Here is a 72089-nt window from a genome sequence, read left to right as displayed (position 1 = left end):
TCTGAGACTCGAGTCGACTCCGGGATAGTACGAGTCGACTCCAAGCGTATCAGAAGCATTGGCACAGGCTCGAGTCGACTCCGGAATATTACGAGTCGACTCCGACTAAGAACAGACAGACAAACAGAAAGACCCAACTCAGAACCTGTCAGCGAGTCGACTCCTGAAGTGCGCGAGTCGACTCCGATGCTAGCCGAGTCGACTCCAGGGTAGTATGAGTCGACTCCAGGGAGTTACAGACAAAAAGTCAGAGAGGAGTTTTCAGACCCTGAGAGCCGAGTCGACTCCTGAGGAACGCGAGTCGACTCCGATGGTTGGCAGGTCGACTCCAAAGAAAGCGAGAGTCGACTCTCAGTGTAATACAAGGCAAAAGTCAGAGAGCAATTTTCGGACACTGAGAGCTGAGTCGACTCCCGCAAAGCCCGAGTCGACTCCGAGTCAGCGCTACACCAAAAGACAGAAGACAGTGTTTTTGTCTCTGAGACTCGAGTCGACTCCAAGACAGTTCGAGTCGACTCCAAGGCAGCGCGACTCCAAAAAGACAGAAGACTGTTTTTCGGATACTGAGAGCCGAGTCGACTCCGGAACAGTTCGAGTCGACTCCAAGACTGGACAAGCCAAAAGACAGAAGATCGGGAGTTCGGGCTCTGAGTACCGAGTCGACTCCCAGAATTCACGAGTCGACTCGAGTGAGCCAAGTTGAAGAATGCATCCTTGGATTCCGTAGAATGAGCCAACTCCAAAAATGCCAAGTCAACTCCAGACTTTGGGGAGTCGACTCCGGGTTAAGTCGAGTCGACTCCCAGTCGAGAAAACCACTTTAATTCAAATCTGGAACAGTTGCCGAGCCGACCCCAGAAAAGCATGAGTCGACTCCTGCTACAGTCGAGTCGGCTCCAGATCGCGCGAGTCGACTCCGATCCCAACGGACACATTGTCAGGATGTGCAGAATGTGCAGAACGGCTAGAAAAGTGTGTCTAACGGCTAGTTTCCGTAGGGAATGGCTTAAATAGCCATAGAGGACTGTAGCAAGGTAGAAAACAGAGACTCCATTCAAAGCAAAAGAGATCCCCACCAATCAAGAGCTCTCTAGAGTGATTACACGAAAAAGAAGGAAGAAGTGCATTGAAGTCAACTTTCCAACTCTCTTCCTCATATTCAAGGCTCTCCTCCTGACAGCAAGTCTACATCAAATTCAAGAGGAGTCAAAGAGTTTGAAAAGCCCCTACCTTCATCTCCAAAAATAGTTTGAGGGCTTCTTACTCTTCCTTGCTTAAATTGTTAAATACGCTTTTAAGAAGCTTTCTTTTTCTGTTTGTTTTAGACTACCTGTTCTTTACTTGATTCAATCAGGGGATTGAATCAAGGGTATATAGGTTTGTTGGTGAGCCTAGGCTGAAACCAACGTGTAAGGGTTCGATTGTGATCCCGGAAAAATAATCGGGTGGTTCTAGTCGGTGAGCTTGGAAAAACCGACCGAGTTCGTTGTGACCTCGTAAAACAACAAGTTGGGTTGTGAGCTTGTAAAACAACCGGCTGTAATCCGAGGGGCTATAGTGAATTCCCAAGTGAGGCTTGGGGAGTGGACGTAGGAGCAAGGGATAGCTCCGAACCACTATAAAATCATTGTGTTTGTGATTGCTTGTGTCTCTCTCTTACTTTCATTTCATTCACAGCACATAGCATCTAATTAATCATCTTGCAAAGGTATTAATTAGTCATCCACAAACGTCTTAATTGCAAAATTATTTTAAAACCCAATTCACCCCCCCTCTTGGGTTGTCTATCTGGGCAACAGAGAGAGAGAGAGAACAAAGAAAGTAAAGAAGAGAAAATGAAAGGTCAAGCAGAGTTCAATTGGCACAAGTGGAGAGACAATGTACGAAGGGAGGAGAGAAAAAAGAAAAGGAAGAGAAGGATTGCATGGTGACATTAACCCGTTATTGCGTTAAAGAAGAAAAGAAGAAGATAAAGAAGATAAAGAAGAAAAGGAATAGGGGAGGACAAAAAAAAGGAAAGAGAAGGAGAAGCAGCTTTGCTTGCCTAATTGATGGAGAGAAGGAGGAACAAAATGAGAAGAAAAGAAAAAAGGAGGAAGCTCGCTCAGTTGCAGGGAAGAAAAGAAGGAAGGAGAGAAAAGGAAGAAAAAAGGAAAAGAAAAGGAAGGGAAGGAAAGGAAAGGAACAAACTTCATGCTCAATTGGGAGGAAGAAAAAGGAAATGAAGAAGATAAGAAAAGAAAAAGAAAGGAATGAGGTTTGGGTGAGGGAGAAAATGGGGGTTAGGGATAACGGATGTGTTTCAACCATTGACATACTGCATCTTTTTGACAAAGTAAAATAAATTTAGAGCTAGATTTGGCTGCACTCACGTGGACCTCCACTCAGACTTATTTGGTTTCTTAAAAATTTTAAATCATATTCAATCAATGACCAACTCACCCTAGTCGCGAAATGCTCAAAATTTTTGTAGCATATCAACAATAGAAAAATCTATCAAAAAGATAACATAGTCATATCATGATTAACCTAAAAATCAATAGTATTCACCTTTTCTTATTAACAAAAGCCTTTTTTATTGAAAAATCTAGTCTTCTATCATAACATATTACAAAACATAGTTAATATTTTTGATAAGTTTAAAATGACTCAATCCACCATACTTTCGTTGCACAACTCTGATCAATATTCACTGAAGTTTCTTAATAACCCTAGATCATCATCATTTTTTTAATAAAATCTAAGCAAAATTTTATCCTTACTTCCCAAATATACTCGATCATGATTAACCCTCGAGATAATTGCCATATTTGTGCCGTTGTATGATCAAGTAATCATATTCTAGATTCAATTTGAACTAAGCCAACTCTAGATTCTTTTGACAATTTCTTTATACAATTTGATATTGATCTCTCTTTTAAGAATATTAATGGTATGCTCTATTGATAAATTCTAGATTAAGGCCCTGTTTGAGGGAGCTATTGGCAGTAGAGCTATTGGAAGTAGAGCTATTGGAAGTAGAGCTGTCTGAAGTAGAGCTGTTATAAAAAGCTGTTTGTTGTTTGGTAACTATATTTTTAAAGTGCTGTGGCACTTTAACATATGTTTGGTAAACAAACTGAGAAAGTACTTTTATATAACAAAATTACCATAAAGGATATTGCATAGTATTATACAATAGAGCATGATAAAACATAACATATATTAATACATAATATACGATATAGTATAATATTACTGTAATATAAAATATTATTATTATAATATAGTAATATAATATTGCATAGCATAGCATAATGGTAATATAATTATTAGAGTAAATTAATTTTCTATTATATAACATAATATTAAATTATTTAACATAGCATATTAATGTATTATGATATAATGTAATATATATTATATTTATAGTATAATACAATAATAAAGATATAAAATATTATAATTATTAGTATTAATTAATTTATCATAATATAACATAATATTAAATTATTTAAAATAACATATTAATGTATTATGATATAAGGTAATATAATATAATATGTATAGTATAATACAATAATAAAGGTATAAAATAATATATTATTAGTATAAATTAATTTCTCATAATATAACATAATATTAAATTATTTAACATTACATATTAATGTATTATGATATAATGTAATATAATAATATATTTATAGTATAATACAACAATAAATAACCATTTATCTGTTTAATAGATTATCTTTTTATTTAACTATTTGCAATGGCGACAAATTCACTATACTTATCAATATCATAAGGATCAGATTATTCGCCACTCACTCATTATTTTTCTTTTTATTTATTTATTTATACGTTCATTCGTATATATATTTTTATTTATGCATTTATTTATTTATTATTTTATCCATTGAAATGTATTTATTTATTATCTTATTTATTTATTCATTCATTCATTTATATAAATATTTATTTATTTATTTATTTATTTATTTATTTATTTATTCTTTTCTTTTCTTTTCTTTTCTTTTCTTTTATTTTATTTTCTTTTCTTCTTTTTTTTCCTTTTCTTTTTTTCTTCTCTTCTTCTCCTTCCTTCCTCTGCCCCCTTCTCCGTTCTTCTCCTCCCACGCGGCCGACAGCACCGGAAGGGGGCCAGGCCGCGGCGGCCGCGGGAGGGGGCCGGGCCGTGGCCAGCGGCAGTCTCGGTGGCCGACGGCGCCGGAGGGGGTGCGGCACTACGGCGGCGGGGGAGAGGGAGGGGGTGCGGTGGCGAGGGAGAGGGAGGGGGTGCGGCACTGCAACGGCGGGGGAGAAGGAGGGGATGCGGCGGCGGGGGAGAGGGAGGCACTGCAGCGGCGGCGTGGGAGAGGGAGGGGGTGCGGCGGCGGCGGGGGAAAGGGAGGCACAACAGCGGCGGCGGCGGCGGTGCGGGGGGGAGGGGGGTGCGAGTGGGTTGGGAGGTGGGTTGGGAGAGGAACAGGCGGGCGGCGGGGGGGGGTGCGGGTGGGTTGGGAGGTGGGTTGGGAGAGGAACAGGAGGGGAGAGGAACAGGCGGTGAGACGGTTTTGGGGGAGGAAATTTTTTTTTTAAATGAGGGTATTTTGGTCAAAAATATAGCTTTCCAAAAAAGCTGAAACAGCTTTTTAAATTGGAGCTTCCTCCTAAAAGCTGTTTTCAGCTTCCCGCAAAAGCTGAAACAGCTTTTTAAAAAATTTACCAAACACAGTTTTTCATCTAAAAGTACTTTTGGAGGACCAAAAAGTGCTTTCTGGCCCTTCAAAAGCTCCTCCAAACAGAGCCTTACTCATTAGCATATTCAACCACCTCAAATCTTTTCTTCTAGATTAAACTCATTGATGCCTCTCATGAAATTCCACTAGCATTTCTCCTATGGTGATACAAAATCCATGATCAACACATAGCCTTAATTTATAATTTTTTTTCCACAAAAATCTAACAATCTAGTTCAAAGATTTATAGAAATTTCCACCAAGATATAACCTCTATGATTCTACATTAAGATCAATTCCACCAATAAGAAAAATATTTTTATTTACAATAATGCAAACATTCATGATGTTGTAAATCCACTAGACTATCTGAAATAAAAAGACTAATCTACCTTAACTTAAAGGATCTACTCAAGACAACATAGATTTACTAATTATTTCAAAAGAGAAGTTTACCACACACTGATGTAGTTCTCAGTCATGAACAAGCATACACCGATCATTTTAAAGACCCACGTCTTTGGCATTAAAGATCCACAACAGCTCAAACATTTATAAGTGTTTCATCTATCGGCGCGTAGTGACTTGATCAACCGTATCGATGCTGTTCCGGAGACAATCATAGATCTGAGCTCTCGAAGCTTACCTTTAGCCTGAAACTTTATTTAAGAATCAGGTGCTTGAGAGGTTAAGTAAACAGAAAACATCTGAACCTGATAGCCTTCTTAACGTCCTCTTTCAAATGCAATGCAAGTCCTTCCAGATCCTCCTCCCTCGTGGTCATCTCTCATTGAAGACCCTGCGCTTGCTTTCATAGTTCCTCCACCACCAATCTTTTCCATTGCCTTTTTATATACCCTTCTTCACCTCTGTCAAGAACTGATCCAACCCGAAGGGATCATTCTCTTCTGGCTTTTCAAACTCTACTGGTCTCTCTCTCTTGCTACCAGATGGCTTCTCAGAAGCACCAGTGAAAGCCTTGTCAGGCTTGAACCTCTCAGTCTTCATAATCTTCTCCAGCTGCTCATCAGCCCCTCCATACGTATCTGCATCAGCATCCTTCTTAGGCTTGAACAGCGTTGAAAGTGTAGGCTGAGCTGTAAACAGGCCCTTATCATAAATATTGTACTGGTCATCAGCAGCAAATCCAGACTCCATTCCCTTGTCCTGGTTAAACAGCCTCTGGTCATACATAACCTCCCCAGTGCGTCCAGCTCCAACGTTAGCCATACCAAGAGCAACCTTCTCGCTAATATCACGGTCCCTGTCCCTTGTAATCTTTACTCTTCTTTCCCACTGCAGCTTCATGAGCTTCCAACCTTCTCTCCCTCTCCCTCTCACGCCTCCGTTCCTCACGAACCTTATCGCGCTGCAGCCTCTCTTCCCTTTCCTCCCTCGTCTCCTTCCGCTGCTCATGGGGCTCCGCTCTCATATCATCATCAAGCATATTCTTGTCCGCAGGCACATGGGCAGCAGGGGCAGGAGCGATGCCAGTCCTCTCCGACCGGGCCTTCTGAGCCAGTGCACGGAGCTCCTGCTCCTTCCTTTCCTTTTCCTTCAGCATTAACTCCTTCTGAATCTTTGATCTCATCGCAACAGCCTCTCTAGCCTTCTGCTCTGCCACGTACAAAGCCTCAGAGAGCTTTGCAAAGTTGTCGTTTATCTGCACTTCCTGAAGACCCCTTCCATCAGCAGCCAGACGCTTGTCCAAGGGGATCGTGTAACCTTTTGGATTCTTCCAATTCGAGATGCAAGGTGGAATCTTCCAGTCTTGCTGGTGACAGGACGAGGTGGGGAGTGCATGACCGGCACCGGAGGAGAACCCGATGCCTTCGGGACCCTCTTGTGCTTGAACTTGGGGGGCTCGAGAGGCTCGACAGGCATCTCAACCATCCGAATGATCCTTTCTTTTGCCCCAGAATTGAATGCTGCACACTGTTGGGAGGGTTTGTACTTGATAAACTTCGATTCTAATGACTGGGAGGGGACATTCTTCGGCTGCGCTGCACTCAACCTAACATTAACAAACTTTTACAAAGCAGCCTTTGCCCTCTCAGTAGTCTCCTCGATCTCCTTCTCCACCTCTTCCTCATGCTTCCCTTCTCCTGACACCACCTTCGGGACAAGGTCCTTATGCTGGGAGTACACAATCTTCAGGGGCATTCTCGTTCTGCTTTACGATCGCCTCAAATGCGACATTCCCCTGGGAGTCAACAGTAAGGGGAAGGATCTTAGAGCCGGGCTTATCGTCCTTCCTGCCCATGCCGAGTGGGTACTGGGCAACATCGATCTCAGGGAAAGCACCCCCATCGCCGAAGCCCTCCGGCTTCCGAGGGATGAAACGCGAGCGCTTCCCATATGACGGGACCGGGTTAGGCTTGACGGCGGAGGACCGGGAGGGGTCCGAGGAGGAGCTGTACCGCTCCTTAAACCATGGGTCCTTCGAGTGATCATAGTAGGAAGCACCGGTGGATTTCGCCGCAGGGAGGAGTTCCTTGAGCGCCGCCATGAGGGCGATAAAAGATCCCAATCCCCCGACACCACCTGAGGAGAGGAAATACCCACAGTAATAGTTCAATTTCTCACCCAAACAATCAATTTCAACTGAAAAAAAAAAAACCAAAAAAAAAAAAGAGCCTTATTTTCAAATAAAAAACAAAATCTTCTCTTGTGCACAAAAAACCCTAATTCGAACTAGATTTGCCATCAGAAGAACGATGGAGAAGAGAAAATCGAACAAATTGAAACAGATTTAAGCAAATTTAACTTAAAATCAAAAATATAAACACTATATAGCCATCAAAAACATAGAAGAGAAGCGAAAGAATGGAAAATTTTTCAATTTATTTTTTTAAAGAGATAAGGGAATCGCATAAAACAACCAAATTGATCAGAAGACACGAAAAAGTTCCCAAAAGAAATACTAGGAGGAATTCGCGGACCTCAAATCAGAAAAAACCTCCGAAATCCAACTAAGATCGCAGAAATGATGAACTCGAATTGGAAGAGGAGGAAGACCAGACCAAAGGTTAGTGTTGGGAGTTTACCCCTAGAGACCAATCGAGAGAATAGAGAGGGAGCAATCAAGTCGGCGACTGCTATCTCGAACATACGATTCCTTTATAAAACCACTCTTCGTTTTAAAATATTTACACTCCTACAGGCAAAAGCGGGGAATCACCCGGCCGTTCTATTCGTTAAAGGGAGTGATTTTATAACATCTCAGGACGCGGTTTTGTCGACGGTTGGGTTTTAAAAGATATGATGGGCTTCATTTGCTTTTTTTTAAAAAAAAAAAGTGATGAAGCCCGCCCTAGCGTTGCAGCGGGCTGGATCTTGGAATCCATCCAGATTGGGTTTAGTCCAATAAACTCCAGGATGTGATCAACAAAGTATATCGTCTGGGGATTTTTTTATTTTTCCAGCATGCCATATATCCCATCTCATGGATCTTAAAAAGATAAATTGTACTGTACACCTCCAGCCTCCCTTTTTTGGGATTTTCTTTTTGTTTGTCTTTTGTGTTTTTTGGCTAAGGGTGGTTTACAGGGGTCTTGTAGCGGCATGTGGATCGAAACCATTCTTTTCCACACCAGAATTCTCTTTTTGATATTTATGTTATGAAAAAAAAAGTACAAAAATAAAAAAAAAAAGAGAATTTTTTAATGTAGGAAAAAATATAGATTTAAATAGATTTAAATGCTTAGCTTAATGAGGATGTTAGAGCTTAAATGAGAAGAATATGTGACGATCCGTGCGGGCGTGCATTTAGTTTCATATCAGTTATTCGTTGGAAAGATCTTTAGTACTTATATTGGATCAAGAAACTCAAAAAATATGTTCCAACTAGCCATTTTATATGGAGAGATCTTAGGTACTTATATTGAATCAAGAAACTCAAAAAATACCTTCCAACTAGTCATTTTATTTGAGATCCTGGGTCGTTATATATATCTTATGTTCTATTGATACGTACCTCAAAATATGATAATGCATTGTTTAACTCATCGTATATCTAATACCTAATACATGTCCCACTAATACTAGTTTGACTTTGTATACCTCATCAAGATCTCTAGCAATGAGCTCAACCTATTCCTCATAGTTTCATCCCCAACAGGAAAAGAATGGTGATGTTGAGAGCCAAAGACCATCAGCATTGAGACAAAGACCTGAGAGTTCGAGTAGATTTGATATCCTGAGATTCAAAGAATAGATGAGAGTACCCTTAAGGATGTAAGCTGCATAAAGAACATAGAGAGTCATGGAAGATACCACGGTCGGTGAAGATATTTCTTGGTACGGAGGTGTCCTCGAAGTAGCTTCCACATAGAAACTCGAGGAGCCGCGGAACCTTCCAAAGAATCTTCCACCCAAGCCATTTATCATGCAGGTAAGTTAAAGGCTGCAGAGGATAAGAGTAGACGTTATTGCACCACCACGGCTCTAAAATATCGAAGGCATATCCTCCAAAACGAGACGTTGGAAGATTAAATATTTCATCAACAAGGGAAGGACCAAAGAAAGCAACCAGCTTATTACATCCCCTCTGCCATTAGAGATGAAGTCAAATGTGATTATCCATCAAATGCATATTTATAAAAATAGGCAGATATATTAAATAGACCTGCTCGCTTGCCGGATGAGCCATTCAAGTAATCAAGTCTGAAGCATTTCAAACAGTCTTGGATCTATATTTTAAGCTCGACAGGCTGGGTCGGGCCTAAAATACGAGGCTATTTGTTAGATGGGCCAAGCTCGAATTTTGGTTAGCTCGGCCTGAGCCGGGTCCTCTCTCCTCCTCCTTTCTTCTCTTTTTTGTTCCACATTCTATATTTCTTAAAATAAACAAATAAACTCAAGACCTAGCTTGAAGCCTGAAGCTCAAGTGAATACCGAGCTCCTTCAGACTTGGACCTAACTAATTTTAGTTATACCTTGGGTTGAGTCCGACCCAACCAGCCAGATGAATATATCTAATATCATATACCTGTAGGTGATAAAAGGATACCGGTATCCCCCCTAGGCACAAGATGATGCGAAGGGCATACCGATGGTTAGGTTAACCATACTTAACCATAGTGAAATGAACCAAATGAGCAGCATTGTTAGACCTACTGGATCTTGGCGCATGTTATGCAGGTGGCCTATGAATCAATATTTCAACTGTGTTCAATATTTGTTGATTTATGTTTTTTAACTTAAATTGTTTGTAAGGAGAATTCGATTCTTTTGAATGAGGCATTAAGCCCATTTCACCCAATCTAAAATTTGTTTAACCTTTTTTTTAACTTTGCGATTAAATGGGCCAGGCTCAACCAAGTGAAATCTAACTCTAATTCGTCTCATTTCTTTATTGAACTAGTGGAGCTTGAGTTGCTTCCAAACAAACGTTTGATAGCTCTAGTCCCTAGTCCACAAATCTTGATTAATTTTTAGTCCTATTGATTTGAACTAGGATAAGTTAGTTTTAGCCGCTTGAGTGGAGACAGCTACAGCAACAAATGGGCTTAAGAAAGCTCAATTTCCCAGCACACGCCCTTAAGAAACTCTATTGGCTATTAACCTCCTTGACGTCATTTATCAATCTTCATCTTCTGTTGCACAAATATGAAACACAGGCGGAAGGTCTAAACCCAAATGTATATCATTATCTGTGTTGCCCAGATAGACAACCCAAGAGGGGGGGTGAATTGGGTTTTTAAAATATTTGTTGCAATTAAAAGGTTTGTGAGTAACTAATTAAAACTTTTTGCAAGTGGTTTAATTAGTTGCTATATGCAGTGGATGAAGGGAAAGTAAGAGACAATAAAGCAATCACAAACACAAGCAAATTTATAGTGGTTTGGAGCTAACTCTTGCTCCTACGTCCACTCCCCAAGCCTCACTTGGGAATTCACTATAACCCCTCGGATTACAGCCGGTTGTTTTACAAGTTCACAATCCAACTTGTTGTTTTATGAGATCACAACGAACTCGGTCGGTTTTCCCAGGCTCACCGACTAGAACCACCCAATTGTTTTTTCGGGATCACAATCAAACCCTTACACCGTTGGTTTTAACCTAGGCTCACCAACAAACCTTACAACCCTTGATTCAATCTCCTGATTGAATCAAGTAAGAAACAAATGGTTTGAAAACAAACAGAAAAAGGAAGCTTCTTAACAAGCAGATATTCAGCGATATTAATAAGAGAGAAGTTAGGAGCCCTCAAACAGATTTATGAAGATGTAGAGGAGGGCTTCTCGAACTCGGAGTCTCCACGTGAATGTCTAGAAGATTTGATGACTGACGGAGACTTCTTGAATGCTGGGAAGAGTTGGTTGGATGGAGTTTAATGCCTCTCTTCCTTCTTTCACGTGTATTCCCTTTGAAATCCTTTGGTAGGTGGAGATTACTTGTTTTCTTTGAATGGAATGTCACTTCCCTACCTTGCTACAGTTCTCTGTAGCTATTTAAGCCATTCCCCAAGGAAAATAGCCGTTAGACCCAGATTACTAGCCGTTCTGCACATTCTGCAACTCCTGACAATGTTTCCGTTGGGATCGGAGTCGACTCGCGCGATCTGGAGTCGACTCGCCTGTTGCAGGAGTCGACTCATGCTTTTCTGGAGATGGCTCGGCAACTGTTCTGGATTTGAATTAAAATGCTGTCTTGACTTGGAGTCGACTCGACTGAACCTGGAGTCGACTCCCAATGTCTGGAGCTGACCTGGCACCTTTGGAGACGACTCGTTCTAAGGAATCCAGAGATGTTGCTTTCAAATTTGCTCACTCGAGTCGACTCGGATATTCTGGGAGTCGACTCGGCACTCAGAGCCCGAACTCCCGATCTTCTGTCTGTTGACTTGTGCCGTCTCGGAGTCGACTCGAACTGTCTCGAAGTCGACTCGGCTCTCAGAGATGAAAATAGAGTCTTCTGTATTTTGGGCTTGCGCTGCCTTGGAGTCGACTCGAACTGTCTTGGAGTCGACTCGCCTCTCAGAGACGAAAATACCGTCTTCTGTCTTTGGGGTTGCGCTGCCTTGGAGTCGACTCGGACTTTGCGGGAGTCGACTCGACTCTCAGTGTCTGAAATTGGCTCTCTGACTTTTGCCTTGCTTTTCTCTGGGAGTCGACTCTCGCTTCCTTAGGAGTCAACCTGCCAGCTATCGGAGTCGACTCGAGTTCTTCGGGAGTTGACTCGGCTCTCAGAGTCCAAAATAGCTTCTCTGTATTTCTGTCTGTTACTCCCTGAAGTCGACTCGTACTACGCTGGAGTCGACTCGGCAAGTATTGGAGTCGACTCGAATTCTTCAGGAGTCGACTCGTTGACAGGTTCTGAGATGAATCTTTCTGTCCGGCTGTCTGTTCTCAGTCGGAGTCGACTCGAGCTTGTGCCAGTGCTTCTGATACGCTTGGAGTCGACTCGTAATCTTCCGGAGTCGATTCGAGTCTCAGACTTTGGTTCAAATTGAATTCTTTACTTATCCAAAATGTATTGAACCAAATCTAGAGACACTTAACTATAAATTTACAAGTATTTGACTGAAACACTAGATTGAATTCATCAGTATAACATAAGATATACTCAAATGCTTTGAGTTCATCAAAATCAAATAGGGTTATAATCAATCACTCCACAATCTCCCCCTTTTTGATGATGACAAAACATTGAGTATTTGATAAGTGAATTGCTCAACCAAAAAGAAAATTTATAGTAAAATTTTAAAATGAATTCAAGTGTCTAGTTATTTAATTTATCCAAAACTGAAAGGTGTGAAACAATAAATTTTGAAGTTAAAGCTCCCCCTTTCATTTGGAATTATATAAGCCTTCATGTCATGCAATCAATTGTTTGGCTTATATATATTTAATGAGTTTGCTTTCTTAAGATTTCAGATTCTCCCTCTCAACACGTGCATTCAACTTTGTTTAGATTCTCTGAAATTTTCTTTTAGTGTATTGAAGCTTTTGAACTTAAATTTTTGGTTTTTAGAGAAAAAATCTGCCAATTTGTTCTTGAGTATGATTCAACTAATCTCTGAATATCCCTTGAATAGATTCTGCAGATTACTCCTTTAGGAGCCCCAACAGAGAGATAATGAGCCTCGAGGTATCGAATCCACTTAGAATAAATTATTTTGTGTTTAAAAATTTTCTTTTTATTGATTTCCTTTACATGTCTATTTAATATATTTTCTCTTCCTTTTTGTCATCATAGCAAAAAGGCAGAAAGCACATCATACAAGCAGTTAGAGTTCAAATTTGCACAATTTGGAAGAGAAATGTCTACTCATTGTATTGATGTAAGTTTAAGTACAATGGTAGATACATCCAAAAGTAGAGAAGTAAGTACATATCAAAAAGAAAAAACAAGCTACATTAGGATTTCTTTGTGGTGGAGGATGTGGCTCCCTTGCTCAGTCTAGATTGTTGCATAATTAAATTGATCTCTTCTGTAATGTTTCCTAGCTGCTTTCTGATCTCCAAGGTGGCTCTACTCTGGATCGAGGTAAGCTCAGTCAGATTCTCCTGTAGGGTATCCAACTTGAAGATCAATACATTGGATAGCCGTTCAGCACCCTGATTCTGGCTGCCCAGCTCCTGTCGGATGTCTTCTCGCAGCTTTCTTGTGTTGCTCATGACATCGCTCATATTCGGAAATTGGGCTTGAATTAGGCTTCTTACATTGTAAATTTCTTCCCTCAGATGAGTCGTCATCTCAGTCACGGCTGCCAAAGATGGAACCAGCGCAGTGGAGGGAGCAGTCGCTGGACCTCGGAGCTCCCTCAGTAGGTCGTCCCGAAGATCCCTCACGATCTCCTGCCGCAACTCCCGGAGCTGCTCAGGAGATATCCGGACCTCTAGTGGCTGAGTAGGTGGTGCAGTGGAGGGTCCGGCTAAAGTAGATGGTGCTGAAGTGGAGGGATAGGTGGGAAAATCGGAGTCATGATCAGGGCTGGGGGAGTGTCGAGTAGTAGGGTCAGAAGGTGTGGAAGAGGATGGTTTCCGGACCCAGACTCCCTCAACCTTATGGAATCCCATCCTGTGAAGAGACCCCTCCCCCATGCGATCAGTGTGGCGCAGTGAGCGAGAGGGTTCCCCCTCAGGAATGGGGACCTCTAATTTCCTAAAAATCAAGGTATAGAGCATGCCATAGGGAAGACTGAGCCTAGGTTTGTCTAGAGGCTCACATAGGTATTTATAGATGAGTTTTGGGAAGTTGATTGGAGTATCCTGAAGAATGTAGAACATTAAGGCTAGGTCCCTCTCAGATACAAAATCAAAACACCCTGTCTTGGGGAAGAGGGTCCTAGATATGATGCTCAAGAGGAGCCGCATTTCAGCTGATAGCTGATTTGCAGACACCTCTTCTAGGGGGGACTGAGGTGGACTCCCTAGTATGGCCGTAAGGGCCTCAGTTCTATCTGCTGGGTGAGAGGGAAACACTCCTACTTGTGGAAGATGGAGGACTTGAGCAATGAAGTCCTCCGAAATAAATATTGGGACACCCGCTACGGTTCCCTGTATCCCACCATGATCCCTAGCTACTGTACCGTAAAATTCCCTAACTAACCCCGGGTAAGTAGGGAGATCTAGGGAACAAAACATTTCTAACCCTTGAGCCCTTAACCTATGCCCTAGGGTAAAGCCTTCCCGGGAGAGGAAGTCAAAGTTGACGTATCTCCCAGTGGAAACCGCCTTTCCGGTGCACGGACGCGAGGGAACCGGCCTCGGCGGGGAAGGAACCGGAGGTTGTGGCCTCACGGGATCATTCCGAGCCTTTGACCGTCGCTCGGTACCGCTCGCGGGTTGGGGCTTTTTCCGGCTCGGGACAACAACTTTCCGAGGCATCCTAGACCTAAGGAGGGGGAAAGGACACGAGGAACGGAGGGAAACTTGACGGAAATGCCCTAACAAAGGTCGGAGACGAGGTCGGAGACGACTCTAGATTTTTGAACAGTGGCGGCGGTGAATAGAAGTGTCGATTGAACGCTTCGATTAGGGTTAAAATATCGGATTTCCGACCTCGAGTCGACTCCAGTAAGTCGCGAGTCGACTCGACCTCGAGTCGACTCCAAAATATGCGCGAGTCGACTCCCCCTATGATGCCATCGACCTCAAGTCGACTCCTAACTATGTGCGAGTCGACTCCCCCATGAGCCGACTCTAAAATGTATCCGAGTCGACTCGAACTCTGGCACGCACCCAAAAATCATGTTATTTTCGTGCCAATCAAGGGATAGTCACTAAGTTTATGAGCTGATTTGACGATCATAGATGAGAAACTCTATATTTAACACAAGCTAATTATCAAAATCAATGAATTAGAAGAGAATATCACTAGGATGGATCAATCACTCCTAATCCTCTCCTAAGTACACAGAATCGCTCTTCACTCAAGGGTTTTGTGAAGATATCAGCTAATTGATCATCAGTGCAAACAAATTGAAGTGTCACATCACCATTCAGTACATGATCTCTTATGAAGTGATGTCTTATCTCAATATGTTTAGTTCTTGAGTGCTGAATTGGATTTTTAGTTAGATTAATGGCACTTGTATTATCACAATTAATGGAAATTTTATCTTGTTTAATGCCATAGTCTTCAAGTTGTTGTTTGATCCACATGATTTGAGCACAACAACTCCCGGCAGCAACATATTCGGCTTCAGCTGTAGATAATGCAACCGAGTTTTGTTTCTTGCTAAACCATAAGATTAAATTTTCTCCTAAGAATTGACATGACCCGCTGGTGATTTTTCTATCAAGTTTACAATCAGCAAAATCTGAATCTGTATACCCTATTAAGTTTAGGCTAGATTCTTTAGAATACCATAAACCTATATTTTTGTTCCTATTAGGTATTTAAAGATTCTCTTAACTGCAATTAAATGTGATTCCTTAGGATTAGATTGATATCTAGCACACATGCATATACTAAACATGATATCAGGTCTACTTGCAGTGAGATATAATAAAGATCCTATCATACCTCTATACATCTTTTGATCTACTGATTTACCTGATTCATCTTGGTCTAGTTTGCATGATGAGCTCATGGGTGTGCTGATTGACTTGTTTCCTTCCATATCAAACTTCTTAAGCATCTCCTTGATGTATTTAGCTTGATTGATGAAGATCCCTTCTTCAGATTGTTTGATTTGGAGCCCGAGGAAATAGTTCAGCTTTTCCATCATGCTCATTTCAAATTCACTCTGCATCAAGTCAGCAAATTCTTCGCAGAGGCGATTGTTAGTAGCATCGAAAATAATATCATCAACATAAATCTGCACTACTAACATTTCTTTGTTTTTCTTCTTTAAAAACAATGTTGTATCTATATTTCCTCTAGAGAACTCATGATCTAGTAAAAATTTGCTAAGTCTTTCATACCATGCTCTAGGTGCTTGTTTCAAACTATAAAGTGCTTTGTTTAGTTTATACACATGATTGGGGTATTGATGATTTTCAAAATCAGGAGGTTGTTCTACATACACCTCCTCATTAATATACCCATTCAAAAAGGCACTTTTTACATCCATTTGAAATAATTTGAAATCTTTAGAGCATGCAAATGCTAGTAACAATCTAATTGCCTCAAGTCTAGCTACAGGAGCAAAGGTTTAATCAAAGTCTATACCTTCTTCTTGATTATAGCCCTTTGCTACTAGTCTAGCCTTGTTCCTAACTACAATTCCATTTTCGTCAAGTTTATTTTTATATATCCATTTGGTACGTATTATTGAATATTCAGAGGGTCGTTCAACTAGGTTCCATACCTTGTTTCTAGTAAATTAGTTTAGCCTTGGTGTCTCCCAGCTCCTTCCAACGCAGCCACCTTCCGTTTCAGCTCCATCCCACGAATCACGCCAGCCTCCTCTTCATCAGCCCGTGTCTCCTTTCATCCCGACGATCCCGCGGTGACTTCCGCATGCGTCCCCACCTTCCATCCGCGTCGTGCCAGCCATCGTGCCAGCGAGCAGCCGCGTCCCTCCCACGTCCGCTCCTCCCAGCATCGCCCACGTGCGTCTCCTCCCAATGATTCTGCGAGTGAGCCCAAGCATCGATCCAGCCGGCCGTGATTCTCCAGCAAATTGCAGCATCACGTCCGCAATCGCCCGTTGATCCCGTGATCGGCTCCTCCCAGCAGCCCCTCATGCCATTTCTTCCACCCGTCTGCGTTCATCACGGAAGACCGCATCCTCCCAGCGCCCGGATCCACGAAAATCCCAGCAAGGAAGATCCCAGCGCCTCCCTTCCTCATCAGCGACACCCAAAGAAGGGAAGAGCACCCCAGCATCCCTCCTCCTCCGCGATTCCTCCCAGCGCCTGGATCTCGTCCATGATCGACTCCTACCCGCGTCCTCACCGCGTCTGCCATCTTCCTTCCGCATCAGGCATCCGTCCGCGGCTATAAAAGGAGAAGGAGGAAGAGAAGAGAGGTGTGCTCGGTTTGGGGTGGGAGGCTAAGAAACAGAGGAGCTTAGAGAGGTGAGCTCGGTGGGAGAGAAGAAAGAAAAAAAAGAAACAGAGCATTGCTCTGTTCTTTTGGGGAAGAAGAAAGAGATTAAAAGTATTAGTTTATGTGTTGTTTAACCATGGGAGAGAAAAAGAAACTTTATTTTATTTTATTTTATTTTATTATTTGCAGAAGAAAGAAGCATTAGGCTTCATCTTCAATTTTTTTTTACTTTTTGTAATCATTCCTTTTTATGAAATCAATCAATTTCTTTCATGCAATCCTTGTTCTAGGTTTAGTTAAATTTCTGTTTTCTTTATGCAATCGTTTAATTTTTCTTTTTATGCAATACATCTTATTTTCCTTTATGCAATTTATGTTCTAGGCTTTTGATCTTCTTAGCACTGTTTTTCATCTATTTTAATTCATGCCAAAACTCTTCTCTGATTAGTTAAATATATAAATGTTCTTTAAATCTAAGTATATGTCTTCTAGTTAATTTCAATTAAAAAGATAATTCTCCAGTAGACTAGAGAATCTATCATCATTCTACATCCTCAAAATAATGTTTTTCTTCCATCATTCAAAAGTCAATTTCGAATCCGAGTGAACGTTCTAATTTTTATGCAACTCCAATCGCCTCCCTGTGGATCGACCTCTTACAACCACTATTCTTCGAGTAGAACAGGTAAGAGTAAATTTAAATTTAAACTTCTGTTCGTCGGTTCTAACAACGATCTGTCTAGCATATTTTTAGGTAGACAGAAAAGGACGAACAGAATTTTGGCACCGTTCCTGGGGAGGCAAATCGAGAAGCAAGAACGATCACGAAGATCAAATCAAATTTTGGATGCCCGGAGTGAACGTACTCCGGTAGTAAGTTTTTATTTTTATTTTTATTAATTTTTCTTATTTTGATAATTTCGTAGTTATTAAATTCTGAAATTTGAAATTCAAAATTTAAAATTCAAAAAAAAATAAAAAAAATTAAAATTAAAAAAAAATTCAAAAATTCAAAAAATTTTTAAATTCAAAATTTGAATTCTGAGATTCGAAATTTGAAGTTTAAAAAGAGAAAAAAAATTTAATTAAATCAAAAAAATATATATATAAAAAAATTATTATTTTTGCTAGTAATTGATAGGGTGCAATCCCCCGAGGTTATCATACCTCTATTGGGACTCCTCATAGAGTAATCTCCAGAGCCTATTCAACGGGCATTCGGAGATTGACTGACGCATAAAAATTGTGTTTAGTTTACATTCAAGTTATTGCTATATAAAAAAAATAAAAAAAATTATAAAAAAAATATTAAAAAATAATAATAAAAAATATAATTTATTGATTGCTCATTTAATCAATACAACCTAATGACATTGCATAAACTTTAAAAAATATTGATTATTTGCTGCATTTAGTATTAGTCATTTGCATAAAGTAATTAAGGGCAAAACCCATTAAAAAGATAAGGTCGGGAAGTCATTACCTGTCCTTAGCCCAAAAATCACCACCTTGCATACTTATCCTAAGCCAAATTAAATTAAAATCAAATTAGACGTTGGCCTTAGGGTTTTCGAGCTCAATTAGGCTCTTGGAAAGAAGCGGCTGAAAGCCACTCCAGTGAGAATTTAGTAATTGGTGATGTCTAGGAAAGTTTTACAACAGTGAGAACTATTACGGGTATTGTGGTATTGGTGTATCCCTTTTGGCACCACCACACACCCCGGGACTTTCCTGGTCACTGATTACTGGATTGCTTAACTGGTAAGCTCAAGCTTAATCTGAAAGGGAGATTAGGAGCTGTCTAATCTAGGAGAGAATTTCAGGAACTTTTTAACCTGATACATCTCTGTGCAACTAGATTTAAGAAGCTACTAAACCTCACTTAGCTCTAAGACTAATAGGGTCAAATTGTTGTGTGGTGTTGGTTGTGGTCATCTGTGTCTAACTCTTCTCTTCTTTTAGGATTTCGTTCATTGTAGGAGTTAAATCTAATGAAGTGTTGATAATGTATGCATGGTAGAAGGTCATTAAGGGATAAGTTAACCCCATTTGATCCTGAGATTGACAGAACTTTTCATCACAACTTGCGAACTGTAAACCAACTGTCAATCTCTACAATGGGTGAACACATTAGAACTTTGAATGAGTTATTCGCACCCGCATCCGCTAGTCCCCCTACTTGCATAGTATTACCAATTAATAATGCAGCCCAATTCGAGATTCGGGCTGCAACAATAAACATGTTACCCAAGTTTCATGGGTTCGAGAGTGAACAACCCTACATTCATTTAAACAAATTTTTGACAATCTGTCAAACGTTTAGAAATCAAAATTTAGATGAAGAGGGTATTAAATTAAGGTTATTTCCCATGACTTTAGAGGATCGTGCTGCTGCATGGCTGTATTCCCTAGCTTCAAATTCCATCACATCTTGGGAACAACTATCTAGAAAATTCATGGCTAAGTTCTATCCCATGGTAAAAACTGAAAAAATTAAAGATGCCATCAGAACTTTTAGAGGAAAATCTGAGGAGGAATTTTTCCAACTTTGGGAAAGATTCCATGATCTTTTGGTCAAGTGCCCGCACCATGGGCTTGACAAGGCTGATCTAGTACATTTCTTTTACAAAGGATTACCTCCAGCACATAGAAACATGATCGAGTCCATGCACAAGGGTAGGTTCATGAACCAAACTCCGGATCAAGCCTATGAATTTCTTGTTGACTTAGCCGAGAACGCCCAAAATTGGAGTAGCTATGGTGAGGAAGTAAATAGAGATGAGTTCGAGTCTAGAAAATCAGGTAATTATGAAATGAAAGCAGACCCAGAACTCAAAAATGTCATGTCCAATCTGGTGACTGGCATGAACAACTTAAGCAAAAAGTTTGATGCTTTCACTGTTTCCACTAGTTCCAGTTCATATAAAGAGTTAAATCCCATCATGAAAGTGGATCACGAGTCACATAGTTTATGTATCTTGTGTAATAGTTCTGAGCATCTAGTGGAATATTGTCCTAGTTTATCCAACATTAAGGCTGAACAGGCAAATGCTCTTAACTCATATAGTGCCTTCAAGAAGCCCACTCCCAATTCATTCAGCCCAGTCTACCACCCTGATAATAGGTTCCACCCAAATTTTTCATACAAGCAAAATGAACCTATTCAGCATCAAGTTGGTCCACCAGGTTTTCAGAAGAATTTTCTCAGGATAGGTCCATCACAAATAAACCAATCATTGGCTCCACCTATTCCTACTTATAGTGCCCCTACCCCTCAGCAAACTACATCATTAGAAGCCATGATGGCTAACATGATGAAGCAGCAACAAGACTTCATCCTACAACAACAACAGACCAACATAGCTCAAACCCAGACTAACCAATTTCATGCGCAAGCGATTGCAAAACTTGAGGTTAGTCTGAGCCAAATAGCTAACTCTCTAGGGGATAGAAAGAGAGGTAAATTACCTAGTCAGCCAGTGCCTAACCCTAGTAGGCAACAGAATCAAGGGCCGAGAGGCCAGTTTCAGATTGATTCTAATGGAAACCCTACCCATGAAGTCCAGGCAATTACCACTTTACGGTCTGGCAAGCAAGTGGACAACAAGTTCCAACTTCCTGTGCAAGAAAAAGAAGAAAAGCATGAGCCAAACCCCACCCAGAAAAAGACACAAGAACAGGGAACACAAGGAATAGAGGAGAAACCAATAGAAACTTACACACCTAAGGCTCCCTTTCCTAGTAGACTACAAGACTCAAAGAAAAAATCTCAGTACGATGAAATCATGGAAGTCTTTAAAAATGTCCAAATAAATTTACCCTTCCTAGATGCCATCAGACAGATCCCCTCCTATACAAAATTCTTAAAAGACTTAACCACGGTGAAAAGAAAAACCAGTATTCCTAGGCAAGCTGTGATGGCTGCACAAGCCTCATCTCTTATTCAACAACAGATTGCCCCAAAATACAAGGACCCTGGTTGCCCCACTGTTGAAATTAAAATAGGAGAAACCATCATTCGGAGAGCCCTACTAGACTTAGGAGCAAGTGTGAACCTATTACCCTATTCTGTCTACACCGAACTAGGTTTGGGGGAATTAAAACCCACAAACATCACTTTGTCATTAGCAGATAGGACTGTGAAGTATCCTAAGGGAATTGTAAAGGGTGTAATTGTAAAAGTAAATGAGTTTTACTACCCTGTGGATTTTGTAGTCCTCGAAACTGAACCAGTAAAAAACCCAGGTAGCCACATCCCGATAATCCTTGGTAGACCATTTTTGGCCACTTCAAATGCTGTGATCAGTTGCCGAAATGGGATAATGACCTTAGCATTTGGAAACTTGACCGTCCAACTCAATGTCTTTCACAGTAGTAATCAACCATCTGAGATGGATGATTTAGAAGAAATTCACATGATTGAAAACATAATCAGCAAGTCCTTCGAGGAGTCAAGTTATTCTGATCCACTAGAAAGATGTTTGGCCCAATTCAGTCAAGATTGTGAGGAAGGAGAGTCGAATCAGGAGGTTAATGCATTACTAGATTCCATTCCTGTAATGGATACTAGCAGATGGGCTACTAAATTTGAATCATTACCTATACCTGAATCCCAGCTAGTACCTTCAAGTGTCAAACCTCCCCAGCTTGAACTTAAAGATCTGCCTGAAAATCTAAAATATGCATTTCTAGGGGACAACAACACCTTACATGTTATTATTGCATCAAATTTAACTGAAGAACAGGAAGAGAAGTTGTTAAATATCCTTTAGAAAAATCAAGAAGCGATCGGCTGGTCTATAGCTGATATTAAGGGGATTAGCCCTTCTGTGGTCCAACATAAAATTCATCTAGAAGAGGATGCAAAAACCTCTAGAGAACCACAAAGGCGACTTAACCCAGTCATGAAGGATGTAGTTCTAGCTGAAATCATTAAACTCTTAGATGCAGGGATTATATACCCTATTTCTGATAGCCAGTGGGTGAGCCCAGTTCAAGTTGTACCCAAGAAATCTGGAATTACTATGATCAAGAATGACCAAAATGAGTTAGTCCCAACTCGAATCCAAACTGGATGGCGAGTGTGCATCGACTACAGAAAGCTGAACGCCATGACTAGGAAAGACCACTTCCCACTACCCTTCATTGACCAAATGTTTAGAACGTCTAGCTGGCCACTCTCATTACTGTTTTCTTGATGGTTATTCTGGATATAACCAAGTTCCAATTGCACGTGAGGATCAAGAGAAAACCACATTCACCTGTCCTTATGGCACTTTTGCCTATCGTCGCATGCCTTTTGGGTTATGCAATGCACCGGCTACATTCCAGCGGTGTATGATGAGTATTTTCTCCGACATGGTGGAAAAATTTTTAGAAGTTTTTATGGATGACTTTTCTGTATTCGGATCCAATTTTAATGAATGCCTCCATCACTTGACCCTTGTTGTAGAACGATGTAAAGAGAAAAATTTAGTTCTTAACTGGAAAAAATGTCATTTTATGGTCCAATCAGGTATTGTTTTGGGACACATTGTGTCACAAAAGGGAATCGAGGTGGATAGAGCCAAAGTAGAATTAATTGCCAAGTTACCACCTCCCAAAACTGTTAGGAAAGTCAGATCCTTTTTAGGGCATGCGGGTTTTTACCGCCGCTTTATCAAGGATTTCAGTAAATTGTCGAAACCCTTATGCGATTTGTTGGCGAAAGATGCTACTTTTAATTTTTCGCCAATTTGTATAACTGCTTTCGAAAGATTAAAGTCTAAACTAACCTCAGCACCCATCATAAGGTCCCCTGATTGGAATCTGCCATTTGAAATCATGTGTGATGCATCTGATTATGCAATAGGTGCTGTCCTAGGTCAGCGAGTGGGGAAGCTTCCCCACGTGATTCATTATGCGAGCAAAACTCTGAATGACGCCCAACTTAACTATTCTACAACTGAAAAAGAGTTGTTGGCTGTTGTCTTTGCTCTTGACAAATTTCGTCCCTATCTGATAGGATCCAAGGTCCTTATTTATTCTGATCATGCCGCCCTTAAGTACCTTCTCACAAAAAAGGATACCAAGGCAAGACTCATTCGTTGGATCCTATTGCTTCAAGAATTTGATCTTGAAATACGAGATAAAAAGGGATCTGAAAATGTTGTAGCTAACCACTTGTCCAGATTAATTGTCGAATCATCCGGAGAATCCATGCCTGTGTCCGAGACCTTCCCTGATGAACAATTAATGATGATTTCCCATACCAATGTTCCATGGTATGCTGATGTAGTCAACTATCTAGTTACTGAACGAATGCCCCGTTCATGGACCAAACAAGAGAAATTCCGCTTCCTAGCTCGTGTAAAATGGTATTTTTGGGATGAACCATACTTGTTCAAATACTGTCCTGATCAAATCATCAGACGATGCATCCCTGAACACGATCAAAGGAATGTCCTTTTCTTTTGTCATGACCATACTTGTGGTGGTCATTTTAGTGGGAAGAAAACTGCTGCAAAAGTTTTGCAGTGCGGATTTTATTGGCCCACACTTTTTCGAGATGCGCATGACTATTGTAAATCTTGCGATCGATGTCAACGATTAGGAAAACTTTCGAGAAAGAATGAGATGCCCCTGAACCCTATCTTAATTATAGAAATTTTCGATGTTTGGGGTATTGATTTTATGGATCCTTTTCCTATGTCGTTTGGGCATCAGTACATTCTTGTGGCAGTTGACTATGTATCAAAATGGATTGAGGCTATCGCGTGTAAGACCAATGATCACAAAGTGGTGATCAAGTTCCTTAAAGAATCTATCTTTGCTCGTTTTGGCACCCCTCGTGCTATCATTAGTGATGGGGGGAAACATTTTTGTAATAAAATCTTTAAAGCCCTTATGAGAAAGTACAACATTAATCACAAGGTCAGTACACCATATCATCCACAAACAAGTGGACAAGTCAAAATTTTCAATCGGGAGATCAAGACCATCCTTGAAAAAACTATTCATACATCTCGGAAGGATTGGTCTCTTAGGCTAACAGATGCACTGTGGGCATATCAGACGGCTTACAAAACACCAATTGGAATGTCTCCATATAGAACTGTCTATGGCAAGGCCTGCCATTTACCTGTTGAGTTAGAGCACAAGGCCTATTGGGCTATTAAACATTTAAATTTCGATCTTGACAAAGCAGGAGAACATAAGAAGCTTCAACTCGATGAGCTTGAAGAAATTAGAAACGATGCTTACGAGTGTGCCAAAAAGTACAAAGATCGGATGAAGATCATGCATGATAAAATGATCATTCGTAAGGAATTTCACCAAGGACAAAAAGTCCTTCTATATGATTCTCGATTACATCTATTCCCTGGAAAACTTAAATCTCGCTGGACTGGCCCATACACAGTAGAGAAAGTGCACCCGCATGGTGCAGTAGTAATATGCAATACCAAGGATGGTAGGTCCTTTCAAGTCAATGGACATCGTTTAAAACCATACCTTGAGTATCTGAGTCCAGAAGTTGAGGAGACACTTCTGACCGACCCTGTTTATCATGAATGAATTAGAATTGTCTGGCTGAAGACATAAAACTTAGCGCTCTTGAGAGGCAACCCAACATATAAATATCATCTATAAAAAAATATATATATATTACTAACATGCAGGTTTGGGAGATTTTGCCCCAATTTTTAATTTACCCATCCATATCAGGTAACCTCTCCTCTGTCCTCTTACTGCTTTAAATTTTCTTTAACATTGAGGACAATGTTAGATTTAGGTTTGGGGGTATTTTTACGCATTTGAAATTAAAAAAAAAAAAAGTTAACACACAAGGTATATAAAATCTAAGAGCCCAATGACTAGTTGGAAGTAGTGCAAAGTGAGTTCTTTTTATTAAGTTCCTTTTAGTGAGTTGTAAGCTAATTAGTGCTTTGAATTTCACAACACATCTGGCCTGCATTTTCTAAGGTATAGGTTCGACATTGTGTTGAGAATATGGTAGCAACCTCGAATCCTGATGAACCATCTTTTTCTGATCCAAAAAAAAAGGGGTGGATTTAGTCAGGTACATCGAAAAGGGCTACCTATTGTCAAAGGTCAGCGGGCTTGTGATGAGGAACCCGAGCATAGGTCCGTAGGGGAGTCTTGATGCCCGACACCTCATGCCAACTGGTGTGAGAATTGTCGACTAATTGCTCGCTACATGGAGGAATCATCACAGGAGTAAAAGTGCACAATATATACATTATCATTTTTCTTTTATGCAAAAAAAAAATGAATGCAAAAAAAAAATATGTATACTGACCTTAAGAAAGACAATAGTGTGAAAGCCATCGTTGTAAACATTTGAGTAAACTGGAATATTACAAATAAAGCCCATGAGGTATTAAAGTAAACATCCACAGCTCTCGAAATCCTGCAGAAAAGATGATTTTGAATCAGCAAATAGGTCTAGTCCGACCAATTCTTGGAAACTACTAATATTAGCGATATTTTGGAGATCCAAAACCTTAGCTTGTGCATGGTCCAAACTTCACTGAGCACTCAAGTATAAATAAGTCTTACAACTCCCTAACGGAAAACTTAATGACTTCAACTTAAATTGCATACTAACCTAGAAATTGGGCTACTTAGTAATTAAAACCTTGTGTGCCTTTGAAATTCTTATCAGTTATGTACTTGAAATTAGACTTTCATTTCATAAAACAAATTTTATTTTGGGATTGAAGTTTGTGGGTAACTTCACTGCAAACCCTCACGAGACAACACTCGTCCACTAGGGTAACCTAGGGGTTTAAAGGCTTGTTGCACGTGCTAAGTGCAATCGTAATGCTTTACGAAAATGAGTATTTATCTTACTATTTTTAAATAATAAATTACACTTTTGCACTCTCATTTTATCATTTTCGTACTAAATTGCTAGAGACTAGCAAAAAGCTAGTTGGGGGGTGTGATGAGAGCACAAAAGTGCGACCTACATGTCACCTAAATTAGTATTATTGCTAACCGATAATGATAAATTCACTGGATTAATATTATATTTGGGTTTGGCACAGATTTTAATAAATTAGAGATAAAATGCATATTAAGTACAAATTTGACTAAAGAAGGATCCCTTCCCGGATCCGACCCGGTTGAAGATCGGGTTCGGGTACGAGTCGGGTTCGGGTCCGAATCGGGTCCAATTTCTTTATGTTTTTGGGAGAGAATTTTGGACAAATCTAATTTGACCATATCATAACTATGAGGTGCTGGCTGACCCATGACTTGAAAGACTTGCAATTGACCTCCAGTCAGAACAGATGACCCGTCCGTCTACAAGCCAAGTTTCATACACACTATTTTTTTTCTATTACTAATTGGATGGAACTTGGTGTCTCCCAGCCCCTTCCAACGCAGCCACCTTCCGTTTCAGCTCCATCCCACGAATCACGCCAGCCTCCTCTTCATCAGCCCGCGTCTCCTTTCATCCCGACGATCCCGCGGTGACTTCCGCATGCGTCCCCACCTTCCATCCGCGTCGTGCCCGCCACCGTGCCAGCGAGCAGCCGCGTCCCTCCCGCGTCCGCTCCTCCCAGCATCGCCCACGTGCGTCTCCTCCCAATGATTCCGCGAGTGAGCCCAAGCATCGATCCAGCCGGCCGTGATTCTCCAGCAAATCGCAGCATCACGTCCGCAATCGCCCGTTGATCCCGTGATCGGCTCCTCCCAGCAGCCCCTCATGCCATTTCTTCCACCTGTCTGCGTTCATCACGGAAGACCGCATCCTCCCAGCGCCCGGATCCACGAAAATCCCAGCAAGGAAGATCCCAGCGCCTCCCTTCCGCATCAGCGACACCCAAAGAAGGGAAGAGCACCCCAGCATCCCTCCTCCTCCGCGATTCCTCCCAGCGCCCGGATCTCGTCCGTGATCGACTCCTACCCGCGTCCTCACCGCGTCTGCCATCTCCCTTCCGCATCAGGCATCCGTCCGCGGCTATAAAAGGAGAAGGAGGAAGAGAAGAGAGGTGTGCTCGGTTTGGGGTGGGAGGCTAAGAAACAGAGGAGCTTAGAGAGGTGAGCTCGGTGGGAGAGAAGAAAGAAAAAAAAGAAACAGAGCATTGCTCTGTTCTTTTAGGGAAGAAGAAAGAGATTAAAAGTATTAGTTTATGTGTTGTTTAACCGTGGGAGAGAAAAAGAAACTTTATTTTATTTTATTTTATTTTATTATTTGCAGAAGAAAGAAGCATTAGGCTTCATCTTCAATTTTTTTTTACTTTTTGTAATCATTCCTTTTTATGAAATCAATCAATTTCTTTCATGCAATCCTTGTTCTAGGTTTAGTTAAATTTCTGTTTTCTTTATGCAATCATTTAATTTTTCTTTTTATGCAATACATCTTATTTTCCTTTCTGCAATTTATGTTCTAGGCTTTTGATCTTCTTAGCACTATTTTTCATCTATTTTAATTCATGCCAAAACTCTTCTCTGATTAGTTAAATATATAAATGTTCTTTAAATCTAAGTATATGTCTTCTAGTTAATTTCAATTAAAAAGATAATTCTCCAGTAGACTAGAGAATCTATCATCATTCTACATCCACAAAATAATATTTTTCTTCCATCATTCAAAAGTCGATTTCGAATCCGAGTGAACGTTCTAATTTTTATGCAACTCCAATCGCCTCCCTGTGGATCGACCTCTTACAACCACTATTCTTCGAGTAGAACAGGTAAGAGTAAATTTAAATTTAAACTTCTGTTCGTCGGTTCTAACAACGATCTGTCTAGCATATTTTTAGGTAGACAGGAAAGGACGAGCAGTGCCATAACCAACTTGCATCATTATCCTTAGTATCATTAACAACTAAACAGGGGTTATGTTTGGCAAGATCCTCAAGATCTACTACGTATACATTGCCACGTCTTATTCCTTTAAATACTAAACTGTTGTCAATTGAGTTGGTTATGATGCATAAAGATGGTTTGAACAGAACATCAAAACCTCTATCACACAATTGACTAATGCTAAGTAGGTTATGCTTAAGACCATCAACATATCGAACATTATCAATAAAGGTTGAAGGGGTGATTTGTACTTTGCCTATACCAATGATGTGACCTTGGTTATTGTCTCCAAATGTCACAGCACCTCCCTTCTTAGGCTCAAGGGTGAAGAATTGGTCTTTGTCACCCGTCATGTGTCTTGAGCAGCCACTATCCAAGTACCAACAGTTTTTGTCGACCTTGGCTGCAAGACACTCCTACACAAGGAAATCATACAATTTTAGGTACCCAAGTTTTCTTGGGTCCTTCATGGTTAGTAATGTTGGTTCTTTTTGGAACCCAAACCCTTTTAATTTTTTTTTTAGTTTTTTCTTTTCTATGATCACACACATTAGCTTTATGTCCTATTGTTCCACAACAAAAACAGGTTATTTTCTTAGTTTTGCTTTCCCCTGCTTTTACAAAGAAATTACTAAGGAGCTTTTGCTTATTTTTAGGTTTATACCCTAAACTAGCTCTATTGAACACAGCTCGTTGACTATTAAGTATCATTTCTAATTTTTCAGAGCTATATGTAAACTTTTCTACAAAAGGTTTGTACTTTTCAAGTTCTAGTGCCAACTTTTGTTTTTCTGTTTTTAGTGCATTTAAGTCTTTTGTGAAATTATCTTTAATAGTTTGTTTATCCTTTTTAAGTTCAGAAATTTTCTTAGTTAGTTTTTCGTTATCTTTAATTAAGGTATTAGTTTTTTGAATTAACATTTGCTTGCTTGTTTTAAGTTCTAAATTTTCTTTAGTGATAAAATCCTTATCCTTAACTAATTTATCGTATTTATGGAGGTGAGATTGATTGGTTAGTTTTAGCTCTTTATTCTTAAGACTTATTGTCTTATATTCATTCATTAATTCATTAAACGCATCATACAATTCATCAAAGGTAAAATCTAAATGCGTTTCAGATGTTACCTCATTGTCGTTTGCCATAAAACATAGGTTGGCCTTTTCTTCTTATTCCTCATCCGATGATGATGATGATGTATCGGAGTCCGATAGGGTAGAGACGAGGACTTTCTTTTTCTTGTACTTGCTGGCCTTCTTGAGCAAAGGACAATCTGCTCTAAAGTGTCCCGGCTTCTTACATTCGTAGCATCCGATTTCCTCATTTTCTCTTTCCTTACCTTTATCCTTGTAATAGGAACTTGAGGGGTCTCTCCTTTGATGAAAGGACTTCTTTCGGTTGATGAATTTTCTGAACTTATGCACGAGAAGAGCCTCATCATCATCTCCCTCATGATCTTCTTCTTCACTGCTGCTACTGCACAATAAATCCTTATTAGAAGAAGTAGATTTGAGAGCTATTACCTTTTTCTTGTGAGAGGATTCTTCTTTGATGTGTTGTTTCATTGTGAGCTCGTGCGTCATTAGGGATCCAAGAAGCTCCTCAAGTGGAAGCTTGTTCAAGTCCTTGGCTTCTTGGATTGCCGTCACCTTGGCCTCCCATGACCTTGGCAAACAACGAAGAATCTTCCTGACAAGGTCACTGTTAGTATAATTTTTGCCAAGGCTTTTTAGGCCATTGACAATGTCAGTAAATCTAGTAAACATGCAAGTGATAGTTTCATTGGAATCCATCTTAAATAATTCATACTTATGAACTAATATATTTATTTTAGATTCTTTTACTTGATTTGTACCCTCGTGGGTTACTTCAAGTCTATCCCAAATCTCTTTTGCAGAATTGCAAGTAGAGACTCTATTGAATTCATTTCTGTCTAAAGCACAATAAAGCACATTCATTGCTTTGGCATTTAGTTGTGCCTTCCTTATATCATTGTCATTCCAATCCTTTTCAAGTTTGGGTATAGTAACACCCTCTACAAAAATTGATGGGATGTATGGTCCATTAAGTATGGTGGTCCACATCTCATAGTCTTGTGCTTGGATAAATATTCTCATCCTAGCCTTCCAATATGAGTAGTCGGATCCATTGAAGAATGGAGGTCTATGGGTGGACTGGCCCTCAATATGAGAAGATCCAAATGGGGTTGTCATTTTGATCTTTTACTCTTTTGGTAAAAGAGTTTCGGCTCTGATACCACTTATTGTCCAGATAGACAACCCAAGAGGGGGGGTGAATTGGATTTTTAAAATATTTGTTGCAATTAAAAGGTTTGTGAGTAACTAATTAAAACTTTTTGCAAGTGGTTTAATTAGTTGCTATATGCAGTGGATGAAGGAAAAGTAAGAGACAATAAAGCAATCACAAACACAAGCAAATTTATAGTGGTTCGGAGATAACCCTTGCTCCTACGTTCACTCCCCAAGCCTCACTTGGGAATTCACTATAACCTCTCGGATTACAGCCGGTTGTTTTACAAGTTCACAACCCAACTTGTTGTTTTACGAGATCACAACGAACTCGGTCGGTTTTTCCAGGCTCACCGACTAGAACCACCCAATTGTTTTTCCGGGATCACAATCAAATCCTTACACCGTTGGTTTTAACCTAGGCTCACCAACAAACCTTACAACCCTTGATTCAATCCTCTGATTGAATCAAGTAAGAAACAAATGGTTTGAAAACAAACGAAAAAAGGAAGCTTCTTAACAAGCAGATATTCAGCGATATTAATAAGAGAGAAGTTAGGAGCCCTCAAACAGATTTATGAAGATGTAGAGGAGGGCTTCTCGAACTCGGAGTCTCCACGTGAATGTCTAGAAGATTTGATGACTGACGGAGACTTCTTGAATGCTGGGAAGAGTTGGTTGGATGGAGTTTAATGCCTCTCTTCCTTCTTTCACGTGTATTCCCTTTGAAATCTTTCGGTAGGTGGAGATTACTTGTTTTCTTTGAATGGAATGTCACTTCCCTACCTTGCTACAGTTCTCTGTGGCTATTTAAGCCATTCCCCAAGAGAAATAGCCGTTAGACCCAGATTACTAGCCGTTCTGTACATTCTGCAACTCCTGACAATGTTTCCGTTGGGATCGGAGTCGACTCGCGCGATCTGGAGTCGACTCGCCTGTTGCAGGAGTCGACTCATGCTTTTCTGGAGACGGCTCGGCAACTGTTCTGGATTTGAATTAAAGTGCTGTCTTGACTTGGAGTCGACTCGACTGAACCTGGAGTCGACTCCCCAATGTCTGGAGCTGACCTGGCACTTTTGGAGATGACTCGTTCTAAGGAATCCAGAGATGTTGCTTTCAAATTTGCTCACTCGAGTCGACTCGGATATTCTGGGAGTCGACTCGGCACTCAGAGCCCGAACTCTCGATCTTCTATCTGTTGACCTGTGCCGTCTCGGAGTCGACTCGAACTGTCTCAGAGTCGACTCGGCTCTCAGAGATGAAAATAGAGTCTTCTGTATTTTGGGCTTGCGCTGCCTTGGAGTCGACTCGAACTGTCTTGGAGTCGACTCGCCTCTCAGAGACGAAAATACCATCTTCTGTCTTTGGGGTTGCGCTGCCTTGGAGTCGACTCGGACTTTGCGGGAGTCGACTCGGCTCTCAGTGTCCGAAATTGGCTCTCTGACTTTTGCCTTGCTTTTCTCTGGGAGTCGACTCTCGCTTCCTTAGGAGTCGACCTGCCAGCTATCGGAGTCGACTCGAGTTCTTCGGGAGTCGACTCGGCTCTCAGAGTCCAAAATAGCTTCTCTGTGTTTCTGTCTGTTACTCCCTGAAGTCGACTCGTACTACGCTGGAGTCGACTCGGCAAGTATTGGAGTCGACTCGAATTCTTCAGGAGTCGACTCGTTGACAGGTTCTGAGATGAATCTTTCTGTCCTGCTGTCTGTTCTCAGTCGGAGTCGACTCGTAATGTGCAGGAGTCGACTCGAGCTTGTGCCAGTGCTTCTGATACGCTTGGAGTCGACTCGTAATCTTCCGGAGTCGACTCGAGTCTCAGACTTTGGTTCAAATTGAATTCTTTACTTATCCAAAATGTATTGAACCAAATCTAGAGACACTTAACCATAAATTTACAAGTATTTGACTGAAACACTAGATTGAATTCATCAGTATAACATAAGATATACTCAAATGCTTTGAGCTCATCAAAATCAAATAGGGTTATAATCAATCACTCCACAATCTGTGTTTTTCAGAACTTGGAATACTATCAGTTCCATATGCATTGTCTCAAGGAGGATGGCTAATGACTTAGCTTGTGGCCACAAGGGGAGGAATGTAGTGGTTATGTACCTTGAGTTGTACCTATTGGCGATTCAGTTCCTGAAGTTAGAAGGTGATAATTTCGAGAAGTTATTACCAAATTTATATTTCAATATATTACGAGACTGAAGATTGGAGGTAAGCAAGGATTTGTTCTGCTTTCGACCTTAGTTATTTTGCCCACACCATGGTTACGGAGGTTGAGCATGCTTGCATTTCTTTCTCTTGGTGGCATCTTGGCCTCTCTCATTGTGGTAGCCTCTATTCAGTGGGTTGGAGCGGTTGATGGGGTTGGGTTTCATGAAAGAGGAGCCCTTCTGAAATGGAGTGGAATTTCTATAACGGTGTGGGTGTATATGCATTCTTCTTCTTTAGTGGGCATGCGGTCTTCCCAACCATGTATACTGCCATGAGAGAGGAGACAAAGTTCTTGAAACTAAGATCAGAGAGCTTTGAAGAATCTGTACTGCTAATTAGCAAGATCACGTATGATATGATATTAAGTGACTTTTTCTTTACCCTACAAGCCTGTTAAGTAAACTTCCGCCTAAAATATTTCAGTAATACTGTGATTTTACTATGGCCATGCATACATATGCATGCTTGCATGAATACATATGTACATATGTATACACTACAAGAAAAATAGTTTTTTCCGGCGTTTTTTAAACCATTCCCGACGCTATTTAGCATCGGCAAAAACTCCACCGACGCAATGGAAAGCGTCGCAAAAGCGTTGCCGATACCTGAGTGGAAAAAGTTTTTGCCGATGCTTCCTAAAGCGTCGGCGTACCTTGTTTTACCGACGCAACAAAGCGTCGGCGTAAACTGCTAACTCGGCGTCCAGGTTGGTTTTTACCGACGCTTATATAGCGTCGTCTAAATCCTGTTTTTTACCGACGCTTTGAAAGCGTCGGCGATAGCGTTCCAAAGTGGGGTTTTAACGACGCTTTAAAGCGTCGGGAGTGGATTTTTTTTAAAAAAAAGAAAAAACAAAAGCATATTAAGAAATATAATATATCAATATGAACCTGCATTACATTTACATCAAGGCAAACATACAGATCATTCGAAACATTCATATTGTCATATAAGATTAAATTTACATAAGTTTAGAATTACAATGTATTTTGAAAAATATAAGAAAGATACATATAAAACTTCTTAGATAACAGTTTAAAAAATATTAGGGACCGGATTCAGCCCTATCATCATCTCTGCGAGCTGTTGAAGTATCAAGAATCTACAAAAAAAAAAAAAACTTTAGAAGTTAGGAATATGAAAATCATTAATTCATGCAAAATAATAATTATGTAGTCATCAAATACATATAGTTATTTACCTGAGGAGGAAGAAATCGCTGTAACATAGATGAAATATGCTCAAGCTGAGACTGCAAAGTTTGTTGGTCCTGCTTCAGCTCCGCCAACTCTGCCTGATGGCGATCCTTCATATCTTCAATTGTTGCCCGAAGTTTTCTAACTTCTGCATTGTTACTGCCTTCTCCAGCATTTCTTGTATACATGCCCACTGCAGATAACTGAGTGGGGGTAACTCCAACACCATAACCCCTCACTCGACCATAACGCTCTGGGCCCAATAATTCAGCGAGCACCTGAGCTTCAATATGACTGGCCGCGTCGGATGATGATGACTCTCCGACGCACTCTGAAATAAGAGTTGTTGCCCTGTCCTATATCTCTCAAAAAAAAAGTCAAATTAATGTATGCCAATAATAGAACTAATAATAATATCGTTGAAAGATTCAAAGATGAATACATACAACTATATCTCTTGACTCCTCCCGAACAAAACTGCCATCTCGGTGGGTGTGAGTCATCTTATAAAACTCCACCTTACCAGGCTCCCTCCCATTATCATCCATCTACAACAAAAAGTATATTGGCAAGCTAGTTATCTTGATACATGCTATATGATAGAATAGTTACAAATAGTTTCAAAGAGTTTCAAAAAAAACTTACGAATTCAGCTCTACGCCTAGCATAACTCATCGAGCCTGAAGTATGAGGAACAGTCTGAGAGGCTCGTGCAGCTCTACCAATATTGGAATATGTCTTCCCAAAAAAAGAATAAACAATATAATATATTTAATGTATAAATTTGTAATCTATATTATTAGTAAATACAATCTAAAGTATTGAAAAAATATACACAACCTGAGCTTTCTCGAAAAACCAGTAGTGAACAAGCTCCCTCCACTGATAAGGGATTACATCAGGAGGACAAACATGGGCAACCTCCTCTTCTGTCATACCATCGTGCTTCCAGTCCGCCTTTAACTTGGCCCTATATTCTTTCCACTTGCGGTTGACGAACTTCAGCACCCAATCATGGCTCTCTTTAGGAAGGACAAACTTTTTCTACACCAAAGTCAAGAATGTTATAACAATGATAAATCAAAAAATAAAATTGTGATAGTAAGCAAATTCAATTCTTTACCTCAATAACTTTAAGAAGCTCAACCTTATACGAATGAAGCATTTCATTCCATTTCGTATAGTTGAGTGGACACAATTGACCATTCCGCGCAACCGATCCTAGAAAAGTCAATAAAATGCTTGCAGCCCTCTTGATAGGCTGCCCCAGTTCATTGCATTGGACGACGATCTTCTCATCCTCACGTAGGCTCCACACGTCCTGTGCTCGAGTGGGTCCTCGTGTCCTCACTCTCCCCAGTCCATCTATAAAAATAAAATAAAATGTCCATGGATTGTAAGAAAAATTAATATTAAAAATGTAAATCAAATTACCCTGGATGTGCACGTCATCCATGTCTGGACAATCAATAGGTGGCACGTGCACAGACTGAGACTCGTGTTGCTGGGGCTCGTCGGGCTGTTGGGACCGTAGGGACTGATCGGAAGAAGATCCCACGGATGTGTGCTAAAACTCAACATCTCTGAATCGTTTTCCTCGCGGCATGTTGTTACCTAGTATGCACAAAAGAAAGCAATATTAGTTAAATAATAAATAAAATCTAAATGAATTACAATAGAATATGTCTGTTTCGCCCATCTCTGAAAACTTTTATTAACTTCCCCTCTCACTGAACTTTCTCAAGTAAATGCCAGTAATCTTGTTTTAAAGTTATGCATATAAATGGCAGCATAGATCATTTTTGTCACTAAAATGCTTGTAAATCACAATTTCAGATGTTTACTGTGGCATCCCCCCTAAAATATGCATTTAGATAATATGGCTTTCCCTCTGAACCGCTAACTGAGGACTCCATAAAAATTAGCAACATCTGCTATTTCAAGAGATAAGTGTTGATCAGTTGGTCACAGTTCAATTTTATCAAGCCTGGCTGGCCTTTTGGTGAGACACCTCATAGGCCATATGCAAGATTTAAAGAGTATATCATTAGATATACTAGTGATGCTAGTTTTGGAAAAATTCATGAGTATGCTGCATAATTTCAATACACGATGTTTCGTGTGTATCAAGATCTTCAGAGAGATCTTTTTCAACCTCTGCTAGTTTTGAAAACTTTGTTAACAATCTAATGCTCTTGCAACAAAATTTAGTCCATTCTTTTGGCAAGCATCTTCAGCAAGAGGAGTTGAGAGGACCATGACAACAGGAGTTAGCTCTTCCAGAAGCAATCTTCCCAAAAATGAATTTACTGGATCCATCTTAATTTCTGAAGGCAGTGACATCAGGCTTTCTCTCAGAACAGATGCCTCTGCTATCTACTGTCTAAGCAGGTAACGGTAATAACCAACTCTTTTCAATGGTGTATCATCATAGTATTAACAGGTATTCAGCAAATAAACTCTCAATCTATACATGTGATTAATGCAAACTATAAGCAGATGATATGCATAGTATTCAATAATGTGCAGGTGTGCATAATGCACATGGAGAGAGTGATTGCCCAAGGACAAAATACAGAATAAGCAAATAGTCCTAAGTAGAAAGCACATATTAATGCAATAATTCTATGTGCATAACTGATACTTATAAGCCCTACAATTCGAGCTACATCAGACAATAAATTCCAAATTAAAATAGGAAAATTTTCACTTCTATGTCATTCCTTGAAACTGGGAAGGTCATTTGATGCTTGAATACCAATATATAGTGGGAAGGATGTAACAACTTCAGACTACAGGAACTACACTGTATCTCCTAGAAATTACTAAACCATATAATCTTTTTCAGAGAATATGTCATGTTGATGCGAAAACTTTACAAGATGCAACAGTGCATGGTTTGTTAGCTTGCTACGAGTTCCGAAAGTTGTGCTGACATTTAGTCCTTGTATTTAAAGTTCTCAATGTAAATCACCATCATCATTGAATTTTTATGGCTCTGAATCATGGAGGATGTTCGATCTAGAATCCTTGTATATGCCCATTGTGTCTTGCACTAACAATTGTGCAGGGCTGTATGGTTTGCCTTTTGTCGCCCTATCTAAATTACAGAATTCGGGATTTCTTAAATCTCTCAATTCAAGACACCTGCTGATTTTTGTTTACGTGGTGCAGGGGACTGGTGGTTCTTTTGCATGGCTTGAATGAGCACAGGTGTGTTAACATCTCATTCCACTGAAATTTATTAAGGCAACTACAGGAGCTTATGCATAAATTTTGAAATGCTGCTGAAGGAAAATGTTTTGTGGTCTGCAGTAGAAGATATAATTATTTTGCGAAGCAACTGAATGATAATGGATTTAAAGTGTATGCAATGGATTGGATTGGTAAGTTATCAACTAAGCATCATCTTCAGAGAGATCATTTGTTTTCTGTTTGACAAAAGCAAGTGGAAGGCATAAATGTTTGCATGCTGGCTTTACTGCTAGCCAAGAAAAAATAAATCTATTAGTTAAAAGTTGAATATAAATTTGCATTGTTGCTTCTTCATCATGAAAAGAAATCTCATGTTTTCATCCCCTTCAGTAAACTTTTCCTTTTAATAAGCAAAATAACACTACATTGCAGTTTCATAAAGATCGCAGAATTTACCATCTAAACAACAAGAAAAACATTTAGAGATTATAACGCTATCACGAGATCAAAACTGCGAAATTAGAACGGAACAAGAAAAATATCTTCCATACCTTCGGCCGGAGATTCGTCGGGAGAAGCGGTTGGAGGAGAGGGTGCGGAGGATGCCGAATGCTGGACCGCCGCCACCGGAGAGGAGGGAGGAGGAGGGGACAAGGGTCGGCGCTTAGGAAACCCTAGAAACCCTAGGTTTTGGAGAGCGTGGAGGCGGAGGAGGGAGGAGCTAGGATCGGCTAGGGCTTGATATCGATTGAGGATGGGGGAGAAGGGGGGCGGCCGCTGGGTTTTGTTTAGAATTAGGTTTTCGACGACGCGAATACACGTCGTCTTAGGTTCTATAATACAACGACGCTAATTAGCGTCGTATATTACCGACGCTTTTTAAAAGCGTCGGGCGTTTTAGGCGCTACAAAGAAAATCACCGACGCTTGTATAAAGCGTCGGCAAAAAAGTATCGGGGAAAACCAATTTTGCTGTAGTGATACATATATATTTATATACATATGTGTATTCATATATATAAATATAGATAGATATATTTATTTATATTTGTGTACATACACATTTTTGCAAGACTTATCCTAGTTTTTTCTTAAACAACAATGCCTGATGCTCTCCTCTCCTGATGGCCTTGGTATGTCTAGGATTTAACCTTGCTACTTGGCTCTCCATGTCATGAGCTCTCAACTATCACAGCCCCTCCATAGATTAAGGCAATCACTCCAGTAGTAGCCTATTACTATCTTGCCCATGTAGGGTCCACATGTTTTACTAACACTCTCTCCTATGTCGGCCGAGATATCCTCATCAAATGAGAAATACGATCTATCCCATAGTTGGAGCCATTCTTCAGAGTCATGCCCGTAGTCTTTGTAGAATTGGCAAAATTTACTTGGATATCGCTTTTGCTTACAAGGTCCTCATCTTTCGAGGCTGGCCTAGATATCCTTGGTTCTGAATTTCCATCATGATTTGGGCTCTCGGAGCGTTGAAATAGGTGTACCTTTTGAACTTCTGAGGTAGGCTCGGGGACCATGCAGTGGCCTTTTCTTTTCAACCATGCTTCCTTCTAGGCTTATCTTTCTCCTCGTGGCATGAGCATTTTTTGCCATTCCTTCCTCCAACTACCTTCCTCCAAGCAGCCAAAGCCTCCTCAAGTCAGATATACTTCCGCACTCGGAAGAAGAGCTTAGCTAAATCGCTAGGAGGCCTCTTATCTAGCGAAAAGCTAAAGTAGGAGGTCTAGCTCACGCACTTCTAGGGTTCTGATGTTGAATCGGCTAATGTAGCTTCGGAGGGACTCATCGCACACTGCTTGATGGCTAACATGTCGGTGGAGATCCTCCTTTGCCTTCTGTTGCCAAAGAAGTGGCTGATGAATCGACGGTTCAGTTGATCGAAAGAGTTGAAGGCTCCAAAACAAGAGCCGAGCGGCTTTTCTAAGGGTGGTTGGAAAAGTCCGGCACATCACGGCATCATTGGCTCCTTAGAGCAATATGAGAGATCTGAAGCTTCCTAGATGATGCACTGAGTCGATGGTGCCATCATAATGCTCGAACTGCAATATCTTATATCTTTTTGGCAAGGTTTTTTCCAAAATCTTCCTAGTGAAGGGGAGATCGCTGATTGCCTCCAAACCATCTTCTATTTCGGCCCTTTGCCTCCATAGGACCTTCATCCGATGATGCATCTCCTCGATCTCATGGAGGAGGTCAACCTTTTGCTTGGATATTACCTTTGACCACCATGGGGAGACTTGCCGAAATTGGAACTTGCATCTGAGGGAGGATAGTCACGCCCCTAGCCTTGCTTAGGATGGTGGTGGCCGCTACTTTGTATCGAGGTGTCTTTGTGGCTCAGCCGGCTGGCAAGAGGTTACTTGCCTATCGTTGTAGATTTTGCACCGCAACTATTAAGGTTTGCACTTGCCGAGCAAGCAAGTCAAATCATCCAATATCGACAGCTCCTACAGTGGGCTAAGAAGAGTGGGATCTTGAGGGGTTGCATGGGGAACAGTCTGAAGTAGGCCAGACATAGGGCCGACAATTGCTCTTCTTGAGTCTTATGATTTTTCTTCCTTATTTACCATAGACGACACCAATCTATTGCTGCCAACTCTGGTGCACCAATGCGGACTGCCTTCATAGACTTGCAAGACAATAGGCAAGAGTCAGACAGCTTGCTGGATTAGCTCTAGCCAGGCTCTCCGATGCCTAAGTTAGAGAGAGATTTTTTCTAGTAGGGAGCAAAGAAGAAAGGATCAGTAATGTCGGTTGTGAGGAGTAATGTAGTGTTCTTTTTCTTGTTCTCTCTCTTACCTTTGTAGAGGATCTTTCAAACCCTTTTATAGCTATGATCTTGTATCTTCAACAAATCATGTCCCAGCAAAATCTGGATCATGCTATAACAATCTACTGACGTGGTGCAACAACCCAAGGGCATGTTGTAACTGCCCAACACATGGTAGAATTAATGGAACCCCGCTCATATTTGAAAGAAAGGTCTGACCACCTCTATTGTGAGAAGGTTCTACTAGGCTCAGGCCGATTTATCGAGCTGTCCAGTCATCGGGTTGAGATGAGGCTGCCTATGGTCTACTCATCCGAGCTTTTCACATCATATCATCTCAATCACTTATTGCCTTAAGAGGATGCCTTCGTGAGTTTTGCGGGTGCCCAAACCACTATATAGATGATGAGCTAGACGAATCTTATCATACTATATCATCTCGATTACTCATTGCCATAATAGATGTTAAATCTTTAATATAAAGAGATTCCATTGTACAAACATTTTCAGGCTCAATTTAGCCTCAAAGATTGATCTCATTTCCTAAATTAATTTGTCATTTTTTGCTTTATGACTCATATATAGGCACAATCATAACTATGATAGAAACCTTATGAAAAAAGATTGACCGAAAGGTATTATTTGAGTTTCTTGGCTCTGTACAAGTACCCAAGATTTATCCAATGCATAACCGATATGGGATTAAACATACATCTGCCCGGATCCTATGTACTCTCCTAATTTAAATTCTGGCATTCTTGTCGGCCTAAAGTTCCAATCTATTCAAATTTAATTAGAAACGCCACGTTGGTAGTCAGTCCTATTGGGCCCATACTGTAATGTCCTCTTATCTATATAAATTATGGGTTAGATTTTTTTTTTCGTTTGGGGAGGCTCTTGGCTCTTTATAAAACGCCTAGTATTAAAGATTCATGGACTCTCCCCTCCCCTGGCCATTTTAAGATCAATTTCGATGGCAGTTTGGTCGGTAGTGGTGGCAGAGCTAGAGCAGCGTTCGTGATCAGAGATCAAGCCTCCAGGTTTGTTGCCGCTGGGGGGGCGCCGTTCCTACGAGACGTTAGTGTTAAGGGTAGAGCTCCAGGCAGTGTGGCAGGGCATCTCCTATGCGAAACAGGCACTAAGGGCCAAGCACATCATTCTTGAGGGGGACTCAACAGCAGTGGTGGAGTGGATGTTACAGGAGACCAAAGGGAAGTAGAAAACCATCTTTTTGGCGACCTTCGATGGTTGGCGAGGGAGTGTGACACATTTCATACTATACATGTGGCGGCTAATTGGATCACCTCCTACGCTGCTCAACACACCAGGGAGGTCTTCTAGACTTGGAAGTCGGATATTTCTTCATCATTGAGCAATCTACTTCTCTTGACAACGTTGGCTACGCTGTGAGATTAGTTTGAGCTGCTAAACTCAGAGCTTTCGTACAAAACTAATTACTATATATGTAGTAATTAAATAAGAGAGTACAAATAGGTTTACATACATACGTCCATATATGTACATGATGCATAAACCTACTTGCTCGATTCCCCGGCGACCATGGCACTTCTGCCCCTGTTGTCTCCGACTCGCTCTTTTTGCTGGGTTTCACATCACGACAGTTTGTGGTCCCTCCCTGAGCAGATCCATGAGTCACATGGCCGGGACTCAAAACAAGGTCGCTGCAAACCGATCCACTCAAGCTGGACAATCATTGACATGATCACAAGGCTACGATCTACATCAACTTCTAGATGACCCTCAACCCAGGCACTGCCACAGAGGTTCGATTTCCACATCACATGTCAATGTTTTCGACCAATCGTCTCTTGGCTACCAATGACCAACTAGTTTAGCAACAAGTTTAGCTGCTGGTGCATTCATCTCTAGCCCATAGTTTGATGTTTAAAAGTTTCTTTCTATAAAAGTTGAGCTTTAGGTAGGCCTGAAATTGAATCGAATATTAGTATATTCATATTGATATTTATTTTGTTTAGTGAAGACAGATATGGATATTAATGTAAAAATTCGTATCTATATTTGTTTTAAACGAATACGGATACAATACTAAAAGTATGAATATAAATGCGGATATAAATCGGACAATAAATTTTTATGACCACAAAATCAAATAAATTACTAAGTTAATAATAAATCAAGTTAATAGCATGTCAATATGATTATTTATTTTTAAAAAAAATTTATGAGTGATATATAAAATTAAATAATGTTACAAATAAAATCGGATATTAGGATATGAATAAGATAGTTATCTATCTATATTCATATTCATTTTTTTCTAACGAATAACGGATTTTATTCGATATACTTTTACCTGTAGGTTAACAGCTGGTTCTTGGTTTAAGACTGGTCCCTGTGCCTGACAAAAGAAAAAACGAGCTTTGTTCCTTTCACTGCAGCGCGTAGATGGTGGGTCGACCGTCTCCCCAGAGTAGCCTCTTGTTCCTAGTGCATGGTTTCGCAAGAGCCAATTCTTTCACAGCTATCTTCTCGGCATATTTTCGATGAAATGCGACCAAATCAGACCGCCAAGATCGTACGACGTGCTCAGAACACCAACTAGCATTGTCTTTGAGAGCTTGTCTGAACCTGGTGATGCCCATAATTCCTGATTAAGTGGTGACAAAATGAGGTGTGATAGTTTTCTATGGGGCAAACTTTCATTCAGATTGTTGCTAGATAAGGTGGTGATAGAGGTGTTGTGACAAGAAGGACAATGCTCGGTAGATTGAAGCTTTGTGGCAAAAAGGACAATGTGAGTTGCTCTCATGAAGAGTTACATGAATCACGGTGATGCGAGATAAACTTCTTCGTTGCATCGCAAATTAGAGTTCGTTTGTCACACCCCTCTGCTTAGCAACTAAAGGTTCTAAATTTTGCTCTCCGTTGGTGCATCCCGAAAAATTTCGACTTGGTAATTATAGTTTAAATGGATTTGTTCTCTCTCCTTAAAAATTATATGTAAAAATCAAAAACTATTTTGTTGCAGCTGTTATTTATAGTTTCACAAATGGAACTTCTGTCCTCAATAAGTTTTGCTCTTGGGGGCACTATTAACCTATCCATCCCCGGCATCATAACGATGGTATGTATAATTTGTGATCATTGATTAAACTCTGGTAAGTGATATCTCTTATACAGATTCTTGATGACCTTCAGAAGTGAAGGATGAGTTCTAGACTTGTATATAGGTCTGGGAGATGAAAATTGACAAAGGTTTCTTAAAAGCTATGGCTTCTGCATATAATATGAAAAGTGCATACTTCAAAAGATTTCGTCTATGCAATTTCCTATTTGCTGTCATTAGAATAAAAAAGATTCCCTGCATGGGGCTGAATTTCACAAATCATGGTGGTGACTGTAAAACTTGGTTCCCACCCACCTTCAGTTACATGGATATAGGCATGCCTCTCATTTTGTCCACTCCAATGGGGTAACTTTTGTCAATATGTTCATCACAGTAACATGATGCTGGATGTAGATGTAAATAAATTTGCCTATTCTTCTAGACATCAGAAGTGATCGCGATACTAAAAATCAATACATAACTAGCTACATTTATGGTGATTAACCCTTGATACTAGGCTTTAGGGAACAATATACCTATACTAATCTACATAACTATTTCTTTGCATACCTTTTTTCTTTTGTTATAATAAATATCTCAATCAAGTTGGATTTTGAAAATTCCCTTAAAGGAGATAGGAAGCACCACCTATATTGCAAATTTTTGAACCTTATAATTCACTTTAAATGAAACCTCAGCATGCAATTAGATATGTAACTCAAATTCGATCCTAGGGAGCTTTTTGGAGGTTCCAATATAACAATGGGCCCACAATTCCAAGTAGGTTGACATAAATAGAGTCCAAATTAGGTCCTGTTTGGTAATTTAATACGAAACCCCATAGAACAGCTTACTAAGATTCTTTCCATCTTTAGTTTAGTTCTACCAGCAGCATCTTCATTGGGACATGTTATACAAAAATTGCTGCCCTCCTTAAAAAATGAAATATAATAAAAGACTGTTGCTGTAGACCAGTCTCTGTTTATTCAAAGAAGCCTTTGTCAAAAAGACACATAAGCAATAACAATATGAACAAAAGAAAAGACTTCAATTTCTTCTCTTTTTTTTGGCAGGAGAGGCTCAGTTCTTTTAGTTGCCCATCCTTTTGCACGCCATCATTACCCATTCAACCAAAATATGTGACAAAAGTAATGTGGTAGACACAAGTGACTGAAAGACATAACCAAGTCAGTGTGCCCCAAGAAGTCGCATATATGTGCACACCTGATAGCCTTTCATGCGAAGTGGATTCAGTGAGAACTTTGCCCAGTTTTTTAGAACAAGCTTAGCTTGCATTAAAAAATCCACTTGCAGAAACACTGCAAAATCCAACTGACCAAGAATACTATATATACAATTTTTCATGGCTTCTGATAGACTAGATCTTAGGATGTAAATAATGTTGCTGCTTAAATATGATAAACAATGCTAAACAAAGAGAAGACCAAAGAAAAGAAAACCAATCCAGCAGGGAATAATTCTCCCTTCCCTTTTTTTAAACACTATGAACTTATAAATTAGGGACTGAAACTTCCAAGGGGAGGGTTCCCACCACCCACCTTATAAATATTTAGATACTCTCCCCTTTGAAAGTTTTATGTATTGGCTTCCCAAAGATTTCTACTGACTAGGAGCTCTCCTTTTGTGTCATAAGGGGAAAAAAATATCAAGAGTCTAAGCAGATAAGCAGTCAAAGAATAAGATGGCCGACACCAAAAATACAACAACAGAAGAAGTAATCATGTAAACATTGTCAATGATAAATGCCATTTTTAAGGAAACCTACTTCCTCCTTTTTCTGTCAATTTTCTGTTTGGGTGGTCACTTTTGATCCCTAAAGGGAAATTTTTTTTCCTAATTTTCTCACAAGTAAAAAAGAAAAACAAACAACGAAAACACTTCTCAGTTTATCTATGGCGGTCTCTATCTTCTCCTTGGCATACATTTCTCTCTACTTCCTCTTTGCTTCCATCATTTTTCTCTGTTTTCCCATCTGGCTTTATATTTTTGGTAATTTGAAAGCTTGTGGGTGCTTCATTCATATTAACTGCATGATTAACTGATCATCCACAACATCTGATCTTTGTTTTGTTCCTCCTTTTTTTTGGTCAAGTTTTTTTTTTTCCTTTTTTGTTTTTTTGCTGGTAACTTTCTGACCACACCAAAACTCCCACTAACCAAACCAGACTAACTTGCTTGAAAGTACCAAAACCTCCCAAACAGGTGAGCAGCACATAGAAACCCCCCATCTTCATGAGATTGAAGATCTGCTTATTTTCCTCCTCTTGCCAGCTGGAGAAGCCTGGTGACATGTTGCATGTGACCCAACAGTAATATCGTCGCTCTTATAGCTCAGGCATGCGGCATCTAACACCGCAATTGGGCTATGCGGCACTGAAGAAACTGATGAGCTAACATTTTTAAGTGGCATATTCCTCATCAGTATAATCTCTTGAATCACTTCATAGCATCTCAACACCCTCTCCTGCAGCAGCCACAAACCAGATCAAAATCCTTCAAATTCTGAAAAGGTCTATGAAATGATTCATTCAGCTACTCATTCATATGAAAAATAGAACACTTCGTAAATAAATGATAGCCACAAATGAATATAGCCAGAATTACACAAACCTTTGCTATGTGTATGCAAGAAGACACACCCTTGTCAACATCCACAGTTTGGGTTTCTCCCAATACCGAAAGCGCAACAGCTGCAGCAATTTCTGAAGGTCTGAATGCTAAGAAATCAGTCCCTGCATTTCAATTATGCACTTTCAGAAATACAATTCAATCCAGAGACCCCTCTTTTAACTGTAAGAGATTAAATTTTTATAGCTTTGAAAAGGAAGCACACCTCTAATTGTGCTCAAGATGAGTTCCATGGATCGGGATATCGATAACTTGGTTGGAGAATTACCATCATTGAACTTGTAAAGGAAGTAGTCTATAAACGAGAAAGGAGTCACGGCTTGCATCCTCCATTTGAGGGTGCTCAGCACCAGAAGCTCCATTCTCTGAATAGTCCTAGCCTCGAATACATATTTTGACTCGCCAACCTATATAATACAATTTAGGGAAGTTTAAGACACATTTACACACGACAAATACATATTTTGATTCACCAACCTATATAATACAAATTAGGGAAATTTAAGACACATTTACGCACGACGAACAAATCGGAGAATTCAATTAATGATGCCTACTTCACCTGCAAATCCAGCAATAGAGGAACTTCAGTTTCCTCCATCTTGGTCGCTAATGACAAGCATGCCACCGACAATAATTGCGTAGTCCAAGCTTTGCCTTGCTACAAGTAGAAATAACAGAATGATGAGGAAATAGAATCGAACAAATTAATTTCTTTCACTTATGCCATACCAATAATTATATCTACTTGATCGAATTAATGTAACATATCTAAGAAAGGTTAGATTCGAAGCCTTTATGAGGGTTCTTACAGGAAGCTCGTAGGTGGAGAGGAATCGATCCAAGTAATTCGCAGACAAATAAGCACTCAAAGGTCCAAAACTATAATTGGCATGAACCTGTCCAATAATTCACAAATACCATCAACCAAAAGAGGGAATGGGGATCAAAATGCAGAAATAGAGAAACAAAGCAAGACTAAAGGTAACATAAATTCCATTACCATCATCAAGGAATGAGTAAATGAAGAAAGGAAAACAAACTTATTCTCATGTTCATTAACAAACAGTACATTAACAAACACCACATCAAACCATTCAAGACCCAGATGAACACGGTTCCATTTCCATGGTCACCAATCAAACAACAAGAAGAGTAAAACCCCTCAAAAACACAATCCATAGAATGATCAGAGCAAACAAAAATACCAAGAGGGAAATTAGAACAACAACATCAAAAGCGTCCATATTGATCAACAATCTCAGTAGTCCAAGACCTATTTACATCAAATATGATCATACTGGAACTAAAACACATAAAAACTATCAAAGGATCAATAAAACAGCAGTTCAAAAGAAGGAAATTTGAAGAATAATATTCAAAAATCGGAAACAAAAAAAGATTAAAAATTTCACCTTCAAAATCCAGTCGACGGCTTCTTTTCTGATGGACAGGTCCAGGGCCCCGGAGCGCAGCCTCTCGGCGTAATCCCCCCTCGGCAGATGCTCGGATTCTATCTCCACCAACCGAGCCAAGAACTCATCAGACTGGAGGGGGAAAATCATCAAGGAATCCCCATAAAAATCGCTCCTTTTTTGTGTGACCCAGCCAGGCCCCGTCACCCGGACATCCTCCTCATCATCATCAAAGCCCAGGATGCTGCTGTTGTCCTCCGCGCAGAGGAGGATGGAGGACATGCAGTCATCGCTTGGACTCATCTCAACCAAAAGAGAGAGTTTATAGATGGATAGATAGATAGACAGATAGATGGATAAAGGATGGAAGATGGTTTTGGTGATAGAAAAGAGGGGCCTTTGTTCTTCTTCTTTCTCCTCCTCCTCCTTAAAATGGGCTCTTTGCTATGGAGCAAATGAGGGGGGGGCGCAGTGGAGTGGCAGAAGAAGAGAGCAGGAGAAAGAGAAGCAAGGCCACTGTTGTATAAGAAAGGGGTTTTGTAGGAGGATGCGGAAACGGGAGAAGACTATTTGGGGGAAGAGAGAAAATGGCAAGAAGGAAATGGGGACAACAGGAAGGAGAAAAGGGCTGGGAAATGATTAAAAAACGCTCTTTTTGTTTTGGGTCCCTGTGAGAGAAAGAGAGGGTGGGACTTGTGGGGGGTGTGGAGGGTTTTGGGTTGATGATACTGATCATAAAATGATGATACGATAATTGATAGGTTGATTTCGGGGGGCGATTTGATGGTGATGATGTGGTTTGTCCAAAGACATGATTCTAGGATCAGAATAAATAGGAGTGGTGGTGATGGGTCATTGTGTCTCGCCATACATTTGCGACGTATTTACAGGGTAGCCATTTCCACAATTACCACCAGGCGCATGGCCATTTGCGTCCTTTGATTAAGCATATAATCCAAGAATTTTTTATTTTTAGATCTCATTAAGAGATATTTAGCAAATTAATTAATATTTATAGTAATCCTATGTGGCTAGTGTCAAAACAAAAGGCAAATTTAAGCCAAAAATTAGGATCAAAATATATTACCAAAAGAAAAAATGAAAAATAATGCATAAAAGATATGACGTGTATATGTTTAGTATGCTAGAAAATCATCACTAGAAATTAGAACATTCATTATATTTATAACTTCTTTCATTCATTTAGCCATTCATTTAAGCAATGTTTCCAAATTTTGTATGCTCATACCGTTATGAATTCTTAAAGAATGCTTGGAGGCATGTATAAAAGACCGACATATTTATTTTTTATCTTTTCTATTTTCACGTCATACTTCAAATACTAGAAAAATATATATGATATATCTATAAATCATCAATAAAATATTAGATAAGATATTGTTCTTCATTTAGTCTGAGCTTTTTTACCGTGTTTTACCGTATATTTCAACAAATTTAGCAAAATATTTTATATTTTTATAGTTTTGTAAAAAATATCCTCTTTTATTTGTCTAAGGCAATCATATCAAAGATATTCCTCTGATGTATTTTATTAGATGCATCATTGCCTACGCATGCATGATTAATAGGTTTTATTACACTTAATTTTGGCACGGGAGAAAGATCATAGTGAGTAATTAAATAGATAACAAAAGGCATTATGGTCATTTTGAAGGTCTGAAGGGGCAAATGGCTCAGCTCTCATCAGTCAAACAGAATTCTTCAGAGGATGCGAGAAAGGGACGTCACTTTTGTGACGACCTTTCAAAAAAGGTTGAGGGCATTTTGGGAAAAGAAAATGGTGAGCGTCGTCTCGCCAATAGGCGTGGGGGGTCGGGTATTTGCACCCTTTTATGGGGACGCGTTCCCTCATTTCTCTTAACAGATGGCCAATACCACCGTTTCACTCAGAACTTCTAATTATGACACTAATTTTGGCCTTTTCTAATCCACCCCTTTTTCTCCAGGAGTTCGAAATTATTTTCCATTATATCTTTCATTTTCTCTAATTAATTTTCCAGATTTTTTTTTTAATTCTATAATATGTATTAAGGTAGGTTGATGTAGGTTCAAGTTTATTCATTTAATCCTCTCTTTGCAGAGGGCTTACATCCAGAACTTATTACTTTTAATACGTAGAAATATATTTTTGAGTAAAAAAGTATGACATACAACTATCAATTTATTGAGCTAAACGTTGTTATCATCCTTACGAAGAAACCTAAAGTGAGATCTTGTCTAAATTAACTATCAATGCAACAAACTCATTTTCATGTCAAATGCAAAAACAAATTAACAAATATAGCAGTATAGTTGAGTGGCTGTACTACAACTTACTCGCGATTTACATATAAGGAAGTCAATGGAGCGATAAAAGGTTTAGAACAAAAAAATTTTATAAAGTATTTTAATTATTCATGCATAATTAGTATAATCGAGGTAAGCATTTTTCAGAATTAATACTTCGTAATTTTCTAATTTATTCTAGAGAGGAAAGTACTCAATTTTTGCAGGTTCCCCTATATTGATGCTATACATTCCATTGATATCTTCTTTTTGATCATACGTTCTCTTCAATTTACCTGTATTTAAGACTCGTTGCATTAATGAATTGGAAAAATGGTTAATTTTCACTCTTAATGGCTCAGTTCGTTGGATCGATCAAAAAAGAATATTATTGTAAATAAAATAAAAAACTAAAAAATAATAAAATAATATTATATTGATTTACAATCAATCTAACAAAATTATCTCAACCAATTTGTTTGACCTCTTTGTCACTTCATCATGTTACAAGATGAATATATACAAGTGTTGGTTTACGTCCAACTTGGACAACTTGGTTACGTAGCTTTAAAGACATTGCAATGGGGAATTCACGCTCTATGAACGTTATATTATACTCATCAGTTAATACCTTTTTCTTTATTATATCACAAATGCCTAAATGCCTACTCTTGACCGCAATAATCATTTACTGCATTGCACTCGTGAAATGTCTTGTTATCTACATGTGCTAGGTGTAAACATCTTCAATCTTTGTCATATTTATTTAGTGTTCAACTTTTTAACCATCATTTTTAATGTAACCTTTTTACATTTGTACACAAAATGAATCGCCAATTTTTGTTTTTTGTACATGCATCGACAAAAATTATGTGTAACTCTCTTTGGAAAAGGTTGTGTAACTTGCAATATAATTTATCTATTTTTAAGTTAGAGAAAGAGATAGAAACTCACACACACTATATTATCCAAGTTCCATTTTTCAGAAAAATACATTTGAAAAATTGAGCCGGAACCACTGGATGCTAAACAAAGGAGTGGTCACATTGAGGTAAGCCCTAGTTCACACATATGTCAATGTTTTGAAGCACAACTTTTAGCATGTCTTAATGAAAAGTTGTACGAAATTTGAGATAAATTGCAGATGAGCATCTATGATTGAATAACGCATTTGCATACTAATAATTTATGTATTCTCTAAAGGTTTGCTCAAGCAAAACACCTATAGAATTTTTTTTTCTATACAAACATTTAAAAAGATCTCCAATTTGTGTCGTTTTTAGTCATAGAAAGAGATGTATCACCTGGTCAAATCTTAAAATCATCACTTGGGACTTAGTAAGATGCATGCCTAATACTATTTTAGTGCCATGCCTCTCCCCTTTGGCCTCTTTGCCACACCATCCCTAACACAAAAATTATATGGGATGTTATGCAATAGGAACCATAAATATGATGCATTGGTTGAAAAGGGAGGATCAAATAACTTACAATATTTCACAAGTCCCCTGACAGACTTTATGAAAATCTCTACTATAGATGACTATAAAACAATTAAAAATAGCTCGTAGACCATAGTCAAGTTTCCCTTTTTGAAGGAAATTTATAAGAAGAAAATTGAAGGCTTTCAATATAAATATAGCATTTGGGGTCAATGGTTTAGGAAAGCAATGCCATTAGTGAAATTTTATATAGCATTTGGGGTCAATGGTTTAGTAACATTGGATGTTAAGAACTGCCTAATTCTTATTTCAATTAGAAAATAGTTTGATAAGAAGATGTGTGAAACCATCACCAAGAAGTATCAGAAGGGTATACAGTAAATATGCATTGAATGATCTTTTTGACTCGTTCTAAGAACCCAACTTTACAAGGTAATCAAGCCTCGACATGATCAACTCTATAAATCTAGTTTACATGTACCACGCATCTCTCTATTGAACCCTCTAAAATGTTTTGTTGCTAAGTTGTCCATCATTGTTTTTGCTATTGGTTATCTTGATCTCATTACAACTTATAACTTTCCTCCTAAAACTCGTAGATGTAAGAAGTATGTATGGACTAGAGGGTTCCAACTCATTGAGTGGGAAAAGTCACAATGTGTTGGATATGTAGTGATATGGTTTTGACCCTACCCTAGTTTGCAAAATTATTAAAGAAGAGTATAGATTAAATCAGTTTTCCTATCTATAAGATTACATTTAAGTTTAGTATACCACTCTTATGCAACACAAGCATTTTTCCTCTTAATTTGCCGGTAATTCAGCATTTGAAATTTGAGCAGATCTTAAACAGTTGAGTTCCTCATATTTTTATCCATAAAAATTGGTCTGCTGTGAAGTGAGCATCCACATCCCTGAAGATGTGACAATAGGACCAGATGGTCTAAAAGGAACTCATGCATATATTTACAACCTCAGGTCATGGGTAGTCAAAAACCAAATGCTTCGAATTGATTGTGCTTATTTTTGTGTAATCCACCTTTTCTACCATTCTCATTTTGTCTATCTTCTTGTAATAACCTCCACTCAAATTTAACTGTCATACAGTAATATTTTTAATTTACCCTTTACCCTTGACTGTAACTCTCTCCCTGAGTAGATCTTTATGCACCCCGTTTTGCTCTAATCATGTTGTGCCCATATATCTAGCCTTGCAAGGAGTCTACACTTAACCTGCCATGTTGCTGTCTTCTCCCCATTGTTTCTTTGCAAGCGAGCTCAAGGCAAGCAGGTCACTCGCCATCTCCTGTGCTCTCTTGTCTACGCTATTATATATTCTTGCAGCTCTGTGCACTCTCTTGCTTCTGTTACTTGCTTCATATACAACCTCATGTAGTTCAATCATGAGTTGATCTTATCATTGTCGCAATTCACTATAGCAGCATACCATTGGGGTCATAGGTCAAGTTGATTCGTAATTTACTTCATTTTTCCTTTTTCCTTTTGAGAGGATAATTTCCTTCCAAAATTTCTTTTTTCTGAGAGGAAGTACTCCATTACTTCGTTGTCGAAAATAGTTTCTCTAGAATTAATCCAACCAATTATTTATTTGATTTACCGGTATATATGTTTAGAATGAGTTACAAGGCTCAAGATTTTATGAGCCATAAGTGTCTAATATATCTAGCTTTTAGATCGAGTTCGGACATTTTTCTAGACACACCATTCAGAAAGTAAGGAGCTAGAGTCTAGGTTTGGGACCTAAATGCTCTACAAAACTAGCACTGTATATAATATAATTCGTACGTACGTAAGTCGCATAAACGCCCATGTGACCAAGTAATATTGCACCAGTAACTTCAATGTGTCAAACTTTTTAATTACTTGCCTAGTTCATGAAACTGGAAGAATTTTATAAAATAACAAGAGCATTTGTCATGTACTATTCTTTAGTAATCAGCATGTTTCACCCTGGCCATATTAGTGATTAGAGAGCCTACCTTATGAAGGTATGAGCTTAATTGTCACGCGGTAAGGCTTTTCATGAAGTTTACTAGGAGAGTGGTTCTCTAATTCTAATAGCATTTCCCAACCTTATCCTACTAAGGATCCACATCACCCAATGCATCCTCCGATGCACCTAGGTCTCCTAAATGCTTTATGTTTGCTAACCAATCAACTGGGCTTCTGATCATACAGCGAAGAACCATCATACCTGTTCTCGTATTCCATTACTCCCCCACGGCTATAGTTTATAGCAGCTTGAGCATGGACCACCCACAGCCTCTGGCTATGCTTTTAATGCACTACGTGCTTGCTTAGTCCAACGGGGAGAACAACGTTGACCACGGGCTCCCCAATCTGGCCAAACCATTCATCCTAACACTGAGGAACAAATAGAACAGAGCACGTATCAAAAATTACGTGATATTAGAATTATCCATGCAATCGCAGTACTCTGGCGGGGGAATTCGACGATGCAAGCAAAGCCAAATTGACTCCATCCATGTAACTGGAACCATCAGGTCATGTTCCAACTATTTAGGATCATTTTTATGAATTGTGATTCATCTTGATGCCGGCTTGTCAGATTTCACCGATGCAAACAATTGAAGAACTAAACAACCAGGCATTAATTTCTCTTCAAGGACCTTGCACTCAACTCTTCATGCACTCTTTTCCCATAAATATGCACTTACTTTTCTCCAATTTTTTGCAAGAAACAACATGGAAGGGATCTGGACCTCTGCTAGGATGCTTGCAAGCATCTACTTTCAAGCTCTTTTATTGTTTATAGACATGCCCCCCAGTCTCTCTCTCACTGCTTCCCTTTTTTTTTTTTTGGTGCAACACTGCTTCCCTTTGAAATGCTCCTTTTGTTATCATATTCACCTTTTTCTCTCCTCTCTTTAGGACCCAAATTCCCATTGGTCAGAGAGCAAAGGCTTTATCCTTGTCTTGAGCACATGCCCACAGATTTCCATGAGCGATCAATATATCTTCTCTCTCCGCTGTCCCGGCTTTTGGTATTAGAGTTGGTGAGCACGAGTGTGGACACACCTGGCCTTCCCTTCTGAAGACTGGATCTTTTTCTTCCGGTCCAAGGGGACTACTCTTTGCCTCGGTTTGAGATTCGAGCTCTCGGTACTGTCAAACACCATGGCTGTGCTTGGGCATCTATCTTTATAATATCCCATATGAATCTCTCTCTCTCTCTCGTGCATGTGTCAGTTCATGCCTCTACCAGGCCCCTCACCTCTCCTCCCACGTGTGTGGGCGCACGCGTGCGTGCACCCGTGCGATACGCGCAACTATGCATCCAAGGCTGAAAATGAACAGCTTAAGCCAAACCACAGTGGTAGTCACTTCGAATGCTAACAATATTATGCCTGATATTGCTTTGAAAAATGTATTTATGCGGCTTTTAATGCACAAAAAAAAAACATCTTTCTTTGAAAACAATGTGTTTGGTAATATTGTCTAAGAAGTATTTCTACAAGAAGAATGTCAGAAATATACTTTTAGAATAAGCTGAAAAACCTAACTTCCTTCTCACAAAACAGAAGCAACATCAAACATGCCCTAAACAACTCTTCCCAAATGTAATCACAATATAGAGCATCAAGTATAATTTGAACGTTATATAAACACCCTCTCGATGTTTAATTAGATCTGGACCCAAATAAATCTAAGGCTCAACTAGGCATATTTGTCTCTATATGGGATTATAATGAAATCTCTAACTCACAATAATGAAAATATGCGATCATAATGAAAAAAAACTAGAAATAAATACATAGAACATGTCATATGCACACACAGCCATATACATAAAAAGTCATATGCATATACATAAACACACGCATACATATATACATACACAGGCATGCATAAAACCTAGAATCACATATACCTTGTATGCGGTCCACCTGTACCATGTAGATCAATGCAACAAAATACATTACAACACATGAACACCTATGGGCCACTTTGCTTTTACTCCTAATAGGATCAAATAACAAACAAGAGCGAATAGTTTGCTAAGAAGGATAATGGACATAATGTTGTACACTCTTTTGTCTACAATGTGTTAATCATATTTTAGGTGTTCTTGGCTTACTACAGACCAAATGCTGTGTTTGTGTGTTGTACGAGTACTTTTTCTTTTTTTTTTTGTGGTGGGTTTGGTGGGGGTGTGGTTGTTGGGGTTGCACACTAATCGCATTTTCCTTTAAAATCTGGTTCCAAAGTCTACCATACAGCATTAGCTCAAGCAAAAGTTTTGTGCAATGGATCTAAACGTCGTGATTGACACTCTGCATAAGCATGGAGCCATAAATGAAGCATGTAGCAAGGATTCCGATGAAATTCATGTATAATCCATGAACAAACATATTTATACGTGATCATCAAATAATCTCCAACTTCATGCATGTTACCTTTTACATATGTCCCTTTGTTGCCTTTATTCTTATATGATGCATGAATTGTTCCTCCTAATGCATGGATTCAAGTTGCACGAACCTCCTTATATCATCATGATATGATTATTTTAGTTACTCAAGTTTCTACTACAAGGACTTTTGTGAAGATTTAGATGTGATTGCGATAACAATGTTGCGACATCGTTGAAAACACCATAAAGAATTTCTTTTTTATATGTAACATACTTTTTGAATTTTACACTGCAAATCATCAATCTCTTTTCTAAACTTTAAGCGAACAAACGTTAATTATCAACACCAGCACATGCCCGATTGGAAGCATGTAGTTGAACTACGGTGACATAATCTAGTTCCGCTGTTTGTGATGTATATAACGAATTCCCTTCCTTGTGCTCATTTAGCAACTACTAATTTAGTAATTAGAGTGTGCATAAAGCATAACTCCTCTTTATCCCACATAGCATCCAGTGCTAAAGGAGCAAGTCCTAGCATGTTCAACGACTTCTTCCATTCCTAAACCCTTTTTTCCTCTCCAAGAAGACTACTCAATTCATATTTTTAACATTTAATTTTTCCTTTTGTACTTTCTAGGGATTGTCTTCAAATTGCAACTCAGCCAAGACATGATTAATCTTTAAGTCAACCACCTCTCTCTTTCATATTTTTTTATGACCTACCCTGCCATCCACCATCGCTGATCTGTATCCTTAACTAGAGAAGGCTAAGAAACGACCAATAAATTATGGGAATCACCCTTATAAGTACGCATAGATAGATGGCTTAGGAAAATATTATGTTACTCTTTCCCAAATCTTAAATCCCAGTAGTCACCAGTCATCATATTGTTATAGATAGCTGCATGGTCTTTGATTTATTTTTTTTAGGCACCCCATACACATGTGCAACGCCCCTCGATGCCATGGTCCGCCATGAATAAGCCTCCAGGACATCCGCCACAGCTTCTGTGTCTCCACAATCCTCGCTGAGCAACCTTGTCTCCACGGCTTAACCCACTTTTTAAAGGATTTCCAGGAGCTCACTTAGACTGCATATATAATTAAACAATAGTCTTAAATATATATGCACCTATAGATTAAGCATAAACTAATGGATCTGGTCCTGTCCAAATCCTTATGGTTAATTAAGCTTGTCGGCCGCTGCCACTCATCCTCTAGCTTTGTCCTTGTCTAGCTTGGACCACCACCGAGATCGACCGGGCAAGAGCTTGAAATTGGCCAATTACTAGTAAAATGGAACACATTTAAAGGTGCTAGAACCGATACGGGTATGCATTTAGTTTCGCATCGAGCTTGTGTTGGAGAGGTCTTGATTAACATATCATGATATTTCTATGTTATATTTGCTCTGCCCCATTTAAGCATACAATGAAGTTGAAGTTAGGCTTGCTGCTATCCTAATAACCTATCGGTAATCAGGCTCACAATATCAGTGCCAAATCTTGTGCATGAAGTTCAAATGGAGCCGGATTTTGTGCCAACCAAAATCCTTGAGGCTACTCTTCGATCTCCACCTCAAGTTTCGAAACAATTTGCATGTCTCATGTATCACAATGGTCACCACACTCTCATGATGGCAAATACAATGTCCTTGCATGCTCGTTGATAATTTGAGACGCCGGTAATCGATCAAGCCATATATTTGCATCAAAGCTTCGACAGATTAGGACGGTATTTCACATGAGGTGGTGCTCAAAGCTCTAGTGAGGTCACTGGGTGGTCAGAATGGACACACTGGCGATCTCATTAAAGAATAGGACCCCGTGCAGAGCCCTCTTACCGTACTCAGTGCTCTTTTATGTGCTCACAAGGAGGTGGAGGATTAGTTTACTGGTCGTATTTATCAAGAACTTTGAAGTGTTGCTTTCATCTTTCCTACATTCCCTGAGAGCTCTCTGTATCCCTTGGTGGCTGCACGCAGTGCGCCAACTCTGGCCATTTGAATTTAAAGCAACCCGCTTTGTCTCACTGCATCTGCTCAAACTTTAAAGTTGCAGTAGAATTTTATCTTCTAGTCATGTGGGATCAAGTGATGCATCTGCAGCTGTAAGTTCCTGGAACGTACTCGCTGCATTAGTAGTTAGTAAATGCAAGTGGGTGTATGAGTGAGTGCATGAGGTTGCAATGCTTTGAGGTCTAGTATAAACCTGATTTAACCTTCCCAAGATTTAGCCACATCAATAATTTGGACTCCTAGCTATCTTATTTTGTAAACTAGTATGACTACGAAGAGAAGCTCGTATTAGAGTTATGATGGGTTAGAATCTTGCAATGTAATGACCATGTGGTACAGCTAAGCTTCATGAACATCTAATGAGCTATAAACGATCCCCATTCATGGTAATAGAATTATGCCATACTATATTGAGTCTATAACAACCCAGATCCAGAGCATGACATGGCCGTTCCACCGAGAGGTACTACCCATGATAACACGAAGCAACATTACATTTAGCTACCAAATCTATCTCAAATATAATAAAATGAATAGGAATCCAATTTTATTATTCATTAAATAAAAACCAATATTGGTTCAGAGCGTCTAAATTCAAACTTAAATGCCAAAACCATAATCCTTACTATTCAGAAAATCACTAATTACAAATTCTTAATCAACTGAAGAATTAAAGTTCTGCTGTGCTATATACATCGTCAAGCTTGCTAGCGCGAACTTCAAGCCTAGACCATCTTTCATTCCTATCAATCCTATTTGTTTGGAGAGAGAAAAAGAAAAATAGATATATATGAGCGATACAGCTCAGTAAGTAATTTTTTTACTATCTTACCAAATCAAGCATAAGTTTTTCCATCTCAATGCATCATTTAAGAAAAATAACGAAAATTTCAAAACAAGCATTTCATAGTACCGTATAATAAAATAAGTCATAAAGCAAATTATGCATGCATAAATCACTCATATTTCATAAACATAGCTCTAAGTTTATTTTACAAATATATACATAAATCATTCTTCTGCCATTTAGCCATATTATAGTTCAAAATATTGTTCACAAATATTCGTACTATGGTCACTTTATATCCGTGATAGAGTTTGTGTTCGTAATCGACATAGATTCATGTTTGTATGCCAATTGTATACCCATCGGCGAGGCTAGTGTTCATATGGATGTTAGCTCTAGGTGTCGATTTTTTCAATTCAAAAGATCATACATAGCTATCTGAGAGCTTTTAGAAAGCTCATATCTTTTTTGTAAAATATACATATAATAAAGTTATTTTATAATAAAGTTATTTTCATCAAATCATTCATAAAACGATTTTTTATAATAAAGTATAATTTTCATAACACATATGTTGATCTATAATTTTAAGAAAAGCATGTTATTTCCACAAGCATGTTTTATGCACGGAAGAATGACCATTTAAAAGATAATAAAAAGTGCAAGATCTACTTACAAGTTTGAAAATTAGTAAGGAGTATAAGGCTTACTTACCTCTTTCATCTTAGATCATCAGACTTTACTAGGTGACTCCTCTAAACCTATTTAAAATATTAACAGCAAAATTAATAACTTTAGTAAAATAGTATGAGAAGACTTGACCGGATGTAAGGTGATTTCGGGTAGGTACGTCCGAGCAATTCGATCAATAAATCATAGGGCATGGACTCGATTAGGTCCAAGGTTAATCAATCATGGTTCATCAATGAAAGTTATAAGGACATTCAATAGGGCCGGGATGATCAGTCCAGTGGCGACCCAGGCCTCAGGTCGGGTCGATCAAGTGGATCGAGCCCAGATCGGGCCTTCACATTCTTTCTGCTTAAAGAGTTTCATCCTCGAAATTTAATCCACCTTCATTCTTTAACAAATGGGGGTACTAAATCTTCTTCTAATACTCCACTGTGCTTCAGCTATACAGATCTGATCAAAACTAACTCTTCTATACTCGTCACATGCCTAACCATATGAATCATAAACCTAAGCTTAAGTTCTACCCATTACTAGACTTTTAAGCTCAACCCATGATCAAACCTATTGCTCTGATACTATATTTGTCACGCCCCAGATCCGAAGCATGATATGGTCGTGCTACTGAGGTGTACAACCCACAATAATATGAAGCCAATATTATACTTAGCTTTCAAATCCATCTCAAATATAATAGAATAAAATAGAAATTCTATTTCATTATCCATTAAATGCAACCAATAATAGTTCAGAGCGTCCAAATCCAAACATAAATACCAAACCCATAATCCTCAATATTTACAAAATCATTGACTATAAATTTACAATCAACTGAAAAACTAAAGTTCTGCTCTGCTATAGATCATCAAGCTTGCTAATACGAACTCCAAACCTGGACAATCCTTCATTCATACTAAAGCCATAATCTTTACTATTCAGAAAATCATTGACTATAAATTCATAATCAATTGAAAAACTAAAGTGCTACCCTGCTATATAAATCGTCAAGCTTGCTAACATGAACTCCAAGCCTACACCATCCTTCATTCCAATCGACTCTATTTGTCGGAAAAGAAAAAAAAATAGAGATATATAAACCTTTTGCATGTCAATGCATTATTTAAAGAAAATAACAGATATTACAAAATGAAGCATTTTATAGTACAATATATTAAAATAAGTTATAAAGCCAATCATGCATGCATAAATCATTCATATTTCATAAACATAGCTCCAAATTTATTTCACAAATGATTATGTAAATCATTCTTCACCATTTAGCCATATCATAGTTCAAAACATTGCTCACAAATATTCGTGCTTTAGTCACTTTATACTCGTAATAGGGTTCGTGTTCATAATCAATATAGATTCATATTCATATGCCAACTTTGTACCCATTGGTAGGCCCAGTGTTCATATTAATGCTAGCTTCGGATGTCGATTTTTCTAATTCTAGAGATCATACATAGCTATCTGAGAGCTTCTGAAAGCTTATATCTTTTTCGTAAAACATATATATTAAAAGATGAAAAGTACTAAATGGCATAATCAAATTCATATATCATAACAAAATTATTTTCATCAAAATATTCATTTAACTATTTTTCACAATAAAGTATGATTTTTTATCTCATATGTGCTGATTCATAAATTTAAAAAAAAAAAATATTTCTACAAGCAAATTTTATGCATGGAAGACATGATCATTTAAAAAATAATAAGAAGTGCAAGATCTACATATAAGTTCAAAAACTAGTAAGGAGTGTAAGATTTACTTACAAGTTTAAAAAATAGTAGGGAGTATAAAATTTTCTTACCTCTTTCATCTTAGACTGCTAGACTTCGCTAGACAATTCGGTTAAGACTATTAAAAATATTCAAAGTGAAATTAATTTTAGTTTGATGATTTTACTCAAATTAAAATAATAAGAAATAGGGATGATTAGCCGGATGATAGTGTTTGACGATTTGGGTGGGTCAGGCTTGAGTGATTCAGTCAATAAATCATAGGGCATTGACTCAATCAGGGCAAAGATTGTTTAATATAATTCATCATTAGTGGGTTCTATGGACACTTGATAAGACCGGATGATCGGTGCAGTAGGCAACTCAAGCACTAGAGCAAATCAAGACCCTTTATATAGTGTCAACTTGGATTCGTAGATCAAATCAACAAGACCCGATGTTAGGTTCCATAGATCATCTAGAGAGAGAAAGTAGAGAGAATAGAGAGAGAACAGAAAAAGTAGAGAGAGGAGATAGAAAATAAGAGAGAGAAATAAGAGAGGGATGGCTCTCTCTCTCTCTTTCCTCTTCTTCTTCTATTATTTCTTTCTTTCTTCTTTCTTTCTTCTTCTTTCTTGGAAGCAAGTGGGTGGTTCAAGGTGGCTACTGCAATCGAGGTCTAGCAGGTGGTAGCCAGAGGCGGTGGGGGTAGTGTTGGGTGGGCGGTGGGGGTGGCCGACCGGCAACAATCAACCCAAAAATAGGGCCGAACAGCAGGTCATGGCTCAATTAATCTCGAGTCCCTATCCACTCCTCGGCAGTTGGGAGGTCCAGCTCCGGCCTCATGGATAGCTCATGGGTCATGAGATAACCCAAAAGCTCATCCAAGCTAAGCTTTGTAAGAACTTTTGCCTCTTGTATTGTGGTGACTTTTGGCTCCCAACTTTTTGGCAAAGACCTAAGAATTTTTCTCACCATTTCAACATTAATATAAGATTTACCAAGAGATTTTAAAGTATTAGTAATATTGGTAAACCTAATAAACATGTCGAAAATAGATTCTTCGGCATTCATCTTAAAGACTTCATAACTATGTACAAGCATGCTAATTTTTGACTCTTTAACTTGATTAGTACCTTCATGAGTTACTGCTAATCTATTCCATATTGTTTTAGCCGTTTCACATGAAGAAATTCTATTGAACTTATTAGGATCTAATGCACAATACAACAAGTTCATGACTTTAGCATTTATTTGAAGATGTTTCACATCAATTTCATCCCATTCATTTTCGTACTTAGTAATGACTTTTCTCTCTACAACCTTAGTTGGTATTTTAGGCCCATTTATAATGACTTTCCATAGTTCATAATCTACACAGCTTGGACATATATTCTCATTCTAGCCGTCCAATAGTTATAGTTTAAACCACTAAACAAAGGTGGTCTCTTGGTCGATTGATCTTCGGTAAGAGAAGTTCCTACTGTGGTTGATATGATTTACTCTAACACGGTTAAGCCTATACATAGAGCCCTTGCTCTGATACCAATTGTTGGCCCGGAGTGGCAAACCCAAGAAAGAAAGTAAATTAGGTTTTATAAAATTTTGCAGAAATAAAATCAAATCTTCTCAAGTTTTTAAATCTAATGAAATAAACTAGATACAACAAGTATAGTAAATAAAGAGTGAAGGGAAGAAAAATAATATGCAACAATTTATAGTGGTTCGGTCTTCTTATGAGCTTACATCCACTCTCCAGAACTTCTTTTCGAGATTTAATCCGCTATACTTATCCAAAGCTTTACAAACCGTTTGACTTACGGGTGCAAGCAACCTTTACACTTGGTGATATCTGAGCTAACCCTTGGTTGATCTACTCCCTCAAATACTTTTTTGTTTATCTAGAATATGATTCTTCCAAGCAATCTTCTCTATCACTCAAGCTAACAAGAGCTCAACAACTCTCTTACAATACTTAATTAAAATAATAAGAATCAAAGCACTACACTCAATTTCTCAATAAGAAAGGCTTTTTACTTGTAAGTACAATACTATCTTGATTTCTCTTCAAACCCCATGAAACTCTCTTGCTGCAATATGAGTTATGAACCTCCTTTTATAGGCTTGAGAAGCTATTTTCCTGTTTGAAACAATTTGAAGCTTTGGAAACCCTTTTACAATACATTTAATATAGGCAGATTCAGGTCAAATTTGATCTCTATTTTGCAGCACCTTTTTGATAAATTAAAAGGCTGGATTTGACTTAGTGTCTAGAAACAAAGTTGTAACCCTTTAAGTTATATTTCCAACCTAGCAAGAATCATCTCAAAAGGACATTTGGTTGAAAGATTACAGCTAAAAGAATAAATATATGTCAGCCTAAATTACAGCTATGGATAGATAGATTGCCAACCCTATTACTCATAGCTAACGTTCAAATTTGAAAATATATTGAATATAAAAGTATTAGATCAACAAAAATTACATTAATATTATATTCCAATAAAACGTTATCTAGAATGCCAGAAGGGATTGTGACTAATATGTTGTCAATTACTATTTGTTATATAGAATTAATAAACCAAATGATGATAGTATGGATGATCTTAAACATTGTTTTTTAAATTTCTTTATTAACCCCTGGAAAAATAAAGAATGAGATATTTATCTATTGGATTTATGAACTATAACTTAGTATATAATGGGACAAAGAAACTTCAAAGGTTATGCCTAAAAGTTTGAAGACTTGTGAACTTTTCTATCTAAGCAAGCTAGGTCTTAACTCGAGACAAGTCTGAAAAATTAAAAAAAAAAAAAGATTACAATGCTATGATCCATTTTAAAATAGGAAATATATAGTTGAGCTAAGCTATCCAAACAAGGATAGTACCTGGACATTCTAAGGCGATAATGAATAAGAAAATGTCTAGATAACTTTTCAACTAAAAGAAACTTATTTGAAATGAGGAGAAATATAACACTTTGGTGACATTCTACATGTTTGAGAGAAAAGATTAATGGAATTGGTCTTAGATTTTGATTTTGAAATAAAGTATATGGAATTTTTTCACCAAAAAAAAGAAGTTGGATACTTTAATTCCAAGATTCTTTTCCTCAATTATTATTGAATGGAATATACTTGCTACTACTTTGAATGTGAATGGACATTTATGGCATGTAGATGAATAGGTGACCAGCCAAAGGAACAATTATCATAATTATCACATATGATTGACTTATATATCCCAGCACGCGTAAAATATGAGAATACCCCACAAAAATCTAGCCTTTTCCACAACCAACCTACCCATTTTGTACGTCCCAAGTATACCTTAATATATATGGGTTGCAACACAAGGAGATTAATCAAGAAATTCCACAACTTCCCCTCTTTGCTTTTCGCTGTTATTTTCATGGTATCAACGCCCAAGGCTCTCAACCCACAGACAAAGGTTATTTCAATCATTATATTTACAAACATTAATTCATATCAATTTTTATAGCAACCTGCACTAAAAATATTAGTCAAAAAATATTATTTAAATTTTTTGGTCGTGTAAATCTTCATGACCTATTCATTATATGGTCGATATGGAACTGAATATAGGTCCCCATGGTATATCTTGTTATACATGCGGCTTATGGTTCTACTATTTCAGTCAGCCATATTGGTTCTGTTAAGTCATCTGATGCCTTACCACTTCCTAATGTACTTTATGTCCAATTACGTTTAATGAACTTTAATTCTATTGGACAATAAATTCGACTTGATGTCAACTATTCTTCTTTGGGTTGTGTTGCCATGACGGGGGAGCAAACTGGGATAGGTGGTGGAGTTGGCCATCTATTTCTTTTTGGGTCCTAATTATTCTGAACTTAGAGCCTTTGGATCAACTTGCTTTGTTGTTCTTCCTAAAAGAGAGTGTAATAAATTAACCAAGAAAATATTGTTTGTATTTCTGGGCTATGGAATCCAAGAAAAAGGATACTGATGCTATGATCCTATTGCTTGAAAATTAAAAATATTTTGTTATGTTACCTACTGGGAGAAGATAGGAGAAAACACCTTTCTAACCCCTTCCTCATACCTGTTTATCATCCTCTGTACCTGATCAACTTGTTGACACTATTCTAGTTCATAACTTACTGACCCTTTCATAGAACAGTCTTTACCTCATTCCAAGTCCAAAACTGCCATCCCCAGTGCAAGCAATGATCATGTAGATTGTCAATGGATTTTGATCATACCACAGCATATCCTAACTATAATTTCTTGGAGAATGATCAGCCAAAAGAAAGCCTCCTCCGAATGTTTGCAGATTATAATTGCTATATGACCTCCATTTTATCACTTCAGGAGCCCCAAGCCTGTCAAGAAGCCTCCTAAGATCCGCCCTAGCAGCAACCATATTGGAAGAACATCCAGGCATTAAGAAAATATCAATACGTGCGAACTTGTCAATCCACCTCTTGAAAACATAGGTTGTAAGAGGATTTATGGAATCAAGGCTAAGACCGATGGACCTATCAAAAGATATAATGCCCTTTTAGTTGCCAAAGGATTCACCTAAGAATATAGGCTTGACTTGAAGACTCATTCATTTCTATTACTTGAATGAACAGCATGCAATCTCTCAATGCTGTTACTTTTGCTTGAAAGTGTCGATGTTCACTAGATGAATGTTAAAAATGCCTTCTGAAATGGAGAGTTACAGGTAGTGGTTTAAGTAAAACCGCCACCAGGACTTTATTTTTTTGTGATGAAGAACGGACTTGGTTACGAAATTCTGCTTGGTTCTTACTAAGTAAGAGTTAAGGTTGTATCTTTTGCATGAAAGAATGATGCACCTTCCTTCATGCGAATCCACCATTGGATCGTGCAATGGTTGCTTCGAGATCTATGTAAGTGGAAGAATAGGAAGGTTCGGAGTTCTTTAAGATCCATGTGGAGCATGATTCGATGGATGATGTCGCCAAAGAAGATCACTCATTCTTTTGTGCAAAAGATATGATCCGGACATGAAAATTAGTGCTAGTCCAAGAAAACAATACTCGCTTTCCTTCATAAAATTAGATATTACGTTTCGAAGATTACTCTCATAGAATTGGATCTTTTTGGACTCTCGTCTCTCATGCCTTGAAACGTAGGTAAGAGAGGATTGATGCACCCATAGATTTGTCGCCAAATATGATGGATTAGTTGATTGAATTACATAATAGGCACCCAAAATATTTTCCTACCATGACTAACCATGTTTTCTAGTGCAATCAATTTTTTTATTTTTTATATAGTGAGCAATGTCATGGTAACTCAGAAAATTTGCTCAACAGTCTTCCACTATTTATGTTGCTTTGTGGCTCAATTGCAATGCAAATAAAGGGAGCAACGAGAATACAGTACACCAACAAAGTAATTTTTTGAGTCACATTTCCTCTAAAAATAAAAAGAGTTGCATCTCCGGGTTACTAAAGCATGTTTGTCATGCAATATAATAAAAACATTCTCAACTTTGAGAGATGTCTTTTCCTATTTCTCTCGCTCAAAAGCAAAAAGTAAAAAACGGATGTATATCTAAGATCAGTCATCATAATAGTATGGAGTTGGGCAATCACATTTCAAAGTCTCATGGATAATCTGAAGATTAGGTTCAATATTAGATAGATGCCATGCATTGAAATAGTTTTCCTTTCTCCTTCGAGTTTGATAGTCTCAAAAGGGGGCATGCACAGAATCTATATGAGAAATTATATCCTACACAGTATGCACTACGTGGCCATGCACACCGTCAATCACAGCTGCTTGTTTCTATAGTAGTACACCAAAATGAGCGCTCGATAAATGAAGCCCACAGAAACAAGCAGCTGCCATTGGCAGTATGCCCAGCCACATAGCGCCTGCCAGGTAGGATATAATTTTTCGAACCAATATAACCTTTGCCTATGTAGAGACTATGACAATATTTAGCTCGAAGGATTCTGTCACCAACCATGTTGGTGCCTCAATAATCCACACCAAAATTAGTGTTTTAAGGGCCACCTTGCTAACAGCAGGGCCTTCTCACAATAGAATTATGAGCGTAAAGCATACTCAACAAAACATTGGGACAGTTGGTCTTAGACATTAATTGCAGTTCTATCACATGTTGAGAGCTTGCCATACCCCAATTTTAGAAATTTTCTATAAGAGAGAAGCATTCTCACTGTGAACGTGCTATGCCATCATCATCTGTACTTGCGGGGAAAAAGAAAGTTTTTGTGCAACACATTGTGAACCAAATCAGAAGAGAAGATCATGAAAATGTTCTTGTGGTTGCAACTTCCAACCCATGATGTAGAAATCTCATTTGAGCCAGCCTAGAGGAAACAACTCAAGCCCTTCAATTATTAGTGAGAATTTTTACAGCTTTAAGTGCAATACTATCTGGTCGAACACAAACACTTCTGGCCTACGTAGAGAAATCCTTTCAAACTGAAACAGTTTCAAACCAAGTCATCATTCAGCTAGTTAGCATTCTTTTCTGCTGACAGAATTCCTTGACTATAACCTTTCTTGAGAAAGGAACTTAGAACTACAAATCCAGGGTTACTCAGAAATATTACACATTAAAGAGGATTCAGAGTTCCCCTTGCATCTAAATGAGGTGGGGACTGCAGTCCTGCGCTTTCCAAAGGGCTGTGAAAGCCCACACAATAGCAATACATATCTGGAAGTGCCATCCTGGAGCCAGGCAACTGATTTTTTATTTTTGTAGGATTTGTATGATGCTTTTGTCAAACTCCAATTTCTTCGGTCAATGTGAGCAATGAGGTTAGATATAGCTCCATGCTACAAGGCATATAATCAAATTGATGCTCTCATACATTCTCTTTTTGATTCCACAAACCCACTAGTTAGCTACTTTTCAGACTCATCCAAATTTTGGCTACTAATATTTTCCACAGTCATCCAAATTTTAGTTTCATAGTAGCTTGAACTGAAGTTGTCCAATCTCTAGCCTCCCATGAAATCATATCGACAACAGAAGACAACAAACCCGCAATAGAGCAACACAGAGAAAGGAGATCATGTCAAGTGGCAGCTGATCAGCATCATCTCCTATTCCACGGATCTCCATAGCATCTTTTCCATGCAAGCCATTTTCAGCAGTCAATTATCACAGCTCAACCCATTAATTCAACTGAATATTCAGTTTTCATCAATTTGGTCATCGTCTTTGACCAATAACCCGATCATTCACGAGCTCATTCAGCATGTTAACCCATTTTTCTTTTTCTCCCGAACTTCATTCATCTTTTCTAACCCATTTTTTTCTTTTTTCCCCCGAAATTTATTCATTTTTTCTTCATTCAAGTTTGCATGATGGGAAAGCAAAGAAGACCTTTCAAAGATCATAAAATTTATCTCCTACGATTATTTCGCTGATCAATTCAAACACCTTCTTGAGTTTTCTGTCCCGGCACACCAACTGAACCAACCGAGCCCATGTTTCAATCTCTGGCCTAAATCCCATCTCCGCCAATGCATACAATGCAATAGTTGCATCCCCCATCCTTTCAGTTTCACACAATCCAACCAACAACTTGTTCGATGTTGCAAAGTGAGGCACAAACCCTCTACCAAGCATCAGACCCAACAACCCCACTGCCATCTCCATCTCCCCTCTATTACACAAGCAATTCAGCACGATCCTGTAGCTCGCCACATTCAACCGAACACCTCCATAAGGCAAGCTCTCAAGCAGGTCCATCGCCTCCACAAACCTCCCATACCTGCACAAGCCTTCAAGAACCACATTATATGTAACAACATCAGCTTTACACCCACTTTCCCTCATGTCTTTGACCAATTCAATTCCTTCATCAACTCTTCCCTCTTTACAAAGACAACCAATCAATGTTGTGTAGCTCACAGCATCAACTTCCAAGCCGATCCTCTTCATCTCCTCAAAAACCTCTTTTGCCTCCTCCACTTTCCCTTCCTTGCAGAACCCATTCATCAAAGTCGAGTAATTGAACATGTTCGGCTCGCAACCATTGTTTCTCATAAACGCCATTATTGCTCTCGCCTTCTCGACCTGCCCGTGTCTGCAAAATCCATCAATCAGCACATTGTACGTCACTGGATCAGGAACAATCCTTTCCTTCTCAATCATTTCCTCGAACAACTGGAACGCGTCCTTGAGCTTCCCCTCTTTGCATAATCCACCCATCAAGGTGGAGTAGGTGATCAAACTGGGAGGCGCCAACTTCGATGTCCTCATCATCTCGAGAACTCTGAACGCCGAATCGAGATCACCAGCTTTACAATGGCACTTCACGAGAATGTTATAGACGCAAGTGTTGGGTTCGATGCAAAATTTGATTTTGGCATCGGAGAGGAGCTTCTGGGCGAGATCGAAGCGGCCGGAGTCGACGAGGAGGTCGAGGCAGGTGGCGAGGGCTTTCGGCGAGGGCTTACTGCGGACGATGGGGGCAATGGAGTGGAAGAGGTCGAGGGTTCTCTCGGGGAGGAAGGCGCGGGAGAAGAGGGGCATGAGGCGGAGGAAGACGGCCTCGTGGAAGCGGCAGGGCTCGAGGGCCATGCGGCGGATGAGGGCGTCGATGGCGACGAACTTGCGGGCGCGGGCGAGGCGGAGGAGGATGGCGGAGTAGGTGGCGTGGTTGTGGGAGAAGCCGGGCTGGGTGGCTGCGGAGTTGAAGATGTCGAGGGCGCGCTGGGGGTCGGACTGGCGGTTGATGAGGCGGACGGCGTCGGGGTGAGAGATGAAGCGGGAAGGGCGCTTGGAGGGCTGGGGAGAGGGAGGGGGAGGGGAGGGTTTGGGAGGCGGTGGTTTGAGGTATTGGAGGGGAGAGATCCATTGGAGAGATGCAGAGGGGGAGGAGGAGGGCTTGGGGATGAGGTGCTGGGGTTTCATGGAGAGATCAGCGGGACATGAGAGAGGGTGGAAGTTTAAGAATATCAGTGAAGATATTGCACATGTTATATGTTTGATGAAAAGCCTGATAGAAGAGTAAATCTATTAAGCGATGAACCTCCTGTTTGGGCCATGAGGAATTTATTTAGAGAAAAAATAATTACGACTCTCGGGCGAGTTTGGTACTTTGGTTGGACGGACACGGAACGGAGGCCTAAAAGTTTTCAACGATAGCGGTATAATTGTACGAATTTATGCCCAAAAATAATAAATATCGAACAAATTTTCTCTCCCTAACTTAATTTGATATTTTTTGTCTTCAAAAATTAAAAATAACAAAATGCATCCTCAAAGGAGGGTACCTACTAGTCTCAAAATTCGAATCAATAATCCGACACTCAAATCAAAAATCCACACTATCGATCTTAATCATTACCAGTCAAAATAACTAGATATAATAAATCAAATATTTTGGTACAATCTCTAACTTATATATCAAGTAAGCACACACACAAAAAAAAATAGTTTCCATTATACCATTATGCTAGAATATATAATAAATATTTAAATTAAGAAACTAACTTATTTATCATATTTTACATAGGTTAATATATCTAAATTGAAAATCAATAAATTTTAATAATTATAACATAGCAAAATATAGTCTTACATATACACACATATATATGTATGTATATGTGTGTACATCTGTGTGTACATACCTATATACATAGATAAATTTATACAAACACACTCACGCGTACATATACATATATATATATATACATATATATATACATATATATGTACACACTTATATACATATGTAGATATATACATATGGTGAATTAGGCTCAGGCTAGCAAGATTTGAGACTTGATCTAGCCACCTCCTAAGCCATACGATGAGGTGTAGATCTCAACACATTAACCCTACTATAAACCTCCTGTCTCATATCACCGAAAGAAAAAAGAGTGAATGTAGTCACCTCAGAAAGCACGTCTCTCTCCAACTCTACATTAACTCTCTCTCTCTCCCCCCCATCTGCCTTCCCTTCTCTAATTGCCCTCCTTCTTTTCCCTCTCTCTTTCTCTTTTTTTTTGGTACACCAGCTCCTCACACCAAACGTAGATGAGTATAGCCAAGAAAATTAGAAAAAAGAAGTTGGATGGGCGAGTAGGGAACATCCGCCTGGTTCACCCAAAGAAAATCCTCCTAGTGCTACGCCGCATAGGAGGCCACCCAGTCAGTAGCTGTGTTGGCCTCTCGATATACATGCGTGGCCCTGAAGGAGCCACAGTCCCCTGCCATCCGTTGTATGTCACGAAGCAAGGACGGCCCATCCGACTCGAAAAGTCATCTGCAGATCTCCTCGTTCACCACGGCCGAGTTACTTTCGATGTAGATGTACTCCGCACCCAAAAGTGTGCCTTGCGAAGCATAGCCCGTCCCACGTCGCCCGCAGCTCCACTCCAATGATAGAGGTATCGAATATCCATCGACCGCCAGCCACCACAAACCTAAAGTGGTGATCTCTAATGATAAAGACCACACCCCAGCCTCTCGCCTCGCTTAATAACACTGCCATCAAAATTCAACTTAAGAGAGTAAGGAGGTAGGGGCTCCCAAAAAACATAGACAAACTTGATCGCTGACTCAGCTAGATGAGAGACCCAGATATCTCTAGCCGTCTCGGAGAATAGGATAGTACATTGCTGATGAACTCCGATGCATAAAGCAAGGCTCTGGCCGCCATCATCCTTGGATGTAGCCACTTGTCCTCGAAGACCTAGGCGTTCCTATCTAGCCAAGTATGGTAGGCCAAATAGGCACCCCGGACCCCCCACTCCACCGTGTCAGGCCTCCTCGCAGACGCCCACAACCGCAAGAGAAAAACCTCTATTGGGGACCTGCCCCATCCGATGTCGAGGACAAGCCCCGCGCACTGCCAAACCTAGGCTGCATACAGACAGCAAAAGAGGGCATAGCAAATGGTCTCCTCCAATGTTGGGCAAGCCCCACATGCGGAAAAAAACCTTCATCCCTCTGCTCGCCAGCATACCCCCGGTCGGTAGGCACCCTCAGGCCACCTTCTAAATAAACATGGCAACCTGATCCAAGTTCTCTTTATATGCCGCGTTGGGGCCCTCACCATCAGCCCTCAGAGGTCCCAAGTGCTCACCCTCGGTCTACCGAAACTGCTCCAGACCTTCCTATCTACCCTCTTCTCAAAGGTGATCGGTATAGCCAAAACTCACTCAGCCAGTGCCTCCCCAAAAACCTTCCAAACAAGATCCATGTCCCACCTCCGCTCCCCCAAGATAAGAAGATCATTGACTCTGCGTCCTGCCAGCCGCACCAAATTGAGAAAACTAGGCCACCCACTCAGCGGCATCGCTGTTAGCCACCTGTCCTCGAGGATCAACTACCAGCCCATCACTAAACTCCCACCTGATCGCCTCCAGAGCCCCTGGGCTTTGAGTGCAGATCTCTCTTCAAATGGAGGAACTGTGGCGGTCCGCGCAGAAGATGAGAGTCCCTGTCGATTTTTCGTACTTAGCCCTCATCAAGGAGCCCAACAAACTGTTCAGCTCAAGGAGAAACCTAGCTGCATATCTGGTAGCAAGTACCTCATGCTGCTCAAGCAAGTAGTAGATCCCGAGGCCACCATCACTCATCGATTGACAGATCACATCCCAAGCAAACAGGTGTGCACCTCTCCCTCCCCCTTGCTGACTCCAGTGAAAGCTCCAGATAAGACGCTCCATCGCTCTTAGCGGAGCCATGGGTACGATGGTATTGGAGAGAAGATATATCATAATAAAGCTTAGAATAGACCGTACCAAAATAACACTGCCCATCATGGAAAGAGAGCTTGCCTGCCAACCCTCCAGTCTGCGTCTGATACTCTGCTCCCAAGACACACTCCCCCTGTGTAGCCATCGCCTAGTGACCGACACTCCTAGGTACATCAAGGCACCCTCCTGCTCCCTAACACCCAAGATCTCCATAATGGAAGTCTTCACCTACGGCTTG

The 72089-nt window shown here is 39.4% G+C and overlaps 2 protein-coding genes and 1 pseudogene across 2 annotated transcripts; all 3 read right to left on the bottom strand.

Annotated features, from left to right (window-relative positions):
* Positions 1–4984: 4984 nt before the first annotated feature.
* LOC103716177 lies at positions 4985–7781 on the bottom strand (annotated as a pseudogene).
* Positions 7782–44408: 36627 nt separating this feature from the next.
* LOC103716176 (cyclin-D4-1-like) lies at positions 44409–47451 on the bottom strand. Its single transcript, XM_008804079.4, has 6 exons — positions 46790–47451; positions 46187–46273; positions 45937–46035; positions 45580–45781; positions 45357–45478; positions 44409–45210 (listed from the first exon to the last, which is right to left on the bottom strand). Exons 1-6 carry the CDS (start codon positions 47090–47092, stop codon positions 44977–44979), a joined length of 1047 nt encoding a protein of 348 aa, XP_008802301.2. The 5' UTR covers positions 47093–47451; the 3' UTR covers positions 44409–44976.
* A 19042-nt stretch (positions 47452–66493) lies between these two features.
* On the bottom strand, positions 66494–69238 carry LOC103716179 (pentatricopeptide repeat-containing protein At5g18475). The gene has a single exon (XM_008804081.4). It carries the CDS (start codon positions 69051–69053, stop codon positions 67521–67523), a length of 1533 nt encoding a protein of 510 aa, XP_008802303.2. The 5' UTR covers positions 69054–69238; the 3' UTR covers positions 66494–67520.
* Positions 69239–72089: the final 2851 nt, after the last annotated feature.

The sequence above is a fragment of the Phoenix dactylifera genome, chromosome 6 (genome assembly GCF_009389715.1).
Source record: "Phoenix dactylifera cultivar Barhee BC4 chromosome 6, palm_55x_up_171113_PBpolish2nd_filt_p, whole genome shotgun sequence".
NCBI classification, from domain to species: Eukaryota; Viridiplantae; Streptophyta; class Magnoliopsida; order Arecales; family Arecaceae; genus Phoenix; species Phoenix dactylifera.
This window is presented reverse-complemented; position numbering and strand designations above follow the sequence as displayed.

Bases quoted from the DNA above. Each gene is read 5' to 3' on its own strand.
- LOC103716176 (XM_008804079.4), bottom strand. From the start codon at position 47,092: ATGAGTCCAAGCGATGACTGCATGTCCTCCATCCTCCTCTGCGCGGAG. The intron at 46,274-46,789 runs GTGAAATTTTTA...ATTATTGGACAG, and splicing joins CCGTCGACTGGATTTTGAAG to GTTCATGCCAATTATAGTTT. The intron at 45,211-45,356 runs GTTTGTGTAATT...TGGCTGCTGCAG, and splicing joins CTTGCATACACATAGCAAAG to GAGAGGGTGTTGAGATGCTA.
- LOC103716179 (XM_008804081.4), bottom strand. From the start codon at position 69,053: ATGAAACCCCAGCACCTCATCCCCAAGCCCTCCTCCTCCCCCTCTGCA.